This window comes from Cucumis melo, chromosome 7, assembly GCF_025177605.1.
Source record: "Cucumis melo cultivar AY chromosome 7, USDA_Cmelo_AY_1.0, whole genome shotgun sequence".
Lineage (NCBI taxonomy): Eukaryota > Viridiplantae > Streptophyta > Magnoliopsida > Cucurbitales > Cucurbitaceae > Cucumis > Cucumis melo.
In genome coordinates this window covers 13,717,826-13,789,914 of record NC_066863.1, presented here as the reverse complement: position 1 = coordinate 13,789,914, position 72,089 = coordinate 13,717,826, and the positions used below count along the sequence as shown (strand labels likewise).

The 72,089-nt window shown below is 34.6% G+C and overlaps 1 protein-coding gene and 1 long non-coding RNA gene across 4 annotated transcripts; one reads left to right on the top strand and one right to left on the bottom strand.

The window, feature by feature from the left end:
* Window positions 1-18,073: 18,073 nt before the first annotated feature.
* On the top strand, window positions 18,074-43,526 carry LOC103502409 (AUGMIN subunit 5). 3 transcript variants are annotated; one of them, XR_007822622.1, is made up of 11 exons: window positions 18,090-19,193; window positions 32,606-33,148; window positions 37,922-38,063; window positions 38,269-38,445; window positions 38,653-38,862; window positions 38,980-39,165; window positions 39,283-39,442; window positions 40,190-40,385; window positions 41,497-41,629; window positions 42,498-42,994; window positions 43,232-43,526. XR_007822622.1 is itself a non-coding variant. In XM_008466346.3 (10 exons), exons 1-10 carry the CDS (start codon window positions 18,664-18,666, stop codon window positions 42,624-42,626), a joined length of 2,406 nt encoding a protein of 801 aa, XP_008464568.1. In that variant the 5' UTR covers window positions 18,074-18,663; the 3' UTR covers window positions 42,627-43,194. The 3 variants fall into 3 exon arrangements, 1 of the variants encoding a protein (XP_008464568.1); XM_008466346.3 differs by lacking the exon at window positions 43,232-43,526 and having other exon boundaries at window positions 18,074-19,193; window positions 42,498-43,194; XR_001764508.2 differs by lacking the exons at window positions 42,498-42,994; window positions 43,232-43,526 and adding an exon at window positions 40,921-41,100.
* Window positions 43,527-62,648: 19,122 nt separating this feature from the next.
* LOC127150290 (uncharacterized) lies at window positions 62,649-63,975 on the bottom strand. Its single transcript, XR_007822536.1, has 3 exons — window positions 63,652-63,975; window positions 63,444-63,559; window positions 62,649-62,856 (listed from the first exon to the last, which is right to left on the bottom strand). It is a non-coding gene; the product is annotated as an uncharacterized LOC127150290 (long non-coding RNA).
* Between the last annotated feature and the right edge of the window lie 8,114 nt (window positions 63,976-72,089).

Below are 72,089 nucleotides of genomic sequence, written 5' to 3'. Positions count from 1 at the left end.
CGACTCGGATGGTTAGAGGCGCAACTTGTACACATACACGCGGCTGGGGGGGCTGTTGTCGAGTCGACCCGGGTTCGCACCTGCTGACGGTTCATTGACGGAGAAGACAAACGAAGAAGACGGCGACGATGCTTGCAGACGGCAGAGTGCATTGCTGACGTTTGCGGGCGACAAACCTTGACGACAGCAGACAAGCGGTGACTTGCGACGGAGACGCTGGCGGCTACAGACAGCAATGGAGACTGCACAGCGGAGACGAAACGCAGTGGCGGTGGCAGGTTGATGGGAAAAATTTTAGGGTTTTTAGGGTTTCCTTTTCTTTTCTCAATGAAGGAGATGATTGATATTCCCGAAGCCTATTAATAATAATAAACTATTATTATTGTTATTGTTATTGTTATTGTTATTGTTATTGTTATTGTTATTGTTTATTGTTATTGTTATTGTTATTGTTTATTGTTATTGTTATTGTTATTGTTTATTGTTTATTGTTATTGTTTATTGTTATTGTTATTGTTTATTGTTATTGTTATTGTTTATTGTTATTGTTATTGTTTATTGTTTATTGTTTATTGTTATTGTTTATTGTTATTGTTATTGTTTATTGCTATTGTTTATTGTTTATTGTTATTGTTATTGTTTATTGTTATTGTTATTTTTATTCTTATTCTTATTCTTATTCTTCTCTCACTTCATTTAAAATCCATCAAATCTCCTCTTTAAACTCAAATTTCTCTCTCTCTCCAGACCAATCATCTTTATCTTTCAAAAATAAATATCTCTACCTAATTATATTATTTACATAATATAATTATTTTACCTTCAAAATTTAATTAATTATACAATCAAATATATAATTAATCAAATTTTCTCAAATACAACCAATTAAAATACAAACTCCAAACACTACAACAATTAGATATTTTCCTAATATCTAATAAAATTCAATCTTCATAAATCAAATAAATCAACCAAATAACACCCATAATTTCAAAAATTTAAACTTGAGATATAAAAAATAAATTACCTTAAATTTTGGGGCATTACAGCACCTTCCTTTTCGATGGCTCAATCATAGGAACTTCAAAGTTAAGCATGCTTAGCTTAAAACAATTTTATGTAAGGTGACCTCTTGGGAATTTTCCTAGGATGCATTTAAGTGAGGACAAAACATGCTAAAAGGACTCGTGTTGGTTTGTGGGGATGACTTTCACATAAATAATCCTTTAACGCAAGTAAGAGTGATGTTGCTAAGTCGTAGGGGATGCAAGGGAATGTCAGGGATCCAAATTCCAAATCCTGGGCCTTGGGCGTTATAGGTTATTAAATTAAATAAAACGAAGATAGCTTTAAACCTCTTTGTATCATAGATAGATCAAGATAGATGGAGATAGATTTGGTTGTCGAACCAAAATATTGGATAGCGAATGGAATGTTGGAAAGGAATCTCGGAAGATTGATGGAGAGCGAAATGTGGAAGAATAAGATAAAGATAAATTTCAAAAGTTTGGTTGAAAAATGTAGGTGGAAATGAATTATTGATGAATAAGATGTACGATGATGAAAATGATGGGAAGAAGATGAAGCAGCGTGAAGAAGAGAAAAAGTCTGAAGAAGAGGGTTCGTCTTTTTATATTGCGTTGATTTGGATGGTATTTTTGTAATTATGCGTGGTTGGGCTTGGCTTTTATTGGACTTTTCAAAACAACGATTGTTTATCTCCATAAATATCCGACGATCGTTTATATTAAAGCTTTTTCGCTATCGTTTAGAGTTTATTATTTGATTGTTTAAATTTGAGGCTTTTTTTGCCATTGTTTAAAATAATCTACCCGATCGTGTATCATTATCTACTTAGGGACAAATCTATGAAGAGGCAAAGGGGCACGTGCCCCCCAGATCGAGTTGTTTTATATATTTGTATTGTTTTTTTTTAATTTAAAAATATGCATGTGCAATTTAAGTATTCTTAACTTTATGCCCCCCACAAGTTTCAAACATTGGCCTAGGCTTAGTGATTGGGCGGTGATCTTATATTATTCAAGTGCAGGGTTTGATCTTGCTAAAATGTAATGTTTCTTTCCAATTTTGTATACCATTTTTATTGATCTAGTAGCAACTAGGTGTAGGGTTTGGTTCAATTTACACCATTGCATATAAAATTTTAATATTAAACTGTTTATTAGTCATAAATTTAATAGGTTAATTTTCATAAATGTAACAAAACACAAAATTATTTACGGTCCATGTAACAAAAGGTAAAAGCCTATGAAGCCGGTACAATATTTTCATAATTTCTGTATTTGCTCTTGAATATTACAGACGATTTGTCACTTTTCTTTCTTCTTCTTCTTTGTGATTTATTCATCTTCTATTTCCAGATTTCTTCATTTCCTCTTTCAGATGTTTTTTCTTCTATTTTTAAACGATTTATTCTTCTGTTTAAATCTCCTGTTTCATTTTCGCCATTTTCGCCATTTTCGACAATATTCTTTGAAGCTACTTTATCTTTATCATATTCGAGAATATCAAGATCGTTTAAATACCATTTTGACATGATCTCAATGATCATTTACCATTGTCAACATGATTATTTGCCATGGTCAACACGATCGTTTAAAATTGAAGTCATTTTGCCATTGTTTTACACGATCGTGTTGATATGATCTAAACGCAATCACTTACTATGCTAAACGATCGTGTGATTATGGTAAGCGATCATTTAGATCATATTCACATGTTTATGTAGTTCTTTTTAAATAATGAAAAAATGGCTGTAAATCTAAACAATCGTGTTGACTATGCTAAACGATCATGTTACTATCGTAAGCAATTGTTTAGATTATATCCACCTAGTCGTGTAGTTCTTTTTTAAACGATGGGAAAAAAAGCTTCAAATCCAAACGATCGTGTTGCTGTGGTAAGCGACCATTTACATTATATCGACAAGATCATGCAGTTCTTTTTAAACGATGGAAAAAGAGCTTCAAATCTAAACGATTGTGTTGATCATGCTAAATGATCGTGTTGCTATGGTAAACGATCGTTTAGATCATATCCACACGATCATGTAGTTCCTTTTAAATGATGGAAAAATAACTTCAAATCTAAAATAATCGTGTTGATAATGGTAAACGATCGTTTAGATCATGTCACATTGATATTTAAACGATCTTGATATTCTTGAATATGAAGAATATGTAATAACTTCAATGAATCTTGCCAAAAAATGGTAAAGATGAAATACGAGGTTTAAACAGAAGAATCAATCATTTTAAACAGAAGAATCAATTGTTTTAAAAGAATCAATTGATTTTAAATAGGAGCCGAAGAAATCTAGAAAGAAGATGAAAAATCACAAAGAAGAAGAAGAAAGAGAAGTGACAAATCGACCACAAATTCAAAGGAAAATCTGGAAATTATGAAAATATTTACTGGCTCCATGGCCTTTTTACATTTTGTTACACAGGACATAAATATTTTACCCATTTGTTACATTTATGAAAATTTTTCTTTTTTTTAATTACATTAAAATTAATATGTCTAATTCTTCTTTCAATATTAACTTTGATTAGTTCTTTAAAAATGTTTAATAAATGTATAAACTTTTATTATTTAAAAATCTCATAAAATGTTTAAAATGCTTAATAATTAATCGTCGTATTAGTTTTTTTAAAAACTATTTTTGTTACTAATTGAACCACCTAAAATTTTTATTAGTCACAATTTTAATAGGTTAATTTTCATAAATGTAACAAAACACCAAAATATTTATGGTTCGTGTAACAAAATCGAAAAGCCCATGTAGCTGGTAAAATATTTTCGTTAAATTTCAGATTTGCCCTTGACATTTCGGACGATTCATCACTACTCTTTTTTCTTCTTTTTTGTGATTTATTCATCTTCTCTTCCAAATTTCTTTAGCTCCTCTTCCAAATTTTCTTTCTTCTATTTCTATTCATCTTCTTTTTCTTTATTTCTTCATCTTCTCTTTCTTTCTTCCGGCTCCTCTTTGAGAATATCAAGATCATTTAAATATCATTTTGATATGATAGAATATGAAACATGCGTAGCCGAATAAGAATCGAATTCTACACTAATTGCAACTAAACTATATTTAATTATTAACATATATTAAGTACCTTAATTGAACTAAATTAGGGTTGAAGAAAAACACTTACCTTTGTAACTTCCCGTTTCTCATAATCTACTCATGAACTCGAACTAGGGACCACCACTAGTATTGACCTTTTATTCTCCAGACTTAGAACCGGGTTGTGGGACCCGATTAGTGAAAGAAAATGAGAGAGATGGAAAAAAGAGGTGAGATTTTGTTTGAGATTTGGGAGAACAAAATAATTTGACATAATTTAGTAAAATAAAAAATAACAAAAATTCAAAAGCTTTCAATATTTGAAAAAATGGCTTTAAATAAGGGGTCTTTTCAAAAATATAAAAAAGTGACAAAATATTTATACTCTATAGAACAATTCCAAAAACGGAAAAGGCTTAGAGATCCACACTAGAAGAAATATAGGCTTTAATGTCGGTTGGAAAAAATGCAAAATGAGCATTAATGTCGATTTTGAAAAGGCGGATGTTTAATGTCGGTTTTCCACCGACATTAAAGAGTAAACTTTAATGTCGGTTTTAAACCGACATTAAAGGTCTGCCATTTTGAAAACCGGCATTAAAGGTTCATTTAAATTTTAATTTTAATAATTTTATTTTTAAAAAAAATAACAAGCTTTAATGTCGGTTTTAAACCGACATTAAAGGTCCATTTAAATGTTTATTTTAATAATTTCATTTTGTAAAAAAATAACAAATTCTCTCTCTTACTTTACTCTTTCAATCTTCTCGCTTGCAAACCCTTTCTTCTCCAAATGGAATCTGTCCATTTCTTCTCACATTCTCACCGGTGAATGCATTCCAATCTTCTCACGCCGTCACCGTCGCCGTCACTATCGCCGTTCTCACACCGTCGCCATCACCGTGGACGTCTTCGAATCTTCTCACATTTTTGGATTTGCTCGCGTGAGCTTCCCCCCAAATTCCCCCTCATTTTCTTAACTTTCGGTGAGATCTCTCCAATCCTCTCTTGGATTTCATTTTCTCTTCATTCTATCAATTTCAAATACCAAATACTCTATTCTCCATACTATTCTCTCATTTTTCTTCTACATTTCTAAAGATAAGACAGAGGAAGATGATGAGGAGGATGATCGAGAGATTGATTCACATGAAGAGGTATGAATTGTGATTGATTGATTGAGGAATTAGGGTTTCGAAATACTGATTTGTGTGATTGAAATCGATTAAAATTGTTTGTGATTGAAGAGTTGGATGTCAACTATTTTCGTATAGAGGATTGGAGTATAGTTCGCCAACACTTGCTTCTGCCATAAGTAATCTAATTCCAGCTTTTACTTTCATCTTGGCCGTTCTTTTCGGGTATTCTTCTTCTTCTTCTTCCCCTTTTTTCTCGCATATATTTCAAATTTATTTATTCATTTATTGAGTACTAATTTTATTTCATATTTCGTGTTTCTATATATATATATATATATATACACACACAAAATAATTCTTATTTGACACGAAATTATTAGAAATTAGACCTAGGACGTTAGTTGATATGATGAACTAAAAGATAAAAATTAATTACATAAAAAAATTGGAGTTTAAGTAGTTTGTGTATTTTGTTTTTTTATTTGACAATTTTTTTTTTATATTTATAAATGGATTAATATTAATATTATTATCTAATCCAGTGGTATAGTTGTGTTTTAGAAACTCAAAGATTCGAGTCCATTACTTGTGAACTTTAAATTTTGACTTATTAACATACAGTTTAAAATTTAATAAAGTTAAATAGTTACTAAAAGTACACTTTTTATTGAGGGCCTACTAACGCAAGTCATTCTTAAAAGGGAATTTATTTTCCTTCATGTAATTACAAATAATGAATTATGAATTGGTTTGAAATTGATTTTAAAAAGCTCGAACAACAATACACACAGTTCGAGTTTAAAAATGATTGCAAATTTTTTCCTGAGCTAAGGAAAATCAAGAACGATAATAATTAAATGGTGAATCTCAACTTAACCCTTGAATAAGTCCAAAGGGAATGAAAGTGGAATGAAAAAAGATAATATAAGAAAAAAAAACTAATTCTCCAAATGATAAAAAAATACAAATTTGTTTTACTAAGTTTTCAAAATGAGCCCTAATTTAATTGGTTAGCGATTGTTTTGGAAAATTCACATTTTTTTTGGAATTTTTGAAGTATTTTTTATTAACTTAATCCTCAAGTATTTTGAGACTTATTCAACTTTGATACTGATTTTAGTGTTTATATTTTTAAGCTTGTGTTTAAATGGTTCCTAAAATCTTAAATCATGTGAAATAAATTTCCAAAATTTATTTGGATGGTTTGGGAAATTTTGTCATTGACGCCACCATTGTAGCTTCGGAGGTTAGGGTTATGAAACCAGCTTGAAGTAGAGTTGGTGTTGAAGGTGACGGGATGCGATTTGTGAGTAGTGATTTACGGAAAATGATGTCTCTACGACTTGGTTCCCTTCAACTTCTCTCAAATCCAAACACCAACCTTCACAATATGAAGATCTTCCACATCAATCCACTGATGCTGACATTTTCGTCACCGACAACAAAATAGTTCCATCTCATCCCGCTAGTTACTACGTAGCGGCTGTTGGCGGTGGTGAAGAAGGTAAGTGGGATTTCCAATGTTTCCTCATACTCGCTCATTTCAATTTTTAATCTCGCTCGCTCTTTGATCACCCTATAAACTCTCTCTCTCTCTATTCTTTGCCGATTATTTCTATGATTGGTGTTCTTTTTTTTTTTTTATCATTTTGTCTATGTTATTGAGTGAATGAGAAATGGGAACAGGTTATAATTTTGTCTTTCGATTGTTGATTCTCTTGCTTACCAAAAGGTGTCTTTAAATTTATTATCCTGTTTGTTTTGGTGATTTCTTTTTCACATGTGTATCGAAGTTTGAATTGGGTGAAAATCTGAAAATCTAAGGTGTTGCTTACTTACGTTGATCTTGCCATCTTAAATCTCCAAACAGAATAATTGTCCCAAATTGTCTTGCAGTGCTGGTGGTTAACACTACATTTTGATTTGGTGATTTTGAGTAACTATGCAGAGTTCTTGTACCAGGCAAGTTCTTCTACCCTTGTTTTAATTTCTTTATTATGCTATCGATTGTTTAGGTCGAACTTTAAACTTTTTGGTTAGAAGATTTTTTGTACTTTGAGAATAATGTATTTTTTGATGTGAGCTACCATCATTTTATTGTATAAACTGTATCTTCTCTCTTTCATCTCTCTCGCTTTCTGGTTCTTCTTTCTTCTTTTCTTCTTTTCTTCTTTATTGTATATATTTAAATATTTAATGCATTGATAGCCTAGAGAGGTAGGAGAGTTATGTTGATTGAATGTTCCTATGAAATTTTGTACAGCCATATACCAGGGCATTAGGTTGAACCACCACCACCCGCAGGTGAAATATGGGCAGCATATTTGATTCCACAAAAATGAAACAATCCAACCATGTGATTAGAATTAGTTTTTCAAAAGATGTTGCTAAAAAAAGATTGGTATGCTATGCATTGGAAATGCATCAATAATAAGTTGATTTTGGTTGTTCCATATGGAAAAATTCTTTGAAGGGGTCGTCTTAATGTGGTTAACAATTTTGAATAATCATTGGATGTACAAGTGAGAAACTCAAGAGGATGAATAGTTTATCAAGTAACTTCTTGATTTTCAATTGTGATAAATTGTCTTGTATTTATGGCATTTGGTTCTTGAAATTTTGGAGGATATTGGGCTAAAAGTATCGATTACAACGAGAGCTTTTAACCCTTTTGGAATTCATTTGACTGGGGGAATTTAAGTTAGAACTAAAGTAGATTGCTTGTATGGATGCAGGAATCGTGCAAAGAAGTTCAAGCTGTAATCAATTATTGGAAACCTCAGGTGCCTCCTCTTTTTTGAATCTCGATTGTCTTAGATGGGTTGTTTTGCTAGCTATCTGCCTCCTTTCATGTTTTTACACGTTACGTTGGCATTTGCTTATATGAATGCAAGTCATCTTCAATCCTTGTTATGTATTTTGTTCCATAAATCCATCAACTCTATTTCTTCCATTGATGCTTCCAGATTTGGTAGTTGAACTTGAGTTGAATTAAAATTTCTAGTTCTAGAAATATCTTTCCTTTGCCCATGTTTTTTTGTAATTCTCAAAATATTCTGGATCTTTTGGTCTCTCGTTCCACTGCTGTTTAGCATTTTCAAAGTCCCTTAGTCTGTTGCAAGAAGTCTTAGTACATAAATATATATTTTGTTGTGAACTGTTTTGTAATACTTTGTTTTAGATGATCCAACTCCTTAATTATTACTAATATGGATGATTCTTTTGTTATTTATTTGTTGTTTCATTTGTGAGAATCCCTGCATTTCCTTTCAAATATGTATGCTTTCAAAGAAGACTCATGTTTGTTATTGTTGTTGTTGTGAGACGGTGGAGTGGTGATATTTCTTTATCTGTGGAGAAGAATATCCTTTGGCTTGTGTTTATTTTGATTTTTTTATTTTATTATTGAATTGAGTTTGTAGATTCTAAAGAAATATGAGAATAAAACCGTTCAAACATGGCTTGTTTGGTATTTTTAAAGATGAACTCTGTAAGCTGTTGTCTGATTATTTGACCCATTCTTGTATTGCAGGCTTCGTGAAAGGAAACAGCTTGATGAGTACTTTTGTATGTTTATTCATTTTTGTGAATGATGTTCTTTATTTAATTGTTAGTCCTTGAATTTGAGGTTGCTACATTCACAAATATGAATATGTATTTAGTGGAGGAACTTTCTGTTTTACATATACATTGGTTATTAATCACGATCTTATATATTATCTTAATATTTTTGAGTTTTCACTTACAGTTGTTGGTTGTTTATTTAATTGTATTTTATTATATATAATTCAAGCCAAATAATGTTGGTTTTGCCATCATAAAAACTAGTGTAAATACGACATTAAATGTGTCTTTAATGTCGGTTTAAAAACGACATTAAAGACATCTTTAATGTCGGTTAAAAAAATTAAAGACATCTTTAATGTCGGTGGAAAAACGACATTAAAGATATCTCATAAACGACATTAAAGATATCTTTAATGTAGGTTATCCACCGACATTAAAGATCAACCGACATTAAAGGTCTTCAATAACACCTTCAAAGATGTCGGTTTATAACCGACATTGAAGGCCTTTAATGTCGGTTTGTAACCGACATTAAAGATGTCTTTAATGTCGGTTATAAACCGACATCAAAGCCCAACCGACATTAAAGACCTTTAATAACGCTTGCAAAGATGTCGGTCACCAAGTGACATTAAAGGTCTTTAATGTCGGTTTTAAACCGACATTAAAAACCAGATTTCTTGTAGTGCCACCGTGTAAAATACCAAAAATGTCCTGTCAACCACGCCGTCAATAACGTGCGCGTAATATATTTGCGATCGTTTAGATACAGTTACAATTTATACGCGATCGTTTAGATATGGCTACAATTTATTTTTTCAATTTCATTGTTCAATTTTGTTACACGATCGTTTAATTTTGTTACGTTTAAATTTGGTTACACGATCGTTTAGATTTGGAGACTCAAATCTAAATGGCTTTTTTTCAAATTTTGGTACACGATTTTTTTATTTTTTTGTGGTACACGATCATTTAGATTTCTTTACACAATCATTTACTTTTTTTACACGATCGTTTACATTTGACTACTCCAATCCAAATGATTTTTTTTTCAAGATTCTTTATATACGATCTTTTTTTTACACGATCATTTACTTTTTTTAAAGGATCGTTTACATTTAGCTACTCCAATCTAAATAATTTTTTTTTAAGATTCTTTATACACAATCTTTTAAATTTTTTTACACGATCATTTACATTTGGCTACTCCAATCTAAATGATTTTTTTCAAGATTATTTATACACGATCTTTTATTTTTTTTACACGATTGTTTACTTTTTTACACGATAGTTTACATTTGGCTACTCCAATCTAAATGATTTTTTTCAAGATTCTTTATACACGATCTTTTAGATTTTGCTATTTTTTGTACACGATGTAAAAAAAAGGAAAAGAAGAAAGACGATGGAAAGAAATCGCAGCAAAAAAAGGAAGACGAAAAGTAGAAAGACGATGAAAAAGCGAAAAAAAAAAGAAGAGGAAAAGAAAAAAAAATGATGAAAAGATTAAACGACGTAAATAAAGAATTGAAAAATAAGAAAGATGATGGAAAGAAATTGCATGAAAAAAAATAAGAAAGAAGAAAGACGAAATCGCAAGAGGAAGACGAAATAGTAGGAGGAAGACGAATCGCAAAAAAAAGATGGAAAGATAAACCTGAAATATTTAAAAAATGACTAACTTTATGGGCTTTGTTATACGGGCAGTAAATAGTTTGGTGTTTTGTTACATTTATGTAAGCTTCCCTTTAAATAACCTAATTACATGAAAATATGCATGTAATTAGTTGGTCAAATCTCAATGCTTAACATTCCACTAACCATTAGTGGAACTTAGTGGCTAGGGTATCTACATCTCATGTAGCCCCTTGTCTCACTAAGTCTTAGTGGAATTATCCAAAAAAAATGTTGGATTATTTAAATCAAAATCAAGCTTTGACTTTTTCAAGTGAAAAGTCAACATTTTAACTTTGTACCATTTTGTCTGTCTTGATTTATTTCGACCTTTCAAGCATGAATCTACATTTCTTTTTCTAAAATTCAAATCACATTTGAATATAAAGTCGGTCAAAGTGTGACTTTTCAAAGTCAAAAGTCAACATTTCGACTTTTTACAACTTTGACCATTTTCATCAATTTCGAGCTTATGAATATGAATCTGTATTCATATTTTTAATATTTAAATCTCATTTAAACATAATGTTCTATCTAAAACTTATAATCGATGACCAAATCACATATATTCATCAGTTTCTCTCTATTTACCTAATTCGAACAATTCGAATTATTTCAACATATTATTCTAAGTTTATTCCATATGGGCTAGCAGGGGAACCTAATGGACCTATAGATCATAGGCTTCAACAATCCAAGATTAACTGATTAAACTCTTTTAGACCGAGCTAATTTACATTCTTAACTAACGGGTCATTCCACTAAAGTCCGGTAGTTGCACTCCCCTCACTATAGATATATTTATGTTCATTTGATATAACCATGATCAGTAAGTTAATACTTCACAGGTTGTTCGTACCTCGACTTGGTCAAAATATCGTTTTACCCCCAAGACTACATATTTGCTCCTCAGGTCCTACTAATCCACTATTAAACAATTGGTCTAAGATCCAACCTATAAATTGAATCCCTCTCAGGCCAATGAGAGGGTGGAGCCCCTTGTTCAAAACTTGGATTCAGTCCTTAATGAAACAACCTATCTACTAACCCTAAAATGGGTAGAGTGAATTTCGTCTTGCACTCTACGTCCCTAGTCATCCATCCGGTCTTACCCTAAAATGAGAGGCTTATTGGGCCAACATTGATTAGCTGCCCTCACCTATACAGATCTAAGGATAATTTTGTTTGAACAGATGTTCATAGTTAGCTCAAGATTAAGATTAAGTTACCTAGTACATCAAAAAAACGAAATAGTCAGTTTTATATAGTCAACAATGTTATAACTTCAAAAGTGACTATTTTTTTGTTTCAATCTTATGTAAACTCTTTATACATATGATGCATTCACTCCCATGTCTCTACATGAATGATTCAAGATCACATCATTTGTACTAACTACAAAGCAGGCTGCATCCGTAGTGTTCCTAGAATAAAGTGTCTAACCTTATTCATACACTATAGAACCGTTTGGGCTATATACTCGAAACTTGATCCATGTTTATATCTTTACACAAAGTTCAAGTCTACACTAGATAGCCTCGGGACTTAGCTTATAGGATTTAAGATTATAATATTCTATTGTTACTAATAAGTCCTCAATAACCGCTTTATTGAATAGAATACAATTTTAAACTACAAACAACGAGTTTAGGACATAAATTCCAACATGATATGATCTAAATGATTGCTTACCTAGTCAACACAATCGATTAGCATTGTCAACACGAGTGTTTAGATTTGAAGTCATTTTTTCATCGTTTAAAAAGAACTACATGATTGTGTGGATATGATATAAACGATCGCTTACCATAGTCAGCACGATCGTTTAGCATGGTAAACAAGATCGTTTATTTGAAGTCGTTTTCTCATCATTTAAAAAGAACTACACAATCGTGTGGATATGATCTAAACGATCGCTTACCATAGTCAATATGATCTTTTAGCATGGTCAACACAATCATTTAGATTTGAAGCCTTTTTCACATCGTTTAAAAAGAACTACACGATCATGTGGATATGATCTATATGATTGTTCACCATAGTCAACATGATCATTTAGATTTGAAGCATTTTTTTTCAATCATTAAAAAAATTACACGATCATGTTGATACTATTTACACGATCGTGTAACATTTTCTACACAATTACGTATCATGATCATTTAGAAGAAGAATTACACATGCGTGTGTGGATGATTAATTGTGTGTTAACTATGACATTTTTTTTATTTCGTATTGTGGGTTGATGAGTTTTTTTTACTGTTTTTAATTGTTCTATACAATGTAAATACTTTACCGTTTGTTATATTTGGAAAAACCCCATTTTAATATTTTTAAAATTTGAGATTGTTTGGTAACCATTTGGTTATTAATTTTGACCCATACATTTTATTTACTTTATCATTGTTTTAAAGTTACATTCAAGTTAATAGCTAATCTTTACTTTTTAAAATGTGGTTTTTTCAAAAAATATAGCAAAATGGCAAAATATTTACACTGTATAGAACAATTTCGAACACGGGAAAAACTTATAGGCCCACAATGGAAAATACAAAAAATACTTCAGTCAACATGTGATTAGTTGACCACTCGCACATATATTATATTTAGCACACAATCTTGTAACCAAGATCATTTAGATTTGGCTACCAAATCTAAACGATTTTTTTTTAAAGATTCTTGGTACAGGATCGTTTAAATTTGCCTACCCAAATCTAAAAAAAACTTCAAGATTGATTGTTTAAATTTGGCTACACGATCATTTAGATTTGTCTACCTAAATCTTAAATTCTTTTTCAAGATTTTTTGCTACACGATCGTTTAGATTTGGCTAGAAGAGATTTTTTTTCAAGATTCTTTGGTACACGATCGTTTAAATTTGGCTACCCAAATTTGTACAAATAGTCCAGTGATTTTTTTTTAAGATCTTTTATATTTGTTAGATTTAGTATGCCAAATCTAAACCAATATTTGACTATTTTTGTTCAGATCTTGTACCAATTTATTTTTGGTTATTTATGATTGATTGAAAACCATATAAAAGAAAGAAAAATTGCAAAATAAGAGAAGAAAGACGGTGAAAATGAAAAGAAAAATTGCAGGAGAGAAGAAAGAAGATGGAAATGAAGGGCAAACCTGAAATATTTAAAAAAAGAAAGTCGACTCCATAACTTTTTGATTTGTTACATGGTTCGTAAATATTTTGGTACTTTGTTATATTTATGAAAATTAACCCTTTAAAATTAATTATAATTGATAGATATTCAAAGCTTTCCATTTTAAATCTAATATGTTGTTTAAAAATGAATAATATATAAACTTTTACTTTGGTATTTAAAAACCTCATAAAAGGTTAAAAATGCTTAAAAACTAATTGCTATATTAAATTTAGAAAAGAAAAAACATTTTTGTTCATAATTGAATCTTGAACTTAAAATTTCCAAGCTGGTCGCAAATGTTACATTATTATTATTTTTCTTAAATGTATGGTGCAACATTTTTTATTTCAGGACCCAGTGTATATCTTTTAAAGTTCAAAGACTATGACATAAAGTTAAAAGTTAATAGACTAAAATTTAACTTCGTGTGAGTTGTGTCCTCCAATATAAAATTTTGGATATGTCATTGTTCTTTTATTAGTAAATTATGTTTGCTTTAACGATATTATATGATTTGGATATTACATCAATATACTTGAAGTTAAATTTATACGAGCTTGTATCTGTAGATAAAATCCTAAATCCGATGCTAATAATATTTATTTCATCGTTAGAGTGTGTGCTTAATGCTTAATCTTTTTTTTTTTTTTTTTTTGTGTTGGAGAAAGTTGGATATATTTTTTTTCCGAGGTTCATGTTTGTTAGTGATCTATCCTTAAACCGGTATTTGAGTCCAAAAATTCACCCAATAAAAGAAAGATCCTTTTTCTGTAAAATTTAAAACTACGTTATGAGTGCGTTTGAGGTGGCGGCTTGCAATTGCTATGAATGATTTTGGAAATTGTAATTTAATTATTGATGAAAAATAATTATAATAATTAGTGTACTTTAGTCCTATAATTTAATTATACCAATTTAGTGTTATTTACTAAACACTATTTTACTTTCTCTTCTCAGGCAAAACTAATGGTAATTATTTTAAGGTTAAATTAACAAAAAAAATGCCCCTCAAGTTTATTTGTGTCAAATATACCTAACCTCTCACAAATTTAAAAAATGTCCTTAAACTTTTAAAAATTGTTCAAAAAATACCATTACACGGTTAGTTTTATATGGAAACTGTCACATCCCCTCCCGGATCACCTACTCTAGACTTAAGAGTTGACATGAAGTCAATGGATATTGCTCTCCTCCTGAATGACACTGCTGTCCCTAAAACTTTAACCTTTAAATGAAACACAAGTAGAAACTAAAACACAACCGAGTGAAACTTTTTTTTTTCATTAAACAAACTCAAATATAAGTTTATACAAACATAATTTAACTTATATTTACATGAATCGACTTTCTTTCAACTAATCTTAACCTAAATCTGATCTAATTTAAGAAACCAACTCAACATGAGTTCAAAACAACACAAGGCACATACGATAGTAAAACAAAATTCTTCGGTAGATAGATAGCAGTAATGAAGCTCTGAGGACACGATCTCTACCTGGAAAGTAAAAAATATTTGAAGAGTGTGAGCTAAACGAACCTGATGAGAGATAGATTTTCTAAATAATTTCTCATAAACCTTTTCAAACAGTAACATAAACAATAACATCAATGCTTTAACGCTCCAAATTTCAGAGATGGGTATCCCCAATTCCTGTTCTTAAGAGGTAGGCATCCCTAGCTTCGATCCTTGAGATAAGTGTCTTTACCTCAAATTCTATGGCGCCCCTTATCCTACCACATTAAGGGTTGTTTGAGACATCTTGAATCTGAGAAAAATATTTATAAAATCATATGCTTCAAACCTTTTAAGAATCCTTTAAACACAATAATACCTTGATAAACTCATTTTCTAATAAGTCTTAAGCATTTATGAGTAAACAAACATGCTTGAACAAATACCTTAGTAAGTCACACGCTTTGGAAACCATTTGTAAAACAACTTAAACATTTAATTTGAGTCATACATAAATAATAGCTTAAGAACATGCTTTGAAATCTTTAATAAATTCATTTTTCACTCAAAGATATAAACGCTTTAGATTCTGAATTTATAAATTTGTCTGATCTTCTTTTGACTTGAAATAATGGAAAATAATTTCATTTAATTCCATAAAATACCAAATCTGTACTTAAAATTCTTAAAAATCAACAAAACAACCCATCTTGTTCTGCAAACCCTGAAACTCGACTAACATTCAATATTGCCCAGATCCCAAATTTCGTCTAGAAACTTGACTCGTCTTTGAAAAATTATAACTAAAAATCCATAACTTATTTGGGAAAATTTTCTTCTACAAAGTTGCTTGAAATTATCTTAACTTTCTTACCTCAATATTTCAGCCAAAAACCCCATAAGATGCATTCAATAGCCCTCTTGGAATCAAGACTGTTCAAGTTCCTCTCGAAAATAACCTTCCTTTCTTCTTTCAGCTCAAACTCAAGTTTTCTCTCTTAAAATTAAATCAGCAACCTTAAACTAAAAAATAGAATCAAATTACGAACTTTTGGGAGTAATTTCAGCAAAAACGTACAAGTAAAATTGGAGAAATTCTCCTATGAAATTACCTATCTAAAGTGAACCTTGCATGAATTTGAAATGACATCTTCAGCTTCCATAATTTGTCTCTTAATTTCCTTAATCCACCTCTTACTCTTAGTCCACCTCCTGCTTGACCGTAAAATGCATGAAGTTTACTTAAGGCACCTGGATTTCAACTCCACCGAACATTTAATTTTTAGTGCTCTCGGGCGAAATTGGTCAGAGATAAAATTGAGATCCCAATTAAACCCCTTTTTGTCTCCAATCTCGGCCGACACAGCCTTGACACAGCCCCGAGATCCTTCAATTTCCTCTTTTGGTCTCCAATCTCTGCTGACCTCGATCTCGAGATTGCCCAAGATCCCCATTAGACTTACTTTTCTACATCCAATCTCGACCAAACTCAAGCTCGAGATTGCTCAAAGATCCCAATAATTTCTTCCCCATTAGACTTACTTTTCTACATCCAATCTCGACCAAACTCAAGCTCGAGATTGCTCAAAGATCCTAATAATTTCTTTCTCTTTTTCTAATCTCAGCCAAACCAGCACCGAGATTGCTCTGAGGACTCTCTACAATTCTCTCTTTTCTTTAAATCTTAGGCGAACAAGCATCGAGTTTGTCCCTAGATTACACTTCTGTTCTAAATCTTGCCTAGGATTCCATATGATTACTTGAGATTCAACTCTAAAACTCTTATATCCTTCATCTCGGTCTGCTACAGCCCCATGATTACTCAAGCCTACCTCGAGATTTACTTTCCAATACATTTACTTTGCCTTGAGTGACACTTCTTAAACAAATTTCCAATCTTAACTCTTTCAAAGTCGTAGCTCTCAAGCCCTTAAAGAAACTCAAACTTTCCTAGGGTTCAGGGTTTATAGAAACCATTAAAGTTTTGTTACAAAAATATCCTTATACTATTAAAAAGTTTCATAAATACCCTAAAGCTTAAAAAAAAAAAAAAAAGAAACTAGGTACCCAAAATACTCTCACTAATCCAAAATTTACACTAAATTTCTTAGTACCCAAAATAAAAACCAAAAATTTAAGTTAAAAGCATAGTTTAAATTTTCATCGATATGCCAATATTTTTATCGATATTTTCACATTCTCATGGGTTTGATATCGATATATAGAATGGTTGAATTAATATTTTCATCACATCCTAGAAAAGTCCACGGATCACAAAAAATAAACATCAAAATTCCAACAAGTTAATATAATATAAATAATAGACATGCTACTTATTTGAAAATAATAAAATATTTCTATACTAACTTAAATTTATTTTTTTATTTTTTGTTTTTATAATTTTTCTAAAAATATCTATCGAAATAAAAAATTATGTAAGATTAAGACTTTAATATATCTATCGACATCATTATTTTAAACGTGGATTAAAACATAAAATTGTACAAAATCTCACAAAATTTTAAAATAAAAATTTATCCTTAAAACATACTAAAACAATAATTAGTCAAATAAAAAATATCACACATAAATCTATTAGACTATCTGTGTGTTAATAAGTAAATACATTTTTATTTAACAATTAACTGTAAGCTAATTACAATAATAACTACTGAGATTGTTTGTGTTTGCTATCAATTACTTTTTGTAATAGTCAAATAAATTTAAAGCTATGGTCTTAATTGAAAACTTTGTTTTGTGAGAAAATTGGTTTAAAATTTGGATTAACGAGAATATTTTTTTGACTTTTTTTAAACTCTAGGGATCTATTCATAGTTATTTTTTTTTTAACAAAAGTTAAGTATTTGTGAGCTATTTTTAAAAGGTTAAGAACATATTTTTTTTTAATTTAAAAATTTTGGGATTATTTTTGTCCCAATTTACAAGGTGTGTTCCGTAATTTTGAAAACCTTAAAGAAGCCTATATTTATGTTTCATTACAATGGTTCTATCTATCTTTCAAAAGCAATTTCATATTTGATACGAGCGGGACCTTTGATTTGAACCCTTCAACCGAAGAACTGTGAGATTATTTTCTTGAAAAAGGAAGGTTAAAAATTGGGCTTCACCAGACTCCCCCAGTTCGCACTAGATTTGAAATTTATTCTGTTTTGTCTTTTGTTTGTTTAACTTCATTGGCAATTGCTTCAAAAATCACTCTCGGTTTCTGAGACTGAGTTTCACTGCATAGGGAATTCTTCGGGATTTTACGCCATTGGAGTACCTTCTTCTCAAAATTGTCGAGTTTTTGGTTCGGACTAAAGGGTCGTTCTGGTTTAGTTATTTGTCCTTAATCCCACAAAAGAGCTTGAGAAATCTATAAGCATTACAGAGCTCAGTTTTTGTTAGTTGCCTCTCATATAGTCGGTCTGTTTCGCTGGAATGCCATGGGGTTTGCCTTATAGAATTGATTATTTCTCCATTTCTTCATATGGGGTCAGCACAATTAGGATTTTGATGGCTCTGTGAATGGCGACTTAGTTTGCCAAGTCGATTTGGAACCCTAGAAAGTTCCGTAATATGCAGGGTTCATCTAGCTCAATGGCCCAGCCGGAGGCCATTCTTGACTGGCTTCAGAAGGAAATGGGGTATCGCCCTCTAGGTTCATATAGCGCATCGAGCAAATCGCAGTTGCCATCGGTAGATGCCTTCCGCAAGGTTTGTCGAGGAAATATGATACCCATTTGGAATTTTTTGATCACTCGTGTTAAATCGGAGAAGACGGTGGAGAATATTAGGAGAAACATAATGGTACATGGTGGTGGTGGTGGTGGAGCAGGCGAGAGCAGTAGTGGAGGGTCAGCTAATTCAGGGAAAGAAGAGGGCAGGGTGGTGAAAGGGAGGAGGAAGGATAAAGTGGCTGCAGAGAGCCCAACTGTGGTTGAGACTCGAGAAGTGGCATTGCAGGAGAGGGAATTGGCGGCCAAGGAGGTGGAGAGACTGAGGAATGCTGTTAAAAGGCAAAGGAAGGATTTGAAAGCCAGAATGTTGGAAGTATCTAGAGAGGAGGCTGAGCGAAAAAGGATGCTTGATGAGCGAGCAAATTACAGGTTTGGTTACTGCTTTTCTTTCTTTCTGCTTTAAGAACCATGGGGCATTTATTTGTCCTTCTTTGTTGACATGCGTGTTTGGATTGTAAGAGCTTACAAACGGTCTTGGTCTCATACAATCTCATTTCTGAGGCTGGGCGAGGAGACTTAATTTGTCCATTTTTTGAGTATCTGGTCGTGTTCACTTTTAATTCAGTAAAGTTTTTCTGAAAGAACCTAATATTTCCTGCCTTTTTTATTCTATGTAAAATGTGGCTTAACTTACTTCAGCCGATGTCTGATTTACCATTTCGTGAATATGGGTAAATGGAGTCAGTGATGATTGACAAAGGCTTTTTGTAATTTTTCTTTAAATTGTCTTTTTTATTGGAGCCCCCTTTCTTCGATTGACGTTTCTTTTGTGGGCTTGATTTTCTGGATACCTATTTAGTTTTTCATTTTTTTCTTAACGATAGTTCCGTTTACTATAAAAGGAAAAAAGGTATTCATTGTTCCTTGAATGAATTTCATGACCTTATATTCCTCTCTTGTTAATGCTGGGGACATTTGTAGAAGTAGAACTAGGGCCCCTATCTTGACAGGAATAAGGAAATGTTAAGGGCTCCTTCACACTAGAGGATACTGAAGCTAGATTTTTAGTTTTGGAAACATTAATGTGCCAATTCCTGACAGTTTCACATTGGCTTTCTTTGAAGGACAAGGGTGATTTAGGTAATGTTCAGGTAATGTGTTTCAATGATTCTATGAGACATTCATTTCATCCTGCCATGAACCAAATTGTTATTTTTCTTATCACAAGTTGGGGAGTGCTAAGAAACTGTAGGTCTTCAGACCTTTTAGCCTTGTGTTAGGATTCTAGCAATAAAACCACAATAAATTCTAACAAACAGGCTAAAACAGAGACAGTACTCTGTTATTTATGTTGCTTTCAGCCAAAATATATGAGATAACAAGAGTTCAGAGCAAAATATAATAGAGAATGACAAAGCTTACCCAGCACCTTTACAAGGAGGTGGGATATTTCCTCCCTAGCTCTTGGCAGCCTTTTGCAGAATAATCGAAAACCTACCTACCCTAAACCAATAAAGATATATATATAGTACTCTCTCTCTCCTACCTGTATTCCCCATCAATCACGATCCTTTCCTACAGACATTCCTTCATAATTGGCATGTCGTTCAATTACTTTTCTGCCCTTCCTCTTATAAGTATGAATAATAGGAGGCTTTACAACACCACTGGGTTTCAAATTCACCTTGTCCTCAAGGTGAAATGTAAGGAATTGTTGATTCATTTGATATACTAATTCTCATGTAGCCTTGCTTTCGGGTAAGCCCTTCCTAATCAACCACTCGTTTGCTCCCAATTCTTTACTCCAGATTATCCCCATGATTGTCTCAGGCCATAACTGTAGTTCAAAATCCTCGGTTAGGATTGGTGCTTGATGTTGCACTTGCTATTGTTTCCCTAGTTTTTGCTTCACGTGAGACACATGAATACATTGTGAATGATTGCCTCAGGTGGTAGTTGTAACCGATATGCTACTTCCCCAATTTCCTCTATTATTTGTAAGGCTCATAAAACTTAGGAGCAAGTTTCTCACCTCTTTTCCTCGCCAATGTACGTTGTTATAGGGGCTCAACTTCAGGTACACTTCGTCTCCCGTTTGAACCTTAGTTCTCTTCTTCTCAAACTGCCATCTTCATTGTGTTTTGCGCCTCATACAAATTCTCTTTTAGTGCATTTATGGCTAAGTCCCTTTCTTTCAGCATCAGTTCAACCTCATCATTATGAGCTTTTTTTTTATCTCCATGTGACAACAGGGGCGGGGGTGGTCTACCATACACAGTTTGGAAAGGTGTACTCTTTGTGGATGCGTGAAATGTAGTGGTGTACCATAACTTATCCCACATAATGAATTTATGCCATTGGTCCTTGTAAAGTCATAATGTGATGATCAATTTCTCTTTTGGGAGGCAGCCTATTGGGTGTTGCAAATATGTCCCTATATTGTTTTAATAAAAACTGATTCATGGGTAAATCTTCCTCCTCCCCTTTTACCCCCACTTCTTCTTCTTCATCATTGGCCTGTATAAGGTTATTTCGAAAGGTCTAGCTAAAAGATACAGGAAATTCTTCCATAGCACCATGTGCGAATATTAAGGAGCCTTCGCTTCATGAAGATAAATTCTAGATTTTACTTTTATTGAACACGAGGCATTCAAAGATTATAAACTTTGGAAGTTGGAGGGTTTTGTATTTCAGATAGATTTTTTGAGTTTTTTTTTTCTTATGATCCATGTGGATTAGTGGTTCATGGATAAGGTTGTGGAATGAGAGGTGTGCAAGGCATGGAAATCCCTTATCCCCTCTCCTTCTTATGGTTGTTCATGTCCTTGGGAGAATTGTGGCATTTGGAGTTGATAAGGATTTGATTGAGGGGGGTTGGATATTGAAGATTTTAAATTTCTTTATGCTCTAAGATAATTGTTTTGTCAATGCCAACCATTTGAGGATTCCCTGTCATCTCTTCCCCTCTGTTCATCTTTCTCAGTCCCTCTTCCTACCCTCCTCCCTTCCTTTCATCCCTAACCACATTGTGGCTCCCTTTTCCTCTTTCGCTGATCTCTCCTAAATCTCCGGTGAGCTCCCTTAAAGCTTCAATTTTTCGTTCATCCTCGTTAAGCCACATTCTGGATTTTGCGATAATGGAAGTAGAGAGTTGCGAAGTTGTGAACTCCTTTTATTGTATTTGGTTTGATAAAGAATACTTTTTATTAAAGGCGTGGAAGTGTCGAAGATTCTACATTATCAGACTCTCAACTAAGATGGTTCTTGAAGGAGATTTCAGAAGAAGTGGACCGTGGCCCAAAGAATGGATTTCTTCTTGGAAATGGTTATGATAAAAATCTAAGTAAAAGGCTTTTAAAACTTATGTCAAGCACAGGTAGTGTGTAGCTCGGAAGAACAAAGAACAATCCATCATCCATATTTGTGTGGGTGTCTCACGACAGGGCTGGAAATCCTTTTAAAAAATGTTGGAAAGTTTTTGGATGAAGCACGATTATTTGAACTGGTACCGGAATCACCTCCATCATATAAATTATCCCAGGCAACAACTCCAGATCTCCACACAGCTTCCTTTTGAGTTGCAAAGGGCAATTTATGTTGACATGGTGAAGATTAAAAGTAATAATGGATCCTTTGTTTAGAAGATGGCAAAACAGAGCACTTCTTTCCCTTTTTTGGCTTCAGTGAATCAGAGTGCAACTCAACACTGGTTGATAAAAAGTTTGAAAGTTTTCAATGAGGTCTTCAATAATCTATGGATCATTTCAAGGTTGCGTTTGACGATTAGAAGGAAATTAGAAAAATCTGGGAGGTTTTTGTTTAACAAAAATAATCATTAATCCATTGTTTGCGGAGAACGCTTTGATTAAATTGGCTGAAGGATCAATTCGTTGGCAAGGAGGAGTTATGGCAAGAACTAGGTCCTTATCATTTAAAGTTTGAGAAGTGGAGCAAAAGTAAACATGCCGACCATCGGTTATTGAGGGATATGGAGGATGGGTTATAATAAAAAACGTCCCTCTAGATTATTGGAGCAATCAAATGTTTGAAGTTATAGGGGAGCATTTTGGTGATCCGGAGAATATTGCTATTGAAATGTTCAATCTCCTAAATGTTTTCGAAGCAAAGATTCAAGTAAAAAGAAACCTATGTGGTTTCATGCTGGCTACATGTTAGACCCCTTATCAAACATGTGTATACAAGAAGAAAGAAATAGAATTTGTTTTAATGAGCACGTGTGGAAATAGATGTTGTTAGTTTTAAAAAAAAAGAAACAAAACACACGTGTGATGTAAGTAGGTCGGTGGGCGGGAAAATAGGAGGAATGACAGTTGTCTTTTGGGCGGGAAATAGGGTATAAAGTCAGTGTCGTGAGTAGGAAGTAGGGGAGAAGTTTTTGGAGGGAAATTGTAAGAGATATTTCTGTATTCTTCTGGTTGAGAGAAGAACAGAAATTAGCATTGTATCCAAGGATTGTTACATCAACAATTCTTATTCTTGTACTGTGGTAATTCAATAAAGTCAGCAATTACCATTTGAATTTGGAGTTTCATCATTTTGGTATCAGAGCCGTGATCTGGGAAGGGATGGTTCAGACTCGGATAGAGGAACGTCTGGAATGCATCGACCAAGAGATTGCCGGAATGAAGAAGGAATTAAGTAAGGTGCCGGCGATCGAGGTAAGCTTGAATGAAATTGCGAAGAGCATCGAATTGATGCGTCTTCAATCCGAAAAACAGCAGCAGTTGCTATTCACGATCATCGAAACGAATACGATGGAGAGGTCGACGATGAGTGGGATAGTGACAGAAACCGCCGCGAAGGAATTTGAAAAAGCTAAAGGAAAGGAAGGCGATGCGTCTTCCAGTAGAATGACAGAAGTAGACTGAAGTTTCAGGGCCGATGGAAACGAACGAAGAAGCGACGGTGACGAAAGCTTCCAGGACCGAAACAAATTTAAGAAGATCGAAATGCCTGTTTTTACAGGGGAGGACCCGGACTCTTGGCTATTTCGGGCAGAGAGGTACTTTCAAATCCATAAGCTATCTGATTCTGAAAAAATGTTAGTATCTACGGTTAGTTTCGATGGACCGGCATTAAACTGGTTTAGATCTCAAGAAGAGAGAGATAAGTTCACTAGTTGGTCGAATATGAAAGAGAGATTGCTAGTTCGTTTTCGATCTAATAAGGATGGAACAATTTCTGGACAGTTTTTGAGAATTAAACAAGAAGGCACCGTGGAGGAATATATAAACTTGTTTGATAAAATGGTAGCTCCGGTGAATGACTTGCCAGAACGTGTAATTCTAGACACGTTTATGAATGGTTTATTACCGTGGGTGAGGTCAGAAGTATTTTTCTGTCGACCGAAAAGCTTGGCAGAAATGATGGAAGTAGCCCAGATGGTTGAAAACAGAGAGATAGCAAGGGCTGAAGCTAAGATGTGTGGATACTCAGGGGGTAAGATAGCGGGGCATAATAGTGTTGTTGGAAAAACATCCACTGGAGGTGTAGCAGGGGACAATAAGAACAACACTGTTTTTCCCATACGTACTATTACACTGAGAAGCTCTGCTCCGAATGAAAACCGAAGGGAAGGGAGTTATAAGAGATTACCTGATGCTGAGTTTCAGGCAAGAAAAGAGAAGGGGTTGTGTTTTCGTTGTAATGAGAAGTATTCTGCAGATCATAAATGTAGATTGAAGGAACAACGGGAGTTAAGGATGTTTGTTGTGACAGAAGGAAGGGAAGAATATGAAATTGTTGAAGATGAAAAAGAAGAAAAAGAATTGGGCTGCATAGAAATCAATGAGAACCTTACTACTGTGGTTGAATTATCAATCAATTCCGTAGTTGGTTTAAATGACCCTGGAACTATGAAGGTGAGAGGTAAATTGCTTGGAGAAGAGGTGGTTATTTTAATTGATTGTGGAGCGACACACAACTTTGTGTCAGAAAAATTGGTAAAAAAATTATCATTGTCCATCTAAGAAACTTCACATTATGGTGTGATCTTAGGATCTGGGGCTGCTGTTCAGGGGAAGGGAGTATGTGAAAAACTGGAAGTACAGTTGAAGGGTTGGAAAATAGTGGAGGATTTCCTTCCTTTGGAGCTTGGAGGCGTTGATGTAATTTTGGGAATGCGATGGCTGTATTCTTTGGGGGTTACTACAGTAGATTGGAAGAATTTGTCTCTGTCTTTTGTGGCTGAGGGAAAGGAAGTGAACATCAAAGGAGATCCTAGTCTAACTAAGGCAAGGATCAGCCTCAAAAATATGATAAAGAACTGGGAAGAAAAGGATAGTGGATTTCTGATTGAATGCCGATCTTTGCAAGTGAAAACTGTGGAAGATGAAGAATGCTATTTGCTAAATACAGAAGTGGAGAGTAAAGGCCGGATTGGTTCAGTTATCAAACAGTTTCGAGATGTTTTTGAGTGGCCAGAGAAACTACCACCTCGAAGAGAAATAGAGCACCATATACATTTGAAGGAGGGAACCAACCCAATTAATGTACGTCCATACCGATATGGATTCCATCAGAAAGAAGAAATGGAGAAGTTAGTTCAAGAAATGTTGAATTCAGGGGTAATAAGGCCGAGTATCAGTCCATATTCTAGCCCGGTGCTGTTGGTAAAGAAAAAAGATGGGAGCTGGCGTTTTTGTGTAGATTATAGAGCTGTCAACAATGCCACGATTCCTGATAAATTTCCTATCCCGGTAGTGGAGGAGTTATTTGATGAGCTTTGTGGAGCAACTCTATTTTCTAAGATTGATTTGAAGTCCGGGTACCATCAAATCAGAATGGCCGATGAAGATATAGAGAAAACGGCTTTTAGAACACACGAGGGTCATTACGAGTTTTTAGTAATGCCCTTTCGGCTGATCAATGCCCCGGCCACATTTCAAGCCTTGATGAACAATATATTCAAGCCATTTCAAAGAAAGTTTGTGTTGGTTTTCTTTGACGATATATTGGTTTATAGTAGAAATGAGGAAGAACATGAAATACACATGATAAAAGTGTTGGCAGTTCTGCGGCATCATGAGTTGTTTGCCAACCAAAAGAAGTGTCATTTTGCACAGCAGAAAATTGAGTATTTAGGCCATGTGATTTCAGGAGGAGTAGCAGTGGATCCGGAGAAGGCAGTGGATCCGGAGAAGATTAAAGCTATCTCTGACTGGCCACAACCTACAAATGTTAAAGAAACCAGAGGATTCTTGGGGTTAACTGGATACTATCGACGATTTGTGCGCAATTATGGAACTATTGCTGCTCCATTAACTCAATTGTTGAAGAAGGGAGGGTTTAACTGGACTGAAGAAGCTACTTTGGCTTTTAACCGGTTGAAATCTGCAATGATGTCCTTACCGGTATTAGCTTTACCTGATTTTTCTAAACAGTTTGAAATAGAAGCTGATGCCTCTGGATATGGAGTTGGAGCTGTTCTGGTGCAAGACAAAAGACCAGTGGCATATTATAGTCACACGCTAGCATTAAGGGACAGATCTAGACCGGTTTATGAAAGAGAACTCATGGCTGTTGTATTGGCAGTCCAAAGATGGCGTCCTTATTTGTTGATAGGGAAATTCAGGGTGAAGACTGACCGGAAGGCACTTAAATTTCTGCTAGACCAGAGAATTATACAACCCCAGTATCAGAAATGGATAGCTAAATTACTTGGTTATTCATTTGAAGTAGTTTATAAACCAGGAGTGGAAAACAGAGCAGCTGATGCTTTATCCCGAAAACCAGAAGAAGTGCAATTGTTTGGGCTGTCTATTCCAATAGCTGTTGATTTGGAGATAGTAAAAAAGGAAGTGTTCCAAGATCCTAAGTATGAGGAGATTATAAGGCAGATGGAGCAGGGTGAAGAATTGGAAGTGAACGATTACTCTCTGAAAAAGGGGCTGCTGATGTATAAGAATCGACTGGTAATTTTGAAACAATCCTCTTTGATACCAGTAATTTTAGATACTTTTCATAATTCTGTAATTGGAGGACATTCAGGGTTTTTGAGAACTTATAAAAGAATAGCAGCTGAGTTGTATTGGGTGGGGATGAAGGCTGATATTAAAAAACACTGTGAGGAATGTTTAGTATGCCAAAGAAGTAAGACATTGGCATTATCTCCGGCTGGTTTGCTTGTTCCATTGGAGATTCCTCAAGCTATATGGAGTGATATATCAATGGACTTCGTGGAAGGCCTTCCAAAGTCAAGTGGCTTTGAGGTAATCTTGGTGGTGGTTGACAGATTGAGTAAATATGGACATTTTTTACCGTTGAAACACCCGTATACTGCTAAGTTGGTGGCTGAGCTGTTTGTGAAAGAGATAGTAAGGTTGCACGAATTTCCTTTGTCCATTGTGTCGGATAGAGACAAGGTATTTCTTAGTCAATTTTGGACTGAATTGTTTCGTTTATCCGGCACTAAGCTGAATAAAAGTACAGCTTATCATCCTCAATCAGATGGCCAAACCGAGGTTGTCAACCGGGGTGTGGAAACTTATTTGAGGTGTTTTTGTAATGAGAAACCTAAGGAATGGAGTAGATGGTTGCCTTGGACGGAATATTGGTATAATACTACTTTTCATCGTTCTATTGGCATGACTCCATTTCAAGTTGTTTATGGCCGACAGCCTCCTACTGTTCTTTCTTATGGAAGTTCACCATCCAAGAATTCTACTGTCGAGGAAATGTTGCTGGAAAGAGATCTTGTTTTGGTTTCTTTGCGTGAGCATTTACGCTTAGCACAAGAACAAATGAAGTTGTATGCGGATCAAAAAAGGAGAGCTGTTGAATTTTCAGTGGGAGAATATGTATTTCTACGTATTCGTCCTTATAGACAGATTACAGTGCGCAGTAGAAGGAATGAAAAGCTTGCTCCACGTTTCTACGGGCCATATAAAATTATAGAAAAGATTGGGCCTGTCGCTTATCGTCTACAACTACCAGAAAATTCCAGAATTCGTCCTGTATTTCATGTGTCTCAGTTGAGGAAAATGATGGGACAACATGCGGATTCTCAACCGACTATTCAGTTTATTGATGAGAATTATATGTGGAAATCTGAACCGGAAGAAGCTATTGAATATCGTAAGATTGGAGCTAAGCAGTGGGAAGTTTTGGTGTGCTGGAGAGGTTTGCCTAAGCATGAAGCTTCTTGGGAATCTTATGATGAAATGAAAGAAAAGTATCCAAATTTTCACCTTGAGGACAAGGTGACTTTAAAAGGGGGAAGTAATGTTAGACCCCTTATCAAACATGTGTATACAAGAAGAAAGAAATAGAATTTGTTTCAATGAGCACGTGTGGAAATAGATGTTGTTAGTTTTAAAAAAAAAGAAACAAAACACACGTGTGATGTAAGTAGGTCGGTGGGCGGGAAAATAGGAGGAATGACAGTTGTCTTTTGGGCGGGAAATAGGGTATAAAGTCAGTGTCGTGAGTAGGAAGTAGGGGAGAAGTTTTTGGAGGGAAATTGTAAGAGATATTTCTGTATTCTTCTGGTTGAGAGAAGAACAGAAATTAGCATTGTATCCAAGGATTGTTACATCAACAATTCTTATTCTTGTACTGTAGTAATTCAATAAAGTCAGCAATTACCATTTGAATTTGGAGTTTCATCACTACATTAGAAATAACAGACTTCAACTAAGAATTTTTTCTTGAACTTTGGAGATACTGAAATGATGGATCCTCTTCCAATAAACAAAGGCCGTTTATCATTTGAGGATTTCTCAAATCCATTTGACTTGCAGATATTAAATCAGACTATGGAAGATGAAGGAGTCGTTGAAGATTCTTTCTTTTCCGAGGGTGTGGAAGATCTTAAGTCAATAATAAAAACCCCTTTGTTCACAAGGACTCCTTTCGAAGCAATAGAATAGGGTGTTCGACAAAAGCAAATCTTGCTGGCGTTGGAAAAGGTCCTCCATTGAAGCGGATACCATGGAATGTAGTGTGAACACAATGAAAGAAAACGAAGAGTTACATTTAAGGAGGCGAGAGAATTTCAATCGTGGAGGGAACAAGGCAGAGGAAGTTGAAGAGGGGCTTTTAGGGAGGAAAGAGAAAGAACTGACTGAGCCTTCTTCATTGACCAAGGAAAATCCAAGATTCAATCATGATGTAAACATGATTCTAAACCCTAGCCTATGTCTTTTGGTACAACTGTGAATTCTGTACAGCCGGCATGTGGCCCCTCATATGTTGCTCCATTTTCCTTCAATAGCAGGCCACTTCCCCTTGCTTCTTCAAAGCTTGTAACTCCCATCTCTAATGTCAGTTTAGTGCCCACCAAAATGCCCTCCAAAAAATCTCCAAGCACCAAGTCTTTCTTCATTTTGCTTTCTTCTTTTTCCTTCTCATCCTTGGCCAAATCTGGGAAAAGAGCCAAGTCCAAAAAACATCCAAAATCAAGGAAACTCTTGGATCTCTTCTGGCCGTTCTCAAAGCATTTTTTTTTTGTAAAAGGAAACAAGCCTCTTCATTAAGTAAATGAATAGACAAAGTAATGTTTGAGTATAATGAAGAGGCGAGATCGAAGCCTATAAGATCAGTAAGTGCATCTGAACATCTCAACTAGGTTGACACCCCTTTAGCACTCTCATCACATTCGGATTTTGATCGAAAAGAAAAACCAAACCCATGTGAATACAATTACAATTCGGTCCATACATCTATAAGCAAGATACATACCAAAGACAAACAAAACTACCGAACAACAACACAACAATCTTAAAGAGTTTGATAATACAACAAAATCACCCAAAACAATTAGGACTACAAGCTCAAAAAAACGGCTACTCATGTAAGAACGCCTGCCAATTAAGGCTTATGTCTTTAATTGAGTATGCTTCAAACGCTTTAGCTAAGGAACACTGTGAGGAAGCATTGATTCTAGCTATCTCTAGATGATTCATCCAATTGGATTCTTTATTGTGAAATATTCTTTGGTTATACTCAAACCAAATTTCTGAAAGTAAGGCCTTTATAGCATTTATCCCTAGCAATCTTGATTTGTCTTTTAGATTGGTGCCGATTAGGAGCTGCAAAGCGTTCTTCTTAAAGTCGGTATCAAAGACCAAATAGGTCATACCAACATTTTTCTGCAGAGGGACACCTAAAAAGCAGGTGCTGTAAATCTTCAGAATCCTGCAAACATAAAGAGCAAATACTTGGAGATAAAATGTGAGATGGAAGTTTCAACTACATGACTGAAGCACAATTCAATAACCCATTCTGCATTATCCAAATTGTGATGTTAACTCTTCTTGGACTTTTGGTCTTTCAAATAGCCAGAGTATAGATGCTTTCCGGTGGGGGAAGCTAAGGATAAATGTTTAACCAATGATTTAACCGAGAACTTTCCATTAGACTATTACTTCCAAACTCTTTTATGAGGACTTGCCGTGGCCCGTGATTTGATTTTTTGAGATAATTCCGTTAAGAGCTTGGAAATCATCAATTTCTTCCTCCTTTAATTGCCTTATGAGATTTAAGGACCAAGATGCTGTTAAAGAATCCAAAATATCATGAACTGCCCCATTCAGATTCATAGAGTCTAATCAGCCTTGGAAAAGAGTCTTTGAGTGGGATCAAATTAGCCCAAGGATCATGCCAAAAGGCTATTCTCGTGCCACTGCAGAGTTTAAACATGGCCAGCGAATCCACTTTATTCCAGCTCCTTGAAAATGCTAATCCACGTGCTGCGAAGGCTGCAAGCTTCGGTTCCTTTGGGTGTGCCAACTGAATTGACTTTCTCCATGAATGCTCTTTATAACTTGCATAAAGTGGTGCGACCTCCTCTTGATAGATTGTATCTTTTCCGTGTCTCCATTTTTTCTTGAATTTTGTCAATTACCGGCTGCCAAAAAACAGCTTGCTTAGGATAACCACCAAGGGGCAGCCCTAGGTAAGAGAGTGGAAGATGAGAGGCTTTACAGAGTTTTGATGCCTCTTCAAACAGCTCATTTTCTTTTATGTTTAAACCACTAAGCGCAGAGAGGTTTCCTTGCTCCAATAACTGGGAAATAAGGGAGCATTTTGGTAAGTGCATACCTGGACCATTGTTTGGTTTTTTCATCATTTCTCGGTGGGCACAAGAGAGGTTTCCTTTTGAAAAATAAATTAGTCTTATTGCAGACTTGTGGGTTGAAAGATTTCAGCTAGGCTTCCAGGTCACAGGATCGTTTTTGTTAAATCAAACTTGAAGCAGCTTGGTTGTTTGCCTTTTCTTGGTGTTTCCTCTCCATCCATTTTGAAGCTTTTAGTGTGTGAGTTTTCAGCTGAATTTGGGCTTCGTTTGAAAGATTATTTAAGTTTTCTTTGTATTTTGTCTTCTCTTGTTTGCTTGGGGTCTAGAAGTTTTTGATCAGCTTGTTTGTACTTTTGTATCGATGGATTTTACTCCTTTTAGTCCTTTTCACTCTTAGTATAATTCTCTTGTACTTCAAGCATTGGTCTCATTTATTATCATTAACAAAAGAGGCTCGTTTCTGTTTCAGAAAAAGGATTTGATTGAGGGTTTTGATGTTGGTTGGTAGATGGTCTTTTTGTCTCCCCATATCTACGATGATGGTTTGGACAAGATGTATTCTTTTGGTAATTTAGTTCCACTAGGACAGTGATTAAGATCATCTCAGGGGTCAAGAATAATGCAATTGCAGACTATATTATTATTATTATTCTTATTTTGGAATATTAACTGTAAGTTCTCTATGCTTGACAGGTGGGCTTTCCTTGGGGGTGTTGAAATTGGTTCTGTTTGTTTTAATTATTTGGGTCGTTTTTGAGGAGCTTTCCTAACTATTTGTCCGTTTGGAACCTAGTAAAAGTGAAGGTTAAAAATGTCTTTAGTGTAGGAAGACTGCTTTCTTTCGAAAGGTTAAAAATGTCTTTAGTGTAGGAAATTATGAGGGATGATGAGAGTTAGTCGACTGTGGGGACCAACTGAGAGCTCTATGTGGGGGTTTGGAGCATTTCCTGTGGGTGTGGAAGAATTGAGCAGTAAAACTTGAGAAAGGAGAGAATTGTGTTCCTGAATCCAGCCGGAGTGTTATCTTTGTTATTTATATATTTCCATATTTCCGTTGTTGCTCTGTTTTATTTCTTTCTGTTGACAATATTACTTTGTTCTCCATTTCATGCTATATTCAAGAGTACCGATGGGATATCTTCTCTGTTTCTTGGCTTGTTGCGTTTTTCTGAGTGCACAGGGGTAACTTAGATAGATACCTAACAGAGATATCATTTCATTCCTCTCTTGTGATAGGCGGTTTCCCCTTGACGTTTAACATTGGTTTCAACCTAATCACATGAAATATTTGGCTTGACAGACAAATGAGGGTTTTAAGAGGTGGGAGCGGTCTTGGACAGGCCTCGCCCCTTGGCTAGGTTCAACTCCTTCCATTTGGGTAGCTACTAACAAGGATTTTAGCAATTGTCCTTTACCTTTTATTCTTTTGAACTGGAATTCCAGTAATTTGTTAATGTAAATTTTTTTCTCCTTTTGTCTCGAGCTATCTTTTTTGTAGCACCCCCACGTGTACATTTTTCATTTTTCTCACTGAAAGCTGTTTTTTCCCCCATGAAAATTAAATTGTTTGAGTGCATTTGAAAAAGAAAAGTCTTCTAGGTTGACTAGAAATTCAATTAGAAGCAATACTTGCTGAAATCGAGCCAACTTGCGTGGGAAGAATTGACTAAAATTTTGGAGTCTCGGTCTTCCTAATATGAATCAAATGCATAACTAATTAAACGGAATGGCTTCATTAGCCTTAAAATGATTTTTTTGTTGCATCAATTATGTTCATTGATGTGACCTACTGATTGTGCAGGCATAAACAAGTAATGTTGGAAGCTTATGACCGACAGTGTGATGAAGCAGAAAAAATATTTGAAGAATACCACAAACGTCTACGGTTTTATGTGAATCAAGCAAGAGAAGCTCAAAGGTCAAGTGTGGATTCTTCCGTTGAAGTGATTAATAACTTCAGTGCAAATATCGAGAGGGAAGCTGTTTATTCAACTGTTAAAGGTAGTAAGTCAGCAGATGATGTGATTCTTATTGAGACTACTCGTGAGAGAAATATCAGAAAGGCTTGTGAATCTCTTGCATCCCTTATGATTGAAAAGATACGTTCTTCGTTTCCTGCCTATGAAGGCGGTGGTATTCATTTTAATTCACAATTAGAAGCTTCGAAATTGGGTATTGATTTTGACGGGGAAATACCTGATGAGGTTAGAACTGTTATTGTTAATTGTCTGAAGCATCCTCCTCAACTGCTTCAGGCAATTACATCGTACACTCTACGACTTAAAACTCTAGTTTCTAGAGAGGTGGAGAAATTCGATGTCAGAGCTGATGCTGAAACCTTGAGGTAAATACTTTCTCATTAGATTTCTCTTCTTTACTCTTCTTTATTTTAGGTTGATAGGTTGGTCATTTTTGCATCCCATAGTTCCATTCTTTTTTCATTAAGAGGTTACTGCTGAGTGTGTGGCTGCTTTTAATTTTAAATTTACACAAAATGAAATGTGATTATCTGTAGATTGGATTAGACTCTGTTATATTTAAATGAAATTATTAGGTCAAGGCCATTTTACTTTTTGGTAACTTTGCAGACATTATCGCTAAACAGAGGATGATCTTAACAATTGGATTATGTGTATATTGCTACTTATTCAAATTGGGTGTGAAGGTTTTATTAAAATAAAGAAAGATTACGATACATGTGGAAAGAGTTGGAGTTTTACTGCTCTCCCAATTCCAATAAACTCAGCTTTGTTTTGCTTGCGGTGTTTCTTAAATAGCAGTAGAGAAACTTTTATACTTCTTTCTGGTCTTGGCTTCAAAGATGTATTCCTGGTCTTGTTGTCTAATATGGTTAAAGCGTTTGCTTTAAGGGATTTGGGTGGAGAGAAAACCAAGAACTATGTAGGAAAGGAAAAAGTTTAGCTTTTAGCTAGATTTTTGGCTTCTAGTTCTAGATTGTTCTTTAATTACCGTGCCTTTCTGATTTTAGTCAAAAGAAATCCTTTTATGTCGACTCATGTCTTTAAGTAGATAGCGTTAGTGTATTTTTCTTTTTATACAAACAACTTTCATTGAGGAAAAAAATGAAAGAATACAAGGGCGTATAAAAACACAAGTCATTGAAAAACTCCCTACTAAAACAAAATAAGATGTTACCAAGAGAATAGTTACAAAAAAAACTTAGAAACTGAAGTCCAAACCATCTGGTCGATCTTCTCTTCTTAGGATTTGTGTTTCTTATTTAAAAAATAACTATAATCATAAAATAGAGGTGGTTCTAACCTCGACTTGACCTAACTTGGAAGGCTAGTTGCAAAAACTCTTGGGCTCATCTTTATAGGATTAAAATATTTCAAACCTTTGCAAACTATCAGATACTGAGAAGTGATAAGTGAAGTACACTTTCAATTTTATGACAAAAAAAATTGGATGACTCCTAAGGATGACAAATAAACTTAGGTAAGGTTGAATTACATCTTTTGTCCCCATACTTTCAAGTTTGCGTCAATTTGTCACCAAAACAAGTTTAAAGCAGCTGATCCGAGTACCCTGATCATTAATGAGTTTTAGAATATTGTTGACCTAAGAAACATTGACACTTCTGGGACGGCCAAGTGTTGGCGTCAAACAAGTGTCTGACACCGACATGCCTCTGACATGTGTCCAACACGACAACTGGTGTATCAATTATTTTGTTATTATTTTTTAATTTCGGACGTGCCCAGACATGGTTGGGATACTTCTGGGACAAGGAACCCGCAAATTTTGGAAGAAAAAATTTACTAAAACTAACATTTTAAAAGCCCAAAGACAGACCATCGACCCCACATTTTAGGCTTATTATTTTCTGTCCTTTTCATTTCCTAAAAACCAGAGCTCCCATAGCCACGATATCTCTCATTTATCCACACCCAAACCTCCACGTCCAAAAGGTCACACCCTAACATTCATGTACATACCTTCACACATAAATTCATGAATTCTATGGTGTTTAACTTGTTATTTTGATGTTTTCAAATGGAATGTTTCGCAATATGTTTATATACATGACATGTATTTAATTTTTTTAATAAAAAATAACGTGTTCCTAATGTGTCGTGTCCTTTCCTAAAAATTGGCATGTCAGCGTGTAACGTGTCAGTGTCCGTACTTCCTAGTTGTTGACTACATCAATGTCATATTTATTTACTATATTATTACCCTAGAACACTCATGCAAGGATAGGGCGGTCTTCTCCCATTTTCAGTTTGCAAATGATACTCTCCTCTTTTGGCTTTTGTAACGTGAATTCGTTTGTCTTGCTAAATCATGTTTCTTGCCTTTTCTGAGGAGATGTCGGGTCGAAGATTAACAGGGGTAAGTCTAATGTCCTGGTATCAATTGTGAGGAGGACACGATTAAAAGATGCGCGGGTTAGGTTGGGTGCAAGGTGGGGAGTCTCCGCTCTTCTTACTTGGGTCTTCTCCTTGGGCTAGGATTTAGGAAGCACATGTACTTTTAGTTGTGTAGAGAATCGATATCAGATACATATTAGATACGGATACGTCCAGATATGTGGCAGATATGTGTAAGATACATTATATGATTTTTTTAATTTTCAGATGTGCGTATCTGCTTCTAGATACGTGAAGGGGATGCTATGGGTCATTTTTGTTTTCACATTTTAGCCAACCACTTTAAAAGCCCTACCCACAACCCATCTTATTTAAAAAACCACTTACATCTAACAATCCAAAACAAAATAGATTAAAAATGATAAAAATAAAAAACAACAAAAAGCATAAAGAAACCCGAAACGTAATTAAATCTTCATTATTCCCTTCTCTCTTACTATCTAAATCATGATTCACATTCCCCTGCATCCTCAACTTCATTCTTCAATCTTCATGTTCTACTTCCTACTGTTTGCTCTAGTCGCTCAACCACTACTTGATGCTGCCAGATTTTGTTTTTCCAAGTTTTCACTCTCTTCTTAATCTACTTTAATCTAACTTAAAATAAGCATTATAACAACTAATTGGGTGTTTGTGTACATATATATATATGATAATGTTGTTGGTGATATATAATTAAATTTGCCTTCAACCACCCTCTTAAGCTTTTGGGTGAATTGGTGGTTTAATATGGTATCAGAGCAGGTAGTCCAAGGAGGTTCTGTGTTGAAGCCCTTCCATTTTCGTTTTCTCCCCAATTGGAAATGATTTCCACTTGTGGGCCTTTCAAATATTTCAAGCTCACAAGTGAGGGGGAGTGTTGGTGATATATAATTAAATTTACCTTCAACCACTAACTTAAGCTTTTTGGTGAATTGGTGAACATATTTTCAATGTATCTGTATTTGTGTCTGTGTTTCTTAGCCCCATGGAATAACCCGATGAATGTCTCCTTAAGGGATCTCGTGATAGATAAATATCGTAGTAGGTTGGCTTCTTAAAAGAAGGTTTTCCCCCTCTAAAACAGGTCATATTACTTTGATCAAGTCTGTCTTGAGTGACATTCTGGTTTATTTCTTTTCCCTTTTTAGATCTCCAAGGGAGCTGTGCAAGTGTTTGGAAAGAATGATGTGCGACTTCCTTTGGGAAGGGGTTGATGAAGGAAAAGGAAGGCTCGCAGATTATTAGATGGGAGCTTATCGAAAAACCGGTTTCTTTGGGGGCATAGAAATTGGAAACCTTAGGATTCGTACAAAACCCTTTTATGCAAATAGCTGTGGCACTTTTCTGCTGAGCCCAATTCTCTTTGGTGTAGGATTATGCTAGTAACCATGGCCCTATCCTTCTGAGTGGTTGGATAAAGGGACTAAAGGCACCTATTAGAATCAAAAAGAGCTCCCTGCCGATGCTCTTTGGGTTTGGTGTGTGGTGCGGGAAGGGAGGGAGACGTGCTTCTTGGAAGCTTATTGAGTGGGGAAGAGACCTTTTTTGTGAGCTATTTCCTCGGTTATATTATTTGTCTTCTCATAAAAGCCATCTAGTAACCGATGTTCTTGTGTGGACTGAGAGCTCTTGTTCGTTTTTGTTTTGGTTTCATTGACACTTTCCTACAGGGAAACAATGGGATGTGGTGGCTCTTTTTTCTCTTTTATGATAGTCCCCCTTTTTGTCGAGGGAGGAGAGATGTGAGTGCTTGGAGCCCTAGTCCTTTGAAATGGTTCCTGTATAAGTCTTTCCTTTAGTGTTTGGTTAACTAATCATCCTTCTGTGAGTCTGTCCTTTCGTCGTTGTGGAGGAATATGGTTTCTAGAAAGGTTAGACTATTTACTTGGCGGGTTCTTCATGGTTGTTTTAGTACTTTGGACAAGTTCATAAAGAAGTTGCCATTGATGGTTGGGCCTTTCTGCTGTATCCTATCGGAAAGCGGCGGAAGACTTAGACTTCTTTGGCGTTGTCATTTTGTAAGCAATGTTTGGGATTTTTTCCCAACGTTCGTTATGTTGTGTGCTTGCCAGAGAGATGTTGGACATATGATCGAAGAGTTCCTCCATCTGCCTTTTGGGGAGGGAGGCCAGTTTCTTTGGCATGCTTGTGTTTGTGCAATAATGTGGGTTATGTGGGATGAGAGGAATCGTAGGGTGTTAAGAGGGATTGATAGGGATGCTAGAGATAATTGCTCTTTTGTTCATTTTCATGTTTCTCGTTAGGCTTCAGTTTCGAAGGCTTTATGTAACTATGTTTTAGATATGGTTTTTTATAGTTGGGTTCCTTTTTCATATGCTTTTGTATTCTTTCATTTTTTCTTGATGAAAGATGTTTTCATCAAAGAAAAAAAAATGAACAGCAAGGGTAAGGATAGTTAAGATTAATAAATAAAAATACTTAAGAAACAATGAAGTAAAAAGAAGAAATTGAAACTCCTTCGGACTGGTCCCCCTCTTTCCCCTTGTTCTCTAATCTTTTACATCAATGACATTATTTCTAATAATAATAGTATTCAAAAGAAAAGATGGAATTTTTTAACATTCAAAAGTGAAATACATGAAAGTATTGAGATTTTAGGGACAAAATGTATGGGTTTGCCATAACTTTAACGGTTTAACATGTGCTTGTATGACATTATGTATGAGGTACATGGTTTTTTGTAATGTCTAATTAACATTCTGTTTGAATAATTTGATCAGATACAAATATGAGAACAATAGAGTTACAGATGTCTCATCTTCTGATGCCAACTCACCGCTTCATTATGAACTGTATGGTAATGGCAAGATAGGAGTTGACGTACCTTCTAAAGGAACACAGAATCAACTTCTTGAAAGACAGGTCCTTTTCTTTATCAGTTAGGGCTTCCCTACTGCATTAGTATATAGTTTATAAAACCATCTAGTTGACATTTCTTCGTCAATTTCTCTGCTTACTTTTATCATGACTGGTTTTTTCTTATTCAATATAATTTCATATTATAGTTTGTAGTCTATCTTTTATGTGTCTTTAAGGTTTATTGATATTTCCAAACAAATTTCCATAGAAAGCACACGTGCAACAATTTTTGGCCACTGAAGATGCATTGAACAAAGCTGCTGAAGCTAGAGACATATGTCAAAAGCTATTAAATCGGTTACATGGTAGCAGCGATGTAATTTCTTCTCAATCGTTTGGTGTTGGAGGGACATCACAAAATGTTGGAGGTCTTAGACAATTTGAGGTAATTCATCTATCTGCTTGTCAGAAACAGTATCCCGTGAACGACAAATAGAAATTAATTCTACTTCCATGCTTTTACCTGGCTGGCAATTGAACTCTGAATTCTCTATATTTTTCTATTTTGAACAATAGTTGGTTGAGAGCTGTTTATACATTTTTTTAAGAACTTTGAAATACTTGTTCTCAAGGCTGGTTTTTCTTGGTGCAGTTGGAAGTTTGGGCTAAAGAGAGAGAACTTGCTGGTTTGAGGGCTAGCTTGAATACACTAATGTCAGAAATACAACGCTTGAATAAGTTATGTGCAGAAAGAAAAGAAGCTGAAGATTCTTTGAGAAAGAAGTGGAAGAAGATAGAGGAGTTTGATGCGCGCAGATCTGAACTTGAAACTATATATACTGCTCTTCTGAAGGCTAATACAGTAAGGAGTCTTATAGTCTCTGTAAAGTTGCATATCATTCGTTCTATTTTTTTGCTCCAATTTCTATTGTACAAGACATGTTGGTAACATCACTTGGCTTGTATGTTGATCCTGTAGGATGCTGCAATATTCTGGAACCAGCAGCCTTTGGCTGCAAGAGAGTATGCTTCAAGCACCATCATCCCTGCATGCGTTGTTGTCTCTGATATTTCAAATAGTGCGAAAGAGCTTATTGATAATGAAGTTTCAGCCTTTTATAGAAGTCCTGATAATACCATTTTCATGCTTCCATCAACACCGCAGGTTCATCAACTAATTTAGTAGACATTTTGATATGCTCAGTTTTTGCTAATTATTAGTTTGCAAATTCTATTTGTGAAATTCCATCATGCATCAACCACTTCGAGTATTTCATACCAGGCACTGTTAGAATCCATGGGTGTAAATGTTACTTTAGGACCTGATGCAGTTGCTGCTGCGGAGAAGAATGCTGCCATATTGACTGCAAAAGCTGGTGCGAGGGATCCATCAGCAATACCTTCTATATGTCGTGTTTCTGCTGCCCTTCAATATCCAACTGGTGAGGGTCCTTTTAAGAAATAGAGCTACATAATCTAGCCTAGCTTTAAGAGTACTGAATTCACGTTAGATATGTTTACATTTTCTTTGATATTTGATATCTCCACATGCTCATTGGTTTGGTTAGAAATCAACATAACAGGTGAATAGGCATTTTCTTTATATCGCAAAAATATCAAACATAAAAAGAAGAAACCAACAATTGTTTAACTGACTAATATAAATAATAAACATTTTGATTTATTGAGAATTTATAAATATTTATTTAGTAATTTCAATGAATAGAGTAGAATATTTTTTAGAAATATGCATCGGCATCGACATTTTATCAATATTTTCATTAACATTTCCATAAGATTGAGACCTTGACATTTCCATTGACAACGACATTTAAACCTTAACATGAAAGTGCTACTTTTCCTCATGCTTACTATCAGATTTTGTAAAGCTTGTTGCCAAATATATATGACTAATATTCCTGTTGATGCTTGCCAATGATGTATAACTTAATCCACACCCCAAAAATATGTCAGAGATGTAGGCATTGCTTATCAAGGCACCTAAATTTACTTCTTATGTTGTATATTTTCTGTAGGTTTATCTCTATCAGTATCATTTTAGCCATCATTAAAGATGATGTATATGACTTGTAGCATTTGTAGTATATGATTTCTAACTTCTTGGATGGTGCGATATATTTGGTGTCTCATTCATCTTTACTTTACTTGAACTGAACTTGTGTTATTAGGTTTGGAGGGCTCAGATGCTAGTTTAACATCAGTTTTGGAATCTCTGGAATTCTGCTTGAAACTTCGAGGTTCTGAGGCCAGTGTGTTGGAAGAGTTAGCAAAAGCAATCAATTTGGTCCATATAAGGCAGGATCTAGTTGAAAGTGGCCATGCACTACTAAAACATGCTCATCGAGCTCAGACTGATTATGAAAGGTAACCAAATTATACTACCATGAGAAAATTTACCGAACTGTAAGCACCCAGTGTTGGATTTTTATCCCTTATTCTTATGGCTGTCAAAATTCTCCATCTTTCCAGCTAGTGCATTTTTGCTGTGGCAACTGCTCTGCATTCAATATCTTCACGAATTAATTTCTGATCAGCTTGTTTCCTTTCTTTTTTCTTTCAAAACAGTATCATATTTTCCTCGATAGCTTTGTCTTCCGCCGACTCACTTTTTCTCCTTTGAAATAGACTTTTTTTTTCTCACTGTTAAGGAACAGGAATCGGAACTTGGATTTTTGTCATCTTCAACCATCATCTGTTTCTTTTTTGCAATAATTATCTTCATGTGGTAAATCTGCATCAATTCTTGCAATTCTTTTCTGGATTCTATTTCTTCCTTTTTCATCTAGAGCTGCTAAAGTCCTTCTAGTCCTTCGGTCCGCTTTTTAAACTCCTTGTTTTCATACATTAGTTATTGAACCAAAATGGGGAAGTCTCTAAGCTATACTGCTACATTGATCAGAAAGTGATTCTAGACCAATCCCCTCTCCAACATCATGGACTTTGAAAGCAGCCAAACCATTCCGTAGAAACGAAAATGTAGTCTGCATGGATTCATTGGTGTATCACACATGTTGGAGCCCGTACATTTTTTTTCAGCAAGAGGAATTTCATGCGGACCCGATCTATCAAGTATCACCAAGTAATTATACATCATGCCCCAAGCATTTTCTCCTAGACATTGAACCTTCACTTGATCAAAATCATCTCCTGGATGATCAATAAAAGTTTAATTAAACATTTGACCATCATGGGTCAGTCTTGTAGTAAAAAGAGAGAGACATAATCTCAATTATTAAGAGGTCATGGGTTCAATTCATGATAACCACCTACCTATGAATTAATTTTCTATGAGTTTTCTAGACACCAAAATGTTGTAGGGTCAGATTATTCCGTGAGATTAGTTGAGATGTGCGTAAGCTGGTCCAGACGCTCATAGATATATATATATAAAAATTAATTCAACATTTAACATTGAAGTCATCATTAAACTTTGTTGATTCATTCTGTTAAACATTATTTTCATCTTCTATAACAGGACAACAAAATATTGCTTAAATTTGGCCATGGAGCAAGAGAAATGTGTCACAGAGAAGTGGTTACCTGAACTTAGAACCGCAGTCGCGAGTGCTCAGAAGAGCTTGGAAGATTGCAAATATGTCAGAGGATTGGTAAGTGACTCAAATGGTTATATAGCTCTGTACTTTCCGGTTACTTGTTCTTTTCTGTTTGTGCTATTGCTGTATAACTCTTCCTATTATTCTTTACTTTCAGCTTTAATTGTCTAGCTTTCTCTTTTTAGTATATAAACGTAGTTGTGTTTAGTTAGAAGAGCGATTAGCTCTGTCTTTGTGAATCTTTTATCTGTTCAAATTTGCTTTGGTGCATCTTCCTATTAAATCACTGGACTTTACCTTTAAATAAGTTTATAGAACCTGAACTATCTCAGCTTTGTGTTCATTAGCGTACTCATTACGTTTGGCTATTTGCTTTTATCGTATGTCAATCCATTAGTTTTATGGAAAATAGCTATCATGATTCACGAAGCTGGGGTTTTCGCCTGTAAAATTAAAATGGCTGCACTCTCTAAGTTCGTTGTCAAATTGGAACTTGAAATTCACTATGCTTTACTCCATTTTTCTCATTTAATAGATCATGAAATTCAACATGGTTCTTCCTCTTTTTTTCCTTTTGCCAAATTGGAAATTGGTTTATTTCATATTACACCGTTTCCAATACCAGCCTTTGAAATTCTTTCTATTCTTATTAATTATTTGCTCACCTAATTTGAGTGCCTTCGTTAATTTGAAATGTGTAAAGCATCCTAGTTTGCTACAGAAGGTTTCTCACAATTTCTATCCGTTGAAGTTTCAGGTTGGCGCATGATTTTCCTTTTTAATGATTGACTAGTATATTAGAAAGGATAATGGACCACATAAGTCCTTTATTACTATCATCTTGTATTTTTTTTAAATTTTTTAAAACATTTTTTTAACCTTTTATTATTTTTAAATCTCGAAACATGACATGGTGATGCAGCTTGATGAGTGGTGGGAACAGCCAGCATCAACTGTTGTTGATTGGGTTACTGTTGACGGGCAAAATGTTGCCGCTTGGCACAATCATGTAAAACAACTTCTTGCTTTTTATGACAAGGAGCTCTTGTAGTACAGAAGCATTGAATTATTGGTTCAATTGAAGCTGAATTGGTCAAATCATCCCCTTTGCTTGTATTTCTTTGTACCACTCGTGTTAAAATTCATAACCACGTAAACAGCAAGCCCGGTCTGGTAATGGCGGTGGGAAATCTCCTGTGATCTTAGTGACAAAAAGGTGTATACCACCAGGGTGAAGAGTGCAATGATCAATATCTTTACCCATTTCATGGTTGGCGTGCAGCTAGGACTCCCTCCTTTCGTTACAGAATCTGAATGTCATGTTTCTTCCAATTGTGTGTTTCAAGAGACGTGCAGTCAATCTATGGCTTGAGTTTTTGCTGCTGGTGTTGTTTGTCTGGTGCTTATGTTGTATGTAAGGTAGTGTGATTCTTCTACATAACAACTCTGATTGTAATTCTACTCATTGTGTGATTAATGGTCGTATTTTATAGCTGGTTGGCGGGAGAAAGTAGAAACCTCTATCTTCTGATTCCCGTTTAACATGTTTAACACTGACTTCAAATACATACTCTTCCAAAACACATCTACTTTAACGAAGATTTCTGATTTCCTGTGAAGTTCTGCCGTGTTTTTGGATGTGGTTTCATGATGCAGGTTAGCAGCTTTACGTTTTGGTCTCTACCTTTATGAAGTGTAAGGCCCAACTCGAATTATGTGGCAACTCTACAATATGCCCGAATCACGAAGGCTATAACTTTAGTGGGTGGTAGATGCAAGGTAGCAACGGTTGTTGAAGCAGGTGATGCTGTGAATTTGAATTCTCTTTTTGCCACTTTATATCAGTGACGACCATGACAAATATGCAGAATTTTTAAGTCTGACAATAAAGAACTACTTTGTTATTAGCTCTTTGATGAAATGGCAAATCTTTTGAATATTTGCATCGAAACGCTAACATGATTTTATTTATCAGAAATTTGGGAATTGGTTCTAAGCTGTTTGATTATTAGCTTGCTCAACCTTGCAGCTAGGTTTGGAATGTTCTTGTAACTGTGTGGATGTAGGAAGTAAAACACAGAAAAATAAAGTGCACAAATGTAAAAGTATGGAAAATGTAAAGGGGCATAGACAAGAGTTTGATTTTCCCAATTGTCCTTGGGACATCTAAAAATAATTTCTCATCGATGCAAGTGCTTAGCCTACTTGCACGAGAATATCATGACAAGAACCCAAATCATCAAGTAAGAATTTAATTGAAATAGATGCTCGATTGATTGGGTTTGGTAATTTCACAATATTCTCACATTTGCTTGGTAATTTCACAATATTCTCACACTTTAGAAGAAAGGAAAATGAAAAACCCAAATCATTTTACACATAGGATACACATAACTGCTTTCGTTCTTAATCCAATGAATTTGTGCAATGTTGTAAGTTGGACTATTCTAAACGACTTATTAATTAAAGCCGCTAGCTAACTATCACTGGCTACCGTTAATCTAGCAAAATGATTACATAAGGATGATCAAATATAATGTACCACATTACATAGAAACGAAAATATACCATGAAATCTAGAATAGGACAAGAAGAACAAGCATCTATCAAGAAATTTAGAAATTTATTCCTAAGCTGGCAAACTTGCCATAGCCACTTAATGAAGATCGAAGGTAGATAACAAGTCCAAAGGGTAAAAAAAAAAAAAAAAAACTAAAAGAAATGGAAGGAAACTGGGAGAGATTAAGGGTATCTTTGGATTCTTTAGAAATTGTTTAAAATTGAAAAGAAAAATATTTTTAAAAAATTTGAAGTGTTTGGTAGTTATTCAAAGTTCATTTTTAAAAAATGAGATTGAAAAATAATGTAATATCCGTAACCAAATTTTGAGAAAATAGGCTTTTAAATAAAAGTATGTATATAAAAAAACTTAAAACTCATTTTAAAGAAAGTGTTTAAAATAAAATGTATTCTTAAAAAGTATTTTTTGTCATAAAAATAATCTGAACACACCTTAAAAATTTTGAAAGATGGATTACCTAACTGAGGAAAGAACGCTTAGATACTAGGTTGATAGTGTTGTGATGTCGAACGAACCATTGCAACGTCAGCCTAACATCCCCAGGGATCCATAGTTTTTAGTGATGTTATCATATGTTTCTTTTTGATATTGTAGCAATTTCATATAGCGTTTTAGCTTTTGCCTTCTAGTAGTATTGTGAAAAATCAAGCCTTGTCTTTGCAATACTGTTTTAGGGTGCTTTTACCGTCTAATATCGCGAAATATCTAAGGCTTGTCGTTGCAATACTATTTCAGGATATTTTAATCATTTTCTTCCTTGGACTCCAAATGATCAATTTAAAGCTCAATTTTCACTCCCAATACTTAATTCTATCTCTTAGATGTTCAAAACCAACAAATCATAGAATACACATATTAAACATTAGAACAAACTCAAATTACACCGAGTAAGATAATACATTTTACGTGCTACGACCAACTAAAGTGACTCTAAGAATCATAATAAACCAGAACTAAAATATGTTTGAATCTTTTAGCTGTTTCCCCTCAAAATTTTGGAGAATTCATACCTTTTTGACGACACTTTAGAAGAAAGGACAATTAAAAAAGCATAACCAGAAACACATTTGCAAGTTATGACAAAACAAAAAGGGTAAAAGAAACTTGAAAATGTGAATACGAATCTATCTTACACAGCAAAATTAGACTAAAAAATATAAGAGATAAAACCACGGAATCTGGAATGCGATGGTCGGTTTGGTAGAAAGGAGCCATCGGTCATTCTAATTTTCAATAAGAAACCAAAAATGGATAAAGTTAACATTAAATGAAAGCAAACAGAATTCAACAAAGCGACAGAGAGAGAAAAAGAAGGTTCGTATTAATCACATAGATAAATGTAAAGGAGCCCCGTGATGATGAGACAGTAACATACATCATTTGTGTTTTTTTGATGCTGGCATTGGTACCCGTGAACACTGAAGTCGATATGATTTTGTTGTTTTCTACCTCTTTTCTTCTTTGTTTTCAATGCCTTCACATCATATGCTAAAATATTCCCCTATTCTTCTCTTCTTCCTTGTCACTCACTCATTTACATTAATTTGTAATGTAAATGCTTCTTTACTTTGGAATGCTCTTGATTCTTCTATCATAACTGTTCTTTTTTGTTTTACATTTGGCTTAACCTTTAGGTCTTGCATGTTTTAATTTATGTAGCAAGGACTTTAATTTGGAATTGGAGCCGTGGATGCCGAAAATAATAATAATAATAAGAAGAAAAAATAATAACAAATTAAAATTGTACGCAAGACCATAAAAAAGATTAAGTATATTCAGACATTCAAGTTAGTCTTGTGTTTCTGAGTAGCTGCACAATAAAAATAGTAAGGTATTTAGATATATCTTCCACCAATTATCTTGATCTTTTATATAGAGTAGTAATTTGTAACTGATGTCTAAGCTTATAATTGTCCCTCTTAAATGAAAGAGTTCGTGATCATGCAGCGAAACTAATTGGATCTAATATCACCCTAATTACACCAAATCGAAGGATTAAACGTTCTATATTCCAAGCTTAGAAACAAAATTTTATGTTGAATCGGATTACGTAATTTTCTACGAACCACCATTAAGTCTTCTCTGCTATTTTTTAGGTATAGACTTTGATTGTGGAATCAAATGAATGATCAATTTAATAGAATTTTGAGTATACAATTTCCAACAAATTGCTAAGCATTCATCAAGTCTTTAATCCAATTAAAACTTCTGCATCTATAACCAGTTTACATGCAAAAGTTTTTGCACAATCAATTAGTAATTTCATCCAGCATTTGTTAATGGGATTTGTAGTTGAAGATGAAGCTAATAACACATCAAGCTGGGAGCACATTCATAATGCACCTTATGTTGGAAAATTCTAGTCATTTTGACTTTATAAATCCAATTATCTATTTTTCAAAAATCAATATTTTCCAACATTTATTTAATTAAATAATTTCTTTAATTAATATAATTAATTAATTTGAAATTATTTTAATTAAATAATAATAATAATATCTAATTATTTAAATGATTTAAATATTTTCTATTACAAATTTTGATAAAATCTAATTGACCTAATTCGAATCCCTATTTGAATATTTGGTATTTAATCTTATTTAAATACCATTTCTCTCTTAATTTGTAATCATTAATTACATTGAATATACTGGTTCAATCTTTAAATCAATTCGAACAATTCAAGTTTCTCGATTACACTGTTCTAGGTTTAATTTCGTAATGAGCTAGTAAAGAGACCTAATAAACCTACAAATTATGAATTTTACCGAGGTTAACCGACTAAACTCTTTTAACCTTAGTTAATTGACATTTGTTAACTAATTAATAGAACTATCCACTATAGCCCTTAGCTGCACTTTATTCGCTGTAGATACATTTATGTCCACTTGATATAACCATAATTAGTAAGTCAATCCTTCATAGGGTTGTTCGTAATTTCAGTTAGATCAAAATACCATTTTATCCTCGAAATTACATCTTGTTCCTTAAGCCTTAGCTAATTTTCTAATGAACAATTAATTTATGATCCAACCATTAAACTGAATCCTTCTAGAGTCAATAAGAAGGCGGGGCCCCTGTTCAAGACTTGAAGTCAACACTTAAGGAAACAACCTTTTTATTATCCCAAAAAGCGAGTAGAAGTGAGTTTCATCTTGAAACTTATGTCCTCAGTTATCCACCCACTTAATTTTGCCCTTGAAATGAGGGGTTTGTTGGGCTAATGTCGAGTCCTTACTTATGCAAATTTAAGGATAATCCAAAGTAAATAACATTTGATAGTTAGCTCAGAATTAAGGTCAAATTATCTAAGTTATTAAAGTCAAAATAGTCAGTTTTAAATAGTAAACAATGTTATAATGTAAAAGTGACTATTTCAGGTGTTATGAATTTTTTTTACATAGAATGCTCCCACTCGCATGTTTTTACATGAGTGATTTGGGGTTATATCACCTTACCAAATAGAAAGGGGCCACATCCATAGTGCCCCACGATAAGGCGCCTAACCCTATTCTCATATGATAAATTGTTTTAGACTATCTACTTGAACTTTATCCACTTTTATGCATTACATAAAGCTCAACTTTTATGCACTACATAAAGCTCAAGTACTCAAACTATAGTAAAGAACCCTTAGTTTATTCGATTCCGAGTTTATAACGAGCAAATCTTTTATTCAATAACAATTTATTGAACATTACCTAAATAAAAACTTTATTGAATAATATAATAGTTTAACATTCACATATATCGAGATTTAGGAAATAAATCCAACACTAAATATCTGGAATCATTGAGTTAACACTTAACTTCCAGTTACACTGTCCAAACAGTTTCCTACTCAATCTCTCAGAAGCCTTATGAATTCTCTAATCTCTCATAGGCACTACTACCCCAAAGGGTATTGTTCTCGGTGGGTTCTCCTCTTTTGAACTCATCTTAGGAGGGCTATGATGGAAAGCATACAAGCGCAGCGAAAACATGATCAAAAAATTACTTTATATGTATGCAACTAAACACTTTAGTGATTAACATGCTTAAGACTACCCTAATTACACTAATTAAGGTTAAAAGAAACTCTTTACCTTCAAAGCTCCTGATGCTCCAAATCTTTTCACAATCACGAATCCGGGACCACCACTAAAGTTGACCCGCTATACTTCGAACTAAGAACCGAGTTGTGGGACCCGTTAATTGAAGGAATTAGAGAAAGAGATGGAAATAGAAGGTGAAAAATAAAGCCAATTTGAGATTTGAGAGCACAAGTTTATTTGTAATTCAAAATTACAAAATTGCAAAAATCTTTTCTCAAGTTGAAAAAATGTCCCTTAAATAGACTCATGCAAAATTGCATGTAATTAGTTTATTAAAACTCAACAACTAGCATTCCACTAATAATTAATGGAATTAATCACCATTTCATTATCTCTTAGTGGGCTTGGTGTCATCACCATATGCTTCCACATAGCCCACTAAGAGTTAGTGAGATTATCCAACAAACTTTTGTCAATAGGCAAAATGGTCATTTGACCATTAAAGTCAAAGTCAAACTTTGACTTTTCAAGTCAAAAGTCAACTTTTTGACTTTTTACCATTTTGTCTGTCTTGACTAAATTTGACCTCTTGAGCATGAATCCGCATTCATTTTTCTGAAATTTAAATTACATTTGAATATAATATCGGTCAAAGTTTGACTTTCAAAGTCAAAAGTCAACACTTTGACTTTTTACAAATTTGACCTTTTCCAAAAATTTCGAGCTTCCAAATATGAATTCATATTTATATTTTTTAATATTTAAATCACATTTAAACTATAAAGCTCTATAACCGATGGCTATATCGTATATATTTTCGTCGATTTCTCTCTCTCTACTTAATTCTAATAATGCGAATTATTCCAACAAGTTGTTCTAAGTTAATTCCATATGAGCTAGTAGGGGAACCTAATGGACCTATAGATCATGGGCTCCAACAATCCAAGATTAACTGGCTAAACCCTTTTAGACCAAGCTAATCAACATTCGTTAACTAACGAGTCATTCCACTAAAGTCTCGTAGTTGCACTCCCCTTACCATAGGTATATTTTTGTCCATTTGATATAACCATGATCAGTTGTTAATCCTTCACAGGTTGTTCGTAATCTCGGCTGGGTCAAAATACTGTTTTACCCCCGAGACTACTTCTTGTTTCTTAAGTCCCATTGATCCACTATTGAACATTTAGTTTAAGGTCCAACCTATAAATCGAATCTCTCTCGGGCCAATGAGAGGACGGGATCCCTTGTTTAAGACTTGGATTCAGTCCTTAAGGGAACAACCTATCTACTAACCCTAAAGCGGATAGGTGTGAATTCCATATTGCACCCTATGTTCCTAGCCATCCACCCGGTCTTATTTGGCCAGCACCATTGAGCTGCCCTTACCTATGCAGATCTAAGGATAATACCGGTTGAACAGAAGTTCATAGTTAGCTCAAGATTAAGATTAAGTTACCTAGGTGATCATAATCGAAATAATCAGTTTATATAGTCAATGATGTTACAACTGAAAAATGACTATTTCATGGTTCTAGTCTTATGCAAACTCTTAACATAGGATGCCTCTACTCCCATGTCTCTACATGAACGATTCAGGATCACATTGTTTGTACTAACTACACAGTGGGCTGCATCCATAGTGTTCCCGAAATAAGGCGCCCAACCTTATTCATACACTATAAACCGTTTGGGCTATAAACTCGAACTTGATACACATTTATGTCTCTACATAAAATTCAAGTCTACACTAGATAGCCTTGGGACATTAGTTATTTGATTCAAGATTATAGTATTCTATTTTCACTAATAAGTTCTCAATAACTACTTTATTGAATAGAATATAATTTTAACTACAAACTACGAGTTTTAGGACATAAATTCCAACAGACTAAGACCTTCATTACAAATAGCTTCTCTTAGGAGGCTACACTCTCCCTTATGGGTAAGTTCACTTAGGAGGCTAGACTCTCTTTTATTGGTAGTTCCTATTTGAAGGATAGGTTCTCCCTTGAGGGCTCTTCTTTATAAATCCTTCTGATCCTATGAGCCTCTCTTAGAAGGTGAGACTTTCTCATTGCTAGTCCACTTGTTGTGAACATCTCTTAAGAGGCTAAAATTTTCCTTGTAAGCACTTCCCAACCTACAAATGGTCTTAGTGAGCTTTTTCTAAGCTCTCTTAGGCTCTTCCATGGGTTCTTTTTAGCTCTCTTCTAGGTTTTTCTTGAGCTATCTTCTAGACTCCTCTAAACTATCTCTTAGGATCCTTAAAGATTCTTTTGAGCTCTCTTCTAGGTTATTTTTAAGCTCTTCATGGGTACTTTGAGCTCTCTAAGCTCTCTCAAGCTCTTCCAAGACTCTTTTGAGCTCTCTTCAAGACTCCTTTGAACTTCTTTAATTTCAAACTCTTTCCTAGGCTCCAAAGCTCCTCCCAGGCTCTTTTGAAGTCTTAGTAAGCTCTCTAAACCGTCTTGGGCTCTCTCAAGATTCTTCTAATGTCACGCCCCACCCTCCAACTCATCTTCTTCCTCGTGTTGCGACACACAAACACGATCTGAGTAGCCCTAACGCCTCTAGACGAAATGCCAAAATGCTCAACTTAAATCCTGGCTTTATCTCCCTCATTTCATTTCCCCTTTCTCTCAATGAAAACCTTCAACCCTCCATCTTCACGTGTGTCGTCATTCTTTCTATCTCTACCGACCGTCATTCTCTCCATTTTCAGATGATTGATGCACAACCCACGACTGTCATTCTCTCCATCTCCATTTTTGGATGACCGACCACATAGAAACTAACGGTGACCCACGACTCTCTGACCCACTACGGACGACGACGACCCATGATTAACAAAATTGAATTTTTATTGCGTTTAAAGGTTTTTTACTCCTTACCAAATATGCATAACTTCGATATGTATCATAGCCTCACTATTTTCAGCCTTCACTACCTTCTGCATAAAGCTCCAGCCTGTAACCCCTTAGTCACTGCCCTCTACTTATTGCTCTTATCGTTCATCTAGTAGTGTTGCCATTGAAACCCTTTATCTCTAAATTTTCGCGTACTCAAGCTTTATTGTATCGCCATATAACACCGTCGCTCGCCGACGTTTGTTATGCTGTCGCCATCATGGGTTTGTCGTTGTCTGAATCAAAGCTCTCTGAAATCTTAGTTTTAGGTGTGTTTTTCTTGGGTTCTATAAAGTTTTGGTTGATATGTGAGAATTTTGTCTATTTTTTGCAGTAAACTTGTTGTCCGGAAGATAGGCTTGAAGTTATAAGGTTATTGAAGCTACTTTTCTATAATTACCAAGGTGATTGCAACAAGTTTGGGTAATACTTTTGTTTTTTTTTTCTTTTTGCTGTTTGAGGTATATATTGAATACCCATAACCTTTTAGCTTCAATTGATTGATACCCTTTGCATTTCAACTTTAGGTCGAGATTGATGATGTTTTTCGTTTTTATCTAGCAAGGTTTGTGATGAATTGATGGATTATCGATATGTTTTCCTTGAGTTCCTGTTTAAACTTGGGGGCACATGAGTTTTATTTGAATTTAATATTTTCTCGTTGTATCTAGATCTCTAGATTTGAGTTTTAGAGATGTTTAAAAGTTGAAAGTTTGTTGTCAATTAAGTTCGAGACCATTTTCATTATGATTTTGGTTTTATTGCTCGATTGAAGTTTTGAAGTGTTTTTGGATCTAACCATGTTTTGGGTATGGTGAATAGAAGTTTTTATAAGTTAATTTTGTCTTTTGGTTTGAAATCGTAAAAGTTTGAAGTTAAGTTTGTTTGTGTTTTATGTTAGAAGAGTAAATTGCTTGTTAATTTGAGCTTTGATTTCGATGTAAATGATCTTACTACTAGAACACTTAATGATAGATTGAGATTTGTTGTTGATAGGATATACTACTTTGCATGAATTTTAATGTGATGTTTGACTTATGTATGTGAGATTTGTATGCATGATGAACGGTTGAATGTTATAGAAACCATGACTCTATCTATTGTATAACCATGATTTAAACTTATAGAGGAGAAGACTATTCTTAAATTACTATCTGACGAAGTCTGGTTTTAGGAGAAATGGTGGTACATCGTCAAGTTATTTGGGATGGTTAAATGATTTTTTTCCCTCTTGAAATCTAAAATTTTTGGTAACAAATAAAAGCATTTTTAATGAAATATTTTTTAAGGAACTCTTGGGAAGTTGATCAAGAGGTGATGGGCTAAATCACTGATCACCTTGTGTAAGTTTGAAATTTGTAGAATCCAAGATGCATCCTAACAAATTTAGTATTATAATCATTTTTAAGAAAATATGATACATGTAAGTATTTTAATTAAAAGATATTTCAATTTTTCGTCATGTATGTGCCATTTTTCCTTTAATGATATGATGATTATTCTTCTCTTGATTTGGAATTAGGTAGCAATATGTTGAATGAGCGAGTGTTACTAACTCTTATGTAATTTTGAGCATAGTTTAGGTCACAAGTACTTGAGTTTTATGGAAATAGTAGTTTTATGCAATGTTTATAAGTTGTATGAGTTACCTAATTTGAAATATTGTAAAATTTTTTTGTCTCCCTAAGGTTAACATATTATAAGTATGGATAAATCATAGATGTCAAAGAGTAGATTATCTAAAGAGTTTGAGTTAGGTGTAGAGAACTTCATCAGATTTGGATTTTTCAAAATAAATAATACTTCTATATGTTTCCATTGTTCAAAGTGTGGAAATTGTCAAATACATAAAGCCAATGATATTGGAGATCATGTATAATTTAATGGCATTGATGAAAGTTAAAGATTTGGTTTTGGCATGGTGAAGAACTTCCTAATTCATCCTTCAACGGAAAATCATCTAGTGAATTTATGAAGAGAAGGATGTTGGAAATATAAAGAAAATGGTTGAAGTTGCTCATGAGCAGTATTCAAAGGATCCAAGTGATTTTGAGAAATTGCTTAATGATGCTGAGAAATCGTTATATGAAGGATGAAAAAGATTCACCAAATTGTCTACATTAGTGAAGTTGTGTAACTTAAAAGTTAGATATGGATGGAGTAACATTAGTTTCTTAGATCTAGTAAAAGCGTTAAAGACATTTTACCTTCTACTAATGAACACCCTTATACATGAATGTATGAAGCAAATAAAATGTTAGGTGCACTAGGAATGGAATATGAAAAGATTCATGCATGCCCTAATGATTGTTGCTTGTATCGAAAGGAATATTCCAGTACAATTGTGTGCCCTAAATACGGTGAGTTTAGGTGTAAATATGGTAAAGATGAAAATAAGAAAAAGAAAATATCTGCTAAAATAATGTAGTACTTTCCACCTATTCCACGATTTCAATGGATGTTCAAAAGTATTGAATGTGCTAAAAAATTAACTTGGCATGCTAATGAAAGAGAAATTGATGATAAATTACAGCACCCTACTGACTATCCAGTTTGGAAGTTAGTCGACACCAAGTAGCCAAATTTTAGTTCTGAACCTAGGAATCTTCGTTTAACATTATCAGCAGATGAAATAATTTCACATAGCGATATGAGCTCCAAGTAAAGTTGTTGGTCAGTTGTGATGGTGATTTATAATCTTTCCCCATGGTTGTGTATGAAACGAAATTTTATGATGTTATCAATATTGATTTTGGGTCCAAAGCAACTAGGGGATGACATTGGGTTATACTTAGAACCATTGATTAATGATTTAAAACTTTTGTGGGAAAGTGGTGTGTAATGTTATGATGCCTACAATGAGAAACTATTTAACCTAAGAACAGTTCTATTATGGACGATTAATGATTTTCCAACATATGAAAACCTTAGTGGATGTAATGTGAAAGGGTATAAGGCATGTCCAATCCTTTTCGTCATCAAAAGAAATCGTTTAATGGTCAGTGAGAACTTGGAAGTATTCTCGAATCTTTGTTGAGGAGGTTGTATTTGAAAAAACTAAAGATCAAAATAAACAAGAAAAAAAATGCTCTAAAGGAAGTACCAAAAGTTGTTGGAATAGGAGGGTTGCTTTTTTCGAGCTCCTCTATTAGAAGCTTCTTCATGTTAGACATTGTTTAGATGTGATGTATATTGAGAAAAACGTTTGCATGAATATTTTAGGTACACTTCTCGATATTCCAAAAAAACTAAGGATGATTTAAATGCTGAGGTGATTTAGCTAATTTAAAAATTTGACCTGAGCTCACTCCTATTAATGGGGATAAAAAAATATTCATTCCCCTTGTTTGTTATACTTTTACTAAGAAAGAAAAACGTTTTCTTTTGAATACGTTATTAGAAATAAAAGTTCCTTGGAGTTACTCTTCCAATGTTAAGGAATTTTGTGTTAATAAGAGATTTAAAATCGAATGGCCTAAAATCTCATGAATGTCATGTCCTTTTACAACAATTGCTCCTCGTTGCCATCAGATCTATGCTTCCAAAACATGTTCGATATGCTATAACTCGTTTGTGTCTTTTTTTTTTCAATTCTATATGTAATGAAGTTATAGATGTTATACAAGTATAGAAGCATCTCACTGTACACCTTGTTAGAGAAGTAAAACATTGTGGGCCCATTTATTTGGGATGGATGTATCCATTTGAAAGGTTTATGAAGGTTATAAAAAATGATGTGAGGGGAATTGGCATCGTCCAGAGGGTTGTATTACTGAAGGTTATATATTAGAAGAAGCTTTTGAGTATCGTTTAGAATTTTTATGTGGAGTAGATCCTATTGGACCTGGTTGTCAAAAGTTGAGAGACAATTCTGACAATTCAGAACTTGGTAGACCATTGTTAAGTGAAGTTACTAATATAACTAAATGAGAACTTTTACATCAAGCTCATCAAAATGTTTTGGAGAATATCGTTGATGTACAACCATATATAGAGTAAGTTCTTCTATCTATAATCCATTTATTTCATTGAAATTCATAAAATTTAAAGTAGTTACATTTCAACATCTTGTTGTACTTCACAAGAAAACATTTGATCACATTGCAACAACAACACTGAAGTAGATAAAAAAACAAAAAATAGATTCAAGATGAACACAACCGAACCTTCATATCTTGGTTAAGAGAAAAGGTATAACATGAAATTAGTTATTTAACATGATCCTTTCTCGTTTATATTCTAATTGTCCAAGTCGTTGTGACTTAGGTTGGAACGAAACTTGCAATGAAAGATGTTAAGGTTTCAGATAACTTGCAGCGGATTGCTTATCGCCCTCATCCAATTGTGACTACTTACGATAGTTACATAAAATTTGCATAGAAAGTGATAAGGAAACAATAGGATCGAAGAAAGAGGAGAAAATATAGTCATAATATGTCAAGAAGAGGTTATGCGAACCTTGTCGAGGCTATGGTAATTAAGAATGTTATAGTATTTTACAGATATTCTTAAATTTAACTATGGTGTGCTTAATGATATGCAGAAAAAGGGTCCTTCCGACAAACAAGATTTTGGACGAGCTAATATGTGTAAAAAAGCTCGGATAAAAAAAAATAGAGGATACATGAATGAAGATATACAAAAAGTTGCCAATTAAATAGTAAGATTCTCAATGTTACATTTACATGAAATCACATGAATATATTTTTTACACATTATTGGTCATATTTAACTCCTTTTAAGATGAGATTTTGAATAACAATGTATATCCACTCTCTAAGAAAGACGAATCACCTAATGATGCGTTGACTCAAGCTTTGAGTACTCGAGAATATTGTGGTCAAGTACGTGGTGTGGGTGGTTTCATTACACCTGCTGTTTATTTTCACAAAGTAAAACCAAGAAAGACAAAAAATGTGGATACAACCCAACAAATCGTTGATGAAAATGAAGCACTTCGTAAACACATTTGAGAATTGGAAGAGAAAGTTCAAAACATGCCAACATCTGAGCATGGTAGTTTCTCCAAGAATAAAGTCTAGGAAAAGATAAAATTTTTGTTTGTAAAGTAAAGTTACAATATTAATTGTTTATCAAAGTGAAGTTATCATTTACTTGTGCTTTGAAAATTTGGATGGTTTTAGGAGAAAGTTTTAAAGAACTTGGCTAATGATACAAATTTAGAAAACATGGTAAAAGAGAAGAAAGGGATTGCTACTAGTGTACCAACAATATCAGTTACATCGAAGAAGAAGGTGATAGAAGAGGAGGAAGTGATTACTATTAGGCCACCTGTATTAAAAAATGAGAAAATGTGAAGGTGAGTTGTAAACAAACAATTTTACGTATATGAGTTTTTAGATTGTTACTTAATTGTGTTAGGTAAAAGCTTCAAGGCCGGTGACAAAGGAGGTGGAAGTTACTAGTGCACCATCCTATTTACCAATACAATTGAAGTATATTCTCAAATATCCTGAAAGTGTATTGGTTGATGTGTCTAGTTTTTTCTTTCAACTACCTCTTGAGTTATTTGATATATGTTGAAAGAGTTACATCTTGCAAGAAGATGTCATTGATTTTTACAACATGCGAAAAGTGAAATTTTTTATTAATGATGACGAAATTGGTATTAATGATGACGAAAGACTATAAAAAAGAAATGTACACAGAAAGACGGAGTCCTCCGGATAAATCCTCCGAACAGGGATCGATATAGAAGTTGACCACTACGTGGGGGGCACAGATCAGCTCTCCCTTCGCATCCCATTCATTGAGCTTGACCTGCGAGAAGAAAGGTGGTAGTTTATATCACGTAGGTAAATGTTACTTCTTTATGATATATATATTCACACTTTTTAATTAGTAATAAGTTAATGTGTGCAATTGATTCATTGTAGGTACTTATACTCACTCATTATTGATTTGAAGAAGGTTTCGAAGTATGATTTTGTATATTCATTTCTTATTTCAGCTGGCCATAGTACTCGAGAGATTCTTTATAGTAGATTAATGACTTTCAAACAAGATCAATTGGTTATTGCTCTTTATAATCCCGGGGAAGTATAATTTTTATCAATTCAAACTTGCATTAGTAGCAAAATACTAATTACATGGATATATATTTCATTTAATGATCACTGGTCATTAGTAGTCATTAATGCATATGATGATGTGGTGTACTATCTTGACTCATTGAGAACAAGCTCTCGAGAATATATCAAATACATAACGAATATGTAAGCTAACTCTATTTATGTTTCTTTTTTTTTATCGCTAAAAAAATTATTTCATTTTGATTTATACTATATTTTGGGAAATGTAGAGCCTTGACGATTTTTCAATCTTATAAGAATTTGAAAAAGATCAGAAAAACAATATTCTGGGAAGCGGTAAAGGTAAATATATTTATAAAATAATTTACAGTTTGATGAAGCACATAATATAATATGCACTGTTATTTGTTTGTGTGTTATAGTATCCTTTACAAGTAGGTACTGTTCAATCTGGATATTATGTCATGAGATATATGTGAGAAATTGTGACCAAGGACACAAGCATTATCACTTATGCAGTATGTTTTTATACTACTTACATTATAACGTTATAAATAATATAACATGACTAATTTTTACTTTTAACAAAGTGTCTACTCGACTTTTTATATTTTATAGATTGATACGAGAAGCTCGTACTCACAACTTGAATTGGATGAAGTATGAGCAGAGTGAGTTGAATTTTTAGCTCGGTACATATGATAGACACACCTAGATATAATCTTGTTAGTTTTGTAAATGGCTAACATATGGGAATGCTCATAACCTTTTTTGTGTAAATGTTTTGTTCATACTCATGACGCTTATATACATGAAGAAAAAGATGTAAGGGGACATACTTTAGTTTTTGTATGCCACACATGTTTTTGATTATATAAGATAACTATTATTATTGTTAATTTTGGAGTAGGCCATATATAGGAAATTTTAATTAGCTATATTGAATTGGAATTGTGTAATTGTTGATGACATTATTGAGAAAAATGAAATTATTGTTGGTTTACTTATTATACTAAACTATTTGCCCTTTTTTTTGTTGTGTAACTACTGGTTGGAGAGTTTATTTTGTTGATGGATATATCCATTGAAACGAATGTACGTATTGCAGGAAATGAGAAATGAGAAATTCATTATATTTAATATATTAATAAACGGTATACATGACGTTGGATACATGTTAAGATACTATGGAATCTAATGTACTATTTTACTTGACGGATAAATAGTGTCAACTATACAATTTTACTTGACATGTAAATAGTGTCAAGTATACAATTTTACTTGACATGCAAAAACTGTCAAACACAACATCTTACTTGACATGTAAAAGGTGTCAAGTATACGACCTTACTTGACACCTAAAAAGCGTGATATCTTACTTGACACGAAAATGACGTCAAGAAGTAGAATACTTGACGTTTTTTAGTGTCAAGTAATGCGATTATACTTGACAGTTGATTAATTGACGCTTTTTAAAACGTCAAGTATAGGTTTACTTGACACTGTATTAATGTCAAGTAATCCAATTTCCGTAGTAGTGTCTTAGACTCCTATGAGCTTCTCTTTGAGCTCTCTTCTAGCTCTTCTTGAGCTTATCTCACAAGTACCATTGAACTCTCTAAGCTCTCTTAAGCTTTGCCAGGACTCCTTTAAGCTATCCCCTAGACTATTAAACTTCTCTTGAACTCTCTCCTAGGGTTGTTTAAGGAAGACACCCTCTTAAGCTTCTCCTAAGCTCTACAAAGCTTACTCTCATAGGTCCATTGATTCCTCTCTAAGCTTTCTTAGCTTCTTTTGACTAGGCTAAATTCATCCACAACAAAAGCTAAAAATTAAATGCATAGTAACATTTAAAAAAAAATAGAAAATATAGAAAAATCTATTAGTGATAAACTCTATTCTTGATGACTTCTTTTAACAACGTGGTCTATCAAAATTTTTGAGAGTTAGGTCTAAATTTTGCTATATTGCAAACTCTTTTGTATTGTGCTATATTTAAAAATACTTTAGACATAATTGCTTTCTTTGCGATTATCTCATAAATCAATAACTTAATTGATATATATTTTTTTAAAAGTTCTCTCACATACCAAGACACAAATTTAAAAGTTTAAGACCTATTAATGTTAATGAACTAAATTTGTCTAAAAATTAGTATATACTCCTTTTTAAATTAATTTACATTAAGTATTATGTGTTTCATTGAAACAAGTCTTGATACTTTTCTTTCAATCTTTTTAATAAAATAGTTCAAATAGAATATAAAGATAGATCCACATTTGTTTTGTTAATCTAGAAATAGGCCATACTACAAATAAATTATAAAGATTTGATAGAAAATAATTACATAATATATTTAATTCAACATTAGTTCTAATCTTAAAAGGGAGATTATTGTAGATGATAAAACTTCTGAAAATATTTACAAAATAACAATAATATTTCAGATTTTATCAATGTTAAACACTACTAGATACTGATCAATATTTGTAAATATTTTGTTTAATTTTGCTATATTTGAAAATTCCCCTTCTTATAAACTACTTATTATTATAAAATAAGAAAAATATGAAAAACTTAAGAACAATGAAAGCAAAAAAAAAAAAAAAAAAAGTATAAGAGAAAAAAGTAGCGATAACAAATATCAAATTCGATTTTTGGCATGCATTAGAAATGCACCATAGATCTTTATTTATAAAGCATAGTATGATGTATGTTATAAAATGAATTCCAATGAGTGCATATGTTACAAAATGGAGTTTAATGGAGAAAGGAAGAGCACAGGTTTTACCTAAAGTGCAAACATCACAAAAATGTAATTTATTTATATTCAAAACGGGATATTTGGACCGTGAAAGAACAATTTTAATAACAGAAACATTAGGATGGCCTTGGCACTTATGCCAAATATCAACCTGATGCCTATGAGAAAATGGATAAACTGATGGTGATAAAGTGAAGACAACGCTCAACACTTGAGGAGAACTAGATGATGACACATTTTTCGTGGGATAGTATATGAAAGGGGATGATGTTGAATCGATAAAGACCTTCATAGAGCAACAATTGGAGAAGTGTTTGGCCAGTGAGACGATCCCACATAGCAAACAGATGGATGAAATTTGAAAAAGATATAATGAGCTTTTGCAAATTGAGAGACACTAATTAAGTTCTTTGTGGTAGTTGGAACATGGAGTAAATTATTTAAAACCAAGGATCGATTAGAGCCAATGAAAGATGGAAAGGAAGAAAAACTATAGTGAAGAATTTGCAAACTATAGCCATTTGTTGTATAAATTTGACTTTCGCCTCCATACTCAGATCCAATAGACAAGTTGTTGAAGTTATTGGTTAGGTGATCTGTGGTGCCAGAGTCAAGCTACCAATTGTTTTCCATATTCAAATTAGGGATACAACTATAGATGTCATAGGTGAAAAATCAGAATGATTAGTAGGCATTGGAGAAAAACCAAGGGAACAACTTGATTGAGCGGATGTTGTTCAAGGAGGTAAGTAATGAATGAAGCAACAAACAACAGTATATCCAAACTTGGTGCAAATTTGGCAAAAATTTGGCATTGAGAGGTTTGTTTCTATTGAATTGGCCACTACAATTAGATCGACCCCCACCACGTCCTCGTTGGTTATTAGTATTCGACTGATAAGAATTCTGTTGTTTGATTGGTTGATTAATGTCTTTTTCCAATCCTTGAGCAGTCAAGTTAGGCAACGACAAAGAGATTTCTGCACTGATGGTACACTCAATACAATATTCCTTAGTAAGCAATAATGTAGTAATGTCTTGTATAGAAGGAAAATTAGTACGAGTAGAGATAACAAATATCATAGATTCATATTCTGATCCAAATCCAACAAGAATATGACCATTAGGGGATATAGGTTTACTGAATAAAGCTAGAGCATCAACAAATTGTTTGATTTTCATGAAATATTCTTTCAAAGGCATGACCTATTTCTTTATGCTTTAAAGCTTACTCTTGAATTGCATCGCCTAAGCAAGACATCGTCTAAAATAAATTCCATAAAGATCGACCGATATATGCTTTGTGGAGTTGCAGTTGAGCATTTGGTTAAGAATATCCTCTTTCATCGAATCGAGTAACTAGGTAGAAATTAAACGATCTTGGTGTTTCCACTTCTGCAATTCTGGGTTTGGAATTTGAGTATTTTGTGATGAAGGCACGCCAGGGATGGCTAGGAGAGTTTTAGTCGTGACATTGATGAATTAAGATGGGGGTTCTAAGTGAGGATCAAGGTATTTTTCTAAATCATAACCTTCCAATGTACTTGAAATTTCCACAGAAAAAAGTTTTCATCGTTTAGCTCAGATTTCCAATTCCCACGTTGACGTTTGAGTGCTCATTTGAGCATAAAAAAAATGAGAAGAAGATAGGGAAGCATAAATGGTAGAGAGAAATAAAAAGGAATCCTTGTTGTTTGATAAGACTCTGATACCAACTCAAAAATAAGATAGCATCGTAGAGGAAGAAGTATTGGGAAGAGAACCCTAGTTTGCATATATATTTCCATGATTTTTGGAGTACAGTATTGCAAGTGTATGTAGAAAGTTTGGGAGGAAAAACTTTTACCCTACACTCACCCATATGAGAGTATACCTCAAATATCATAAAATAACTCTTATAATTTGGGCTTTATACACAAAAGGAATAAAGAATAAAAGAGCTAAAATGGGCTTGTTAATGGGCTGCCTTAACAAGGTTTATAAAATTTGGTAACCTTAGTTACTTATGGATATCTACATTAAATATATATTTATAATAATTTCCTTTAAATATCCATATTATATAAAATAAATGTCTCATTAAAACTTTACTAAGAAAAACCCTATGGAAAAAAAACTCAGTAAAGTAAAAAACAGTACATCATTTTTATATACTTTAATAATTGCTTCGTTTAAAAACCTTACTAGGGAAATTCAATGGAAAAAATCATAGTTAAGAGAAAAGAGTGGTATTTCTAATATCTTCATGAATACACATCACTTGAGTTCTCGCACTTGTCACATTTCAATGTTATGTGTTGAAGAAATTTGTTGTTGTAGGTACTACCTTCGTAAATAAGTTTATCAAAATTGTCTTTTGGAGAAATTTGTTGAACATTGATATCATTATTTCTTCAAAGTTATTTGTGGAGAAGTGTTTTGGTGAGATATTCTTTGTTATATCTCCTTTTATATAGTCTCCTTTAATTTAGGCTATACATACATTATTAGTTTCAAAGAATATCGTTGGTAAATTTTTGTTCAATAGTGGATTAGTGAGATTTAAAGAGCAAGATGTAGTCTTGGGTGTAAAATAATATTTTGACCCAGTCGAGGTTACGAATTGTAATGAGCCAACTTTTATAACTAAGCTAAGGTCATTAGTTAAACCCAAAGACCAATAGTTTAAACATACAAGATTATAAAAACTGTTTCAAACATAAACATCAAAGAAAATTTTAATTTGAGCCCTGTTTCAAACAAAATGAAAGTTCAAAATATTTATGTTTTGAGTCACCCTGAAATAAACAATCCTTCTACACAATAAATTCATTTCAATTGGCAGAATTCAAACAAAGAAAACAATAAAACGGTAAGCAAAAGCATTTTAAAAGATAATCCCACATGGTGTTCATGAGTCCTTCTTATCCCTCGTCGGTTTGCCTCTTGTATTACCTTTGTCTGAAAATTTTAAACATGAAAGGTTGAGTATAAAAGTATACTCAGTAAGAGACCTACTACTAGTTCCGTAAGGGGTAAAAACTATTAACTTTCTATTGGAGGTATCCTGCATCATAACAGTCTTGTAATGCTATAGGATGTACATAATCAATCTAGTGATCTCAAAGGATGCACATATGAGTATAGTGACCCCAAATGGTGCATATATCAGTCTAGTGACCTCGAAAGATGCACAACATGTGGTGATCCGTAAGACATAATGCCTGCAAGGTATAATACCACATAGATAAAACTAATAGTTTTCCCTTAATCCATTATAAATAGTCCAAGACAGTCACATCAAAGCACAATTAAAACTTTCAACAATACTCCTTCTCTTCACATAACAAGCCAAAATAAACATGCTAGTGCATGTCACAGTTCAGCCAATAGTATAAGCCATCAATACATTTTAAACTACGCATAACAGTCAAACCATCTCAATTCAGTCAATAGTATAAACCATTAATACACTCTAAACAACACATAACACACTCAGTCAATACATTCCAACTTCAATATAAGGTCTAGTAGTAGAAATCTCTTACCTCAACTTATTTTTTTTCCAATTTAGCTTACTCAAAAACGATGTTGAATTCAACTCAACCCTTGATGATCAAATCTAAGTTGCTTCAAGAGTTTCCAAATAGTCCTTAAAGAGAATCTAAAATATCTTTAGTTTAGAGCCATTAGTTGAACGTTAATGGGTGAAAGAAAACCCACAAAAATGTCACATTAAAAGTCAAATAATCTCACCAATCGAGACAACAACGTGCGACGACAATTAGTTAGAAAAGCATCGGCGATCAGAGGACGAACAGAGACAGATTGGAGGTGGAGAAAGATGTCGACTCGGTGTCGCTTTCCGGAATGTGAAACAGAAAAGAAAACGGTCGAAGGGTACGAACGAAGATGCAGAGTGTGACTCAACTTAGTGTTTCGACTACAACAAAGGAGAGATGATGAACGAAGACTCGACGTGCGAACGAAGAAGAACTCAAATGGCTTCATCAAATGGCAGCGACAAGAAGAAAAGAAAAGAAAGAGAAAAAATACTTCGAGAGGCGGCACCGGATAAATATGAAGAAGAAGAAGAAAAGTTGAAATTGTTTTCACGCCTTTCAAAGACCTTTTTATAATAATAATAATAATAATAATAATAATAATAATAGTATTATTATTATTATTATTATTATTATTATTATTATTTTCTTTTTCTTTTTCTAATTTTCTTTTCCTTTTCTAGACAAAATCTTTGTAACGACCCAACTTTCCGGACTAAACTGAGGTCACTACTCAGTACTAAGACTCGACCACCAAAACACACAAACTCATAAAGGACCGGTTACGATTCATTAAAAACGTTTTATAATATTACAAAAGCAGTTTCGGGCCCTATTTTAAATCGCAGTCACGAGAGTTTCAAAATACAGTACTCAAATCATCAAACACAACTCACAAAACCAAATATTCTAACCGTGACTCGATATGACAATGAAAATAGAGAGTAACAAAAATACATCAGCGGAAGCACAAAGAAAACCAGACGCGTCCATATGGCCTTCATGCATCCTTCTTGCCTCTCGTCGGTCTGCCCCTCGCTGTACCCTTACCTGAAAAGTTAAAGAGGAGAAAGGGTGAGTATAAAATATACCCAGTAAGGGACCCACTACTGGGCCCGATAGGAAATAACAGTGAACTTCCTATTCAGGGGTACCCTACTTAAACAGTCTAGTGGTTCCGTAGAATGCACACATCAGTCTCGTGATCTCGAAGGATGCACGTATCAGTCTAGTGATCCCGAAGGATACACGTATCAATCTAGTGACCCCGAAGGATACACCTATTAGTCTAGTGATCCCGAAGGATACACATATCAGTAAGGTACACTACCCCATAGATGAAGCTAACTGTTACCCCTCAGTCCATACTAAACCGTCTACAACAGTCACACTCCGACTACGTTCATATTACAATTTCGTCATAGACTTCGTCAGTCTGATAGTATGGGTTTAAACAACCATATCCTCAGTTGCTATATGTGTTTCCAATTCACACATCATTGTGATATTCTTTAGATCCAGTCAACCAGTCAAATCAGAATCGGACTCACAGTCCTTCGACGACATAACTCCATAACCAATATCAAGACAATAGACTACCACATACATAACCTTAAGACTTTTAAGTCCATCTACATATAATTCCAGTTCGCAACATAGCCTATTAACATAACTACTGTACACAGAACATCCGGGCATCGGTGTCTATCCGTAAACAACTCATTTCACACGATGACACACAAGCTACCACTAGCGATCACGCTACCTTTAATCAGACAAGAGCATATAAGTGATATGTATTAGTCAAACATGCATCAATTCATTCAGTACAGTTTCTAACGTATAATCCCCTTTGGATTACTACGTTTCCAGCCTCGACCCGAGGTCCAGTAGTAGGAAATCCCTTACTTGAAACTTGGTTATGCACCTCGATCGAGTCCACGCTCAACGAATCCACCTAACGAAAACACAAGGGTTTTAAACGACGATACTAGTAAAAGTCACCTTTTAAATCTTTCGAAACAACAAACGTTGGCTTACCCGAGTAAAGGGAGCTATCCCCAAATAAACTTGCCGTGGGACCCGAGAACTTGAGTGTCAAATCCCTAATACCTTAAAGGAACGAAAGATAAGACCAAGTCTTACTCCAATATTCAAACTCGAAACGGTTATAGCAACATTGGGTAAATTACCAAAATAATCCTTACCGAAGACTCACTGTGACCCGAAGTGGAGGGAGAAAAAAATGGCTTAGGTGGCTTGGCTCGGCTCACCCTCGGCTCGGCTCGGTTCACCCTCGACTCGCTGCTCACAGCTCACGACTCAACTCGACTTGACTCGGCTCGCGGCTCAGCTCAACTCGACTCGCGGCTCGAATTTGCGAGTTAGATTGGACGAGGGTTCTCGGGTCGAGTCAGCTTGAAACCGGGGCAACCACGAGCGACGGATCTTCGGGCGTTCGACGGCAGTGATGTTTCGCAACTTGGAGGAGTTCGACGACCGACTCTGCTTCAACGCGGCGGAGGGCGGTAGGGCGTTGGCAGACACGATCGGACAAATGACGCACGGCGGCGTCCGGTTGCGTAAGGCCGAGAAGGAGGCGGCTGCGGTGGACGAACGTTGAAGCTGAAAAAAAATGTCGATGACGGAGATGGAGACGGATACAGAAATGGAGACAGAGACGGAGACGGAGACGCGTGTGGAAGAGAAAGGATGGCGAGACGGCGGCGGCGTCGACTTCGCGAAGCTGAAGACGAAGATGGAGAAGGAGAACGGATGGGGGGCAGACGCGCGGCTTGCTAGGTTTTTTTTTTAAAACAAATTATATATATATATATTTTAAATAATAATAATAATAATAATAATAATAATAATAATAATAGTAATAATAATAATAGTAATAATAATAATAGTAATAATAATAATAGTAATAATAATAATAGTAATAATAATATAGTAATAATAATAATAGTAATAATAATAATAGTAATAATAATAATAGTAATAATAATAATAGTAATAATAATAATAGTAATAATAATAATAGTAATAATAATAATAGTAATAATAATAATAGTAATACTTGTAATAGTAATACTTGTAATAGTAGTAGTAATAATAATAATAATAATAATAATAATAATAATAATAATAATAATAATAATAATAATAATAATAATAATAATAATAATAATAATAATAATAATAATAATAATAATAATAATAATAATAATAATAATAATAATAATAATAATAATAATAATAATAATAATAATAATAATAATAATAATAATAATAATAATAATAATAATAATAATAATAATAATAATAATAATAATAATAATAATAATAATAATAATAATAATAATAATAATAATAATAATAATAATAATAATAATAATAATAATAATAATAATAATAATAATAATAATAATAATAATAATAATAATAATAATAATAATAATAATAATAATAATAATAATAATAATAATAATAATAATAATAATAATAATAATAATAATAATAATAATAATAATAATAATAATAATAATAATAATAATAATAATAATAATAATAATAATAATAATAATAATAATAATAATAATAATAATAATAATAATAATAATAATAATAATAATAATAATAATAATAATAATAATAATAATAATAATAATAATAATAATAATAATAATAATAATAATAATAATAATAATAATAATAATAATAATAATAATAATAATAATAATAATAATAATAATAATAATAATAATAATAATAATAATAATAATAACAATAACAATAACAACAAGAATAACAATAACAATAAGAACAATAATAACAATAATAACAATAATAATAATAATATTATTATTATTATAATAATAATAATAATAATAATAATAATGTAATTAGTAATAATAATAATAATAATATAGTTAATAATAATAATAATAATAACATAATTATATTATTATTATATTAGTTTACACCATATTAATAAAAAAATTCATACACTTCGATCTTCTTTTTCTTCCTTCATCGAAACCAACAAAAAGTATTAACACCAAAAGGTTTAATTTCCCCAAAATTTACATAAAATGACAAAAATTTTACCTCGAAGTATTGGGGCGTTACATTCTTCCCTCCTTAAGGAACTTTTGTCCTCGAAAGTTTGATTCCTCGAACAATTCGGGATAACGGGACCTCATGTCATCTTCTCGCTCCCATGTAGCCTCTTCGACCCAGTGATTCCGCCATAAGACTTTAACCAAAGGAATTTCTCTATTCCTCAACATTTTCACCTCCCTAGCCAGCACCTCCACGGGTTGTTCTGTATAGCTCAAGTTTTCATCAATTTCTAGTGGCTCATAATCTACTACATGGGATGGATCTGACACGTACTTCCTCAACATAGAAACATGGAATACATCATGAACTGCCGAGAGTGATGGTGGCAACGCCAAGCGATACACTACAGGGCTAATCCGCTCCAGAATCTCAAATGGCCCAACAAAATGGGGACTCAGCTTTCCTCTCCTTTCGAATCGTAAGACACCTCTCATAGGTGCTACCTTCAAGAACACCTTGTCCCCCACATCAAACTCAAGATCCTTCCGTCTCACATCAGCATATCTCTTCTGCCTACTCTATGCGGTTTGCATACGAGATCTAATTTTTTGTATCGCTTCGTTAGTAGACTGAACTAACTCAGGTCTCATCAATCTCTGCTCACCCACCTCACCCCAGCAAACGGGGGATCTACAGCATTTTCCGTACAAGGCCTCAAATGGTGCCATGCCAATAGTAGCCTGAAAACTGTTATTATAAGCAAATTCCATCAAATGTAAGAGGGAGTCCCAGCTACCTGGAAATTCCAATGCACACGCTCACAACATATCTTGTAAAACTTGGTTCAGACGCTCAGTCTGACCGTCAGTCTGTGGATGGAAAGCCGTACTAAAGTCTAACCTCGTGCCCTTAGCAGTCTGCAAACCCTTCCAGAATTTGGAAGTGAAACGGGCATCTCTATCAGAAACAATCGACACTGGCACTCCATGTAATCTTACTATCTCAGACATGTACAGCTGTGCCCACTTACTAGCGGTATAGGTGGATTTACCCGGAACGAAGTGCGCTGATTTGGTAAGCCTGTCAACTACAACCCAAATCACTGTAAAACCCCTCAGAGTTCTTGGCAGTCCTGTTATGAAATCCATCGACACGTTTTCCCACTTCCATTCCGGTACGCTCAAGGGTTGTAATAAACCCTCTGGTTTCTGCCTTGGTGCCTTAACCTGCTGACATACCAAGCACTTACTAACAAATTCTGCCACCTCCCTCTTCATATTACGCCACCAATAAACCCGCTTCAGGTCTTGATACATCTTCGTACTACTCGGGTATGGAGAATGGGGAACTGTGAGCCTCAGATAATAATTCTGTTTTAAGCGCACCATCTAATGGCACACAGAGACGCCTCTCAAACAAAAGTCCACCATCAGAGGATATGGAGAGCTCAACAGCTTGCCCTGCCTCTGCTAGGCCACGCTTCTCAACCAAATAAGGATCGTTACCCTGAGCATCAATGATCCTTTGCCTCAAAGTCGGTTGGACCGTCAACTGGGATAACTGCATAGTGACTGCCCCCACTAACACTACAATCTCAGCCCTTTCAAGATCTCGATGCAATGGGGCCTGTCGGGTAATAAGTGCTGCTGAATGTGATACCTTCCTACTAAGAGCATCAACTACCACATTTGCCTTGCCTGGATGATACAGTATCTCATAATCGTAATCCTTCACTAACTCAAGCCATCTTCGCTGTCTCATATTCAATTCCTTCTGAGTAAAGAAATATTTCAAGCTCTTATGATCCGTGAAGATCTGTATCTTTTCACCATACAAGTAATGCCTCCATATTTTCAATGCAAAAACCACTACTGCCAACTCTAAATCGTGTGTAGGGTAATTCTGCTCATGACTCTTCAACTGACGAGAAGCATAAGCGACTACCTTACCTTGCTGACCCAAACCCTTCTTAGAAGCATCACTGTAAATCACAAAACTGCCTAAACCATCAGGTACAGTAAGAACCGGTTCAGTAACTAGCTTCTGTTTAAGGTTCTGGAAACTGTCGTCACATGCCTTGCTCCAAACAAAAGGAGCTCCCTTCCTGGTCAACTGAGTAAGAGGAGTAGCTATACGGGAAAAGTTCTCCACAAACCGCCGATAATAACCTGCTAAACCCAGAAAGCTACAAACCTCACTGACTATGGAAGGTCGGGGCCAACTGGTGACTACCTCTATCTTAGCTGGATCCACAGAAACTCCAGCCTTAGAAACCTCATAGCCTAGAAAGGACACCTGCTTCAGCCAAAACTTGCATTTCGAGAACTTTGCATACAATTTATTATCCTGAAGGGTTTGCAGAACCATACGTAAATGTTCCTCATGCTTGGCCTCCGTCTTGGAATATATCAAGATGTCATCAATAAACACGATCACAAAAGTGTCTAGGAACTCCCTAAACACTCTGTTCATCAAGTCCATAAACACTGCCGGAGCATTCGTCAACCCAAAAGACATCACAATAAACTCATAGTGTCCGTATCTGGAACGAAAATTCGTCTTCGGTACATCACCATCCTTAATCCTCAACTGATGGTATCCCGACCGAAGATCAATCTTAGAGAACACTGTAGCTCCCTGTAACTGGTCAAACAGATCGTCGATCCTGGGCAAAGGATATCTGTTCTTAACGATTACCTTGTTCAACTCTCTATAGTCAATGCATAGACGCATTGATCCATCCTTCTTCTTAACAAATAAAACTGGCGCACCCCAAGGTGAAACACTCGATCGAATGAAGCCCTTATCAAGCAATTCCTGTAACTGCACCTTCAGTTCTTTCAACTCTGCTGGGGCCATTCTGTATGGGGCTCTGGATATAAGAACCATGCCCGGCTCTAGCTCTATGGCAAACTCAACCTCTCTATGAGGAGGTAACCCTGGAAGTTCTTCAGGAAAGACATCCGGACAGTCCCTTACCACTGGTTCTGATGACAGGGATACATCAACCTCTCTAGTATTCACCACGCTCGCTAAGATACTCCAAGTACCCTAACTGAGCAGTTTGCTGGCCCTCATGGTTGAGATTACCTGAGGTAACGACCTTGACCCTTCTCCCTAAAATTTAAAATTGACCATCGAAGGAGGGTTAAACGCTACCTCCTTACGAGAACAATCTATGCTGGCATGGTTAGCGGCCAACCAATCCATACCCAGAATTACATCAAAGTCGAGCATGTCCAGGACTAATAACGTTACTTCAATCACATGGCCTGCTATCTCAATCTGGCATGCTTTCACTTTTTCCTTCGACAACATACACTCCCCAGAAGGAGTAGATACTGATAAAACATGGTGTAGGGGCTCTACCTCTAAGCGGGCATGCAACACAAATGCAGAAGAGATAAAGGAATGTGACGAACCCGAATCAAACAAAACTAAGGCGTAATGCCCCAATACTGGAAGCGTACCTGTCACCACCATGCCTGCTCTCTCAGCCTCTGTCTTATTGGTAGCAAAGAATTTACCCTGATGTGGAGCACCTGCTCCCCGATTCTGTGCATTCCCGGTAAGTCTCATCGGGCATCTATCAGCTGTATGCCCCTCTTGCCTACACTTGAAGCAAATCCTGGTCCCGAATAAACAACGGCCTAGATGGTGCTTCCCACAAGTGGTACACAACGGCTTCCCTCTGACAGCTTCCCCTGCCTCAAAAGGTTTCTGCTGGAAACGGCTAAACTCACCACCTGATCTGAAGTTCCGCTGTGGCATTGAAATAGGCTGCTGCTCAGTTCTTGAGGTCGAACCTCTACCTGCAACCTTGGACGAGTTAGCCCTCTACTATAAACAAAGATCCACTGCCAGGCGCAGTGCATCGGCATGAGTGGCGGGTCAATAGGAAAAACCAAACCCTGGATGTCCAGTCTAAGGCCTCTAACAAACTTATCAGCTCTGGCCGCCTCAGTCGCTATCATCTCGGGAGCGAAGCGGGATAACATGTCAAACTCCGCATCATACTATTCTACTGTCATGTCGTCCTACTCTAAGTTCAGAAACTCCTGCCGCTTGGCGTTTCTCAAACTAGCAGAGAAGAATTTCGCATAGAAACTCTCCTTGAACTGTTGCCAGGTGATTTGACCCACGTCACCCCTAGCTTTCTCTTTGTAGTCTCCCACCAGGCAGTACCTCTGTCTGTTAGCATAAAGACGGCGCACTGCACTTTTTGATCCTCAGGGAACTTCATATACCGAAATATAGTCTCCAAAGACGATAACCACAGCTGAGTGCTGGTGGGGTCCTCCAAAGACCCATCGAACGTCGTGGGGTTATACTTCCTGAAATCCCTCAGGTGCTTGGCCTCTGCCGACAACTGATCCGGCACGACTTGGGGTACAAGTGAAACTGGAGTAGGAGCTGGAGCAGGAGCTGGTGGGGCAGGCTGCTGCTGCTCCCACATCTGCATAATCAAATCCCTGAACCTCTGCTCCACAGCAGCGAGGTCCGCATGAGTAACTGGCGTAGCCAGGTCGGTGGCTTGGGCTACAGGCTGCACCTCAGGTTGAA

Coding starts and splice junctions, on each gene's coding strand:
- LOC103502409 (XM_008466346.3), top strand. CDS start 18,664: ATGCAGGGTTCATCTAGCTCAATGGCCCAGCCGGAGGCCATTCTTGAC. Junction 33,149..37,921: donor GCTGATGCTGAAACCTTGAG/GTAAATACTTTC, acceptor TAATTTGATCAG/ATACAAATATGAGAACAATA. Junction 38,446..38,652: donor GAGGTCTTAGACAATTTGAG/GTAATTCATCTA, acceptor TTCTTGGTGCAG/TTGGAAGTTTGGGCTAAAGA.